Raw genomic sequence first — 72089 nt, 5'->3', positions numbered from 1 at the left:
ATAAATACCCACATGTGACCCCATTTTGGAAACTACACCCCTCACGGAATGTAATAAGGGGTACAGCGAGCATTTACGCCCCACAGGGGTCTGACAGATTTTTGGAACAGTGGTACGTGAAAATGAAAAATGTAATTTTTTTGTTTGCACAGCTCACTGTTCCAAAGATCTGTCAAACGCCAGTGGGGTGTAAATGCTCACTGTACCCCTTATTACATCCCGTTTCCAAAATGGGGTCACATGTGGGGGGGTCCACTGTTCTGGCACCACGGGGGGCTTTGTAAATGCACATGGCCCCCGACTTCCATTCCAAACAAATTATCTCTCTAAAAGCTCAATGGCGCTCCTTCTCTTCTGAGCATTGTAGTTCGCTCGCAGTGCACTTGACGTCCAAACATGGGGTATTTCCATACTCAGAAGAAATGGGGTTACAAATTTTGGGGGGCATTTTCTCCTATTACCCTTTGTAAAAAGTTAAATTTGGGGAAAAACCATCATTTTAGTGGAAAAATATTTTTTTTCATTTACACATCCGACTTTAACAAAAAGTTGTCAAACACCTGTGGGGTGTTAAGGCTCACTGGACCCCTTGTTACGTTCCTTGAGGGGTGTAGTTTCCATAATAGTGTGCGATGTGGGTGTTTTTGCTGTCCTGGCACCATAGGGGCTTCCTAAATGGGACATGCCCCCCAAAAACCATTTCAGAAAAACTCACTCTCCTAAATCCCATTGTTGCTCCTTCGCTTCTGAGCCCTCTAGTGCACCCGCCGAACACTTATGAGATATACACATATGAGTTTTTTTCTTACTCAAGAGAAATTGGGTTACCAATTTTGAGAGGATTTTTTTGCTTTTACCCCTTGTAAAAATTCAAAAACTGGTTCTACAAGAACATGCCAGTGTAAAAAATTGAAGATTTTGAATTTTCTCCTTCACTTTGCTGCTATTCCTGTGAAACACCTAAAGGGTTAACACACTTACTGAATGTCATTTTTAATACTTTGAGGGGTGCAGTTTTTATAATGGGGTCATTTATCGGGTATTTCTAACCAGAAGACCCTTCAAATCCACTTCAAACCTGAACTGGTCCCTGAAAAATTCCGATTTTGAAAATTTTGCGAAAAATTGGAAAATTGTTGCTGAACTTTGAAGCCCTCTGATGTTTTCCAAAAGTAAAAACTCATCAATTTTATGATGCAAACATAAAGTAGACATTCTGTATATGTGAATCAATATATAATTTATTTGGAATATCCATATTCCTTATAAGCAGAGAGCTTCAAAGTTCGAAAAATGCAACATTTTCAAATTTTTTATGAAATTTTTGAATTTTTCACCAAGAAAGGATGCAAGTATCGCCGAAAATTTACCACTAACATAAAGTAGAATATGTCACGAAAAAACAAGTAAAAGCATCCCAGAGTTATTAATGCTTAAAGTGACAGTGGTCAGATTTGCAAAAAATGCTCCAGTCCTTAGGGTCATAATGGGCTCCGTCCCCAAGGGGTTAAAGGGGTATTCCAGGCCAAAACTTTTTTTTATATATCAACTGGCTCCGGAAAGTTAAACAGATTTGTAAATTACTTCTATTAAAAAATCTTAACCCTTCCAATAGTTATTAGCTTCTGAAGTTGAGTTGTTGTTTTCTGTCTAACTACTCTCTGATGACTCACGTCCCGGGAGCTGTGCAGTTCTTATGGGGATATTCTCCCATCATGCACAGCTACCGGGACGTGACATCATCATTGAGCAGTTAGACAGAAAACTTCAGAAGCTAATAACTATTGGAAGGATTAAGATTTTTTAATAGAAGTAATTTACAAATCTGTTTAACTTTCCGGAGCCAGTTGATGTATAAAAAAAGTTTTTGCCTGGAATTCACCTTTAATTCACCATTTCACCATACCCAGACACCTGTTGTAGGTGCAAAAGGGGTTCTGGATACCTCCACATGTGGTGGATCTGTCCTGTCACTCAATCAACAGGTTGCAGCAATGTGTTTAAGGCACTTTCAGCCATTAGTAACACATAAGTAGAGATAAGAGACTCAACCTTAGCAAACCCGGGTCGGCTCGCCCTAGCCTGGCATTGGTGTTATTAGCAGAAGATATGTGGAACACATGGCATTTTGGAATCTGAATGTATGAAGGAAGTACTAGTAACACTAAAATGATGTCAGGGTAGCCCAGCATAACTTACAGCTAGCAACAAGATAACATGACCCCAGTTTATCCAATCATTGCTAATATTATGTGACATACAGCTCCCATGCCAATCAGGAGACAGCATAGGGGGAGGGGGGGGGGGTTAAGAGTTCTGATAGGCTGATACAACTCTATGCACTGCATTGCTGCAGCCATTTTGGAGAGAAAGCTGAGAAAGAGAGAGCAGTGCACAGAGGAACAATTAATCCACGAAAGCCTTTACCAATCTAATAGCAAATACAAAAAGCATCATTAGTAAAAAATTATTTCTTCTTAACTATTCCGGGACACCAATCCTGTTACAACTCCCATAAAGGGAGTTCTGGAACCCTTGGAAAAAGCCATTCACTTGCCAGCCACTATCCCTGTTGCAACTCCAAAAAAGGGACAATTAAAAAAAAAAAAAAAAAATTTGTACTGTTTCTTCACTATTTGTTAACACTGTTACCAATCCTGTTGCAGCACCCAAAAAGTGAGAATTGTTAAAATGCTTGGAAAAAGCCTTGCATCTTCCCATACCTGAGTGTATTTTATCACAGGCAAGCATCTGCCAAAAAAAGGGATACTTTATGCAGCTTCCTAGATAACCCTAGCAGAACAGAACTTTACATAGAACTTTAACCCCTTAAGGACCCAGGACGTACGGGGACGTCCCCGCACCCTGGACTTTAAGGAGCCAGGACGTCCCCATACGTCCTGGCATTTTCCGGTCCCTGCCGTGCGCCGGGCAGAGATCGGAAGCGGATGCCTGCTGAAATGCTTCAGCAGGCATCCAGGGCAAATGCCGAGGGGGGCCATGTAGGCCCCCCATGTCGGTGATCGTCGCAAATCGCAAGGGAAATCGCCCCTGCGATCTGCGGCGATACCGGGCTGATCGGGTCTCTGGGACCCGACCGCCTGGTAATTTTGCATGATCCCGGTTGTCACAGACAGCCAGGACCATGCTGAAGTATAGGAGCGAGGTGGCAAGCCTGCCACCTCCTCCTATCCCCTGGAAGTCTGGAGAGGATGGGATGAAGACCAGAGGACGCGGCGGGGGACGGGGAGTGCTGGGGCCTGGCCCCGGTACTTACCTCGTCCCTGAAGACCCGGATCCTGGCGATGAAGACGGCGGCAGCGACAGGTGAGTTCCTCTTCAGCCGCGGTCGGGCCCTTTACAGCAATGCACGTCGCCGTAAAGCGACATGCATTGCTGTAATGGGACCCTGTATACTACAACTCCCAGCATGCCCAGACAGCGTCTGGGCATGCTGGGAGTTGCAGTTTTGCAACATCTGGAGGTCCACAGTTTGGAGACCACTGTGCCCTTCCAGATGTTGCAAAGCTACACATCCTCATCATGCCCTTACTGTCCAGGCATGCTGGGAGTTGTAGTTTTGCAACATCTGGAAGGGCACAGATTGGGAACCACTGTTTTAGTCGTCTGCAAACTGTAGTCCTCCGGATGTTGCAAAACTACAACTCCAAGCATGCTGGGAGTTATAGTTCGGCAACATCTGGCTCTAAAGATGTTGCCGAACTACTACTTCCAGCATGCCTGAGAATGTTTAGGAGTAGTGGTTTTGCAACAACTGGAGGCACACTAGTTGGGAAACATTGTCTGTTTCCTAACTCAGTGTTTCCCAACCCGTGTGCCTCCAGGTGTTGCAAAACTATAACTACCAGCATGCACTGATAGATTGTGAATGCTGGGAGTTGTAGTTTTGCAACAGCTGGAGGTCCCCCCCCCTGTGAATGTACAGGGTAAATTCACATGGGCAGATGGCTTACAGTGAGTATCAGGCTGCAAGTTTGCGATGCAGCAAACTTTGTGCGGCAGCTCAAACTCGCAGCGGGAAACTCGCTGTAATCCTCCACCCATGTGACTGTATCCTAAAAATACTACACTACACTAACACAAAATAAAATAAAAAGTAAAAAACATTACATATAGACATACCCCTACACAGCCCCCCTCCCCTCCCCAATAAAAATGAAAGACGTCTGGTACACCACTGTTTCCAAAATGGAGCCTCCAGCTGTTGCAAAACAACAACTCCCAGTATTGCCGGACAGCCGTTGACTGTCCAAGCATGCTGGGAGTTTTGCAACAGCTGGAGGCACCCTGTTTGGGAATCACTGGCGTAGAATACCCTTATGTCCACCCCTATGCAAATCCCTAATTCAGGCCTCAAATGCGCATGTCGCTCTCACTTTGGAGCCCTGTCGTATTTCAAGGCAACTGTTTAGGGACACATATGGGGTATCGCCGTACTCGGGAGAAATTGCCTAACAAATTTTGGGGGGCTTTTTCTCCTTTAACCCCTTATGAAAAGGTGAAGTTGGGGTCTACACCAGCATGTTAGTGTAAAAAAAAATTTTTTTACACTAACATGCTGGTGTTGCCCTACACTTTTCATTTTGACAGGAGGTAAAAGGGAAAAAAGCCCCCCAAAATTTGTAATGCAATTTCTCCCGACTACGGAGATACCCCATATGTGGGCGCAAAGTGCTCTGGGGGTGCACAACAAGGTCCAGAAGGGAGAGTGCGCCATGTACATTTGAGGTGATTTGCACAGGGGTGGCTGATTGTTACAGTTGTTTTGACAAATGCAAAAAAAAAAAAAAAAAAAACACATGTGACCCCATTTCGGAAACTACACCCCTTACGGAATGTAATGAGGGGTGCAGTGAGAATTTACCCCCCACTGGTGTCTGACAGATCTTTGGAACAGTGGGCTGTGCAAATTAAAAGTTTCGTACAACCCATTGTTCCAAAGATCTGACAGACACCAGTGGGGGGGGGGGGTAAATGCTCACTGTACCACTTGTTACGTTCCTCAAGGGGTCTAGTTTCCAAAATGGCATGCCATGTTGGGGTTATTTTGCTGTCCTGGCACCATAGGGGCTTCCTAAATGCGACATGCCCCCCGAGCAAAATTTGGTCTCAAAAAGCCAAATATGACTCCTTTTCTGAGCATTGTAGTTCGCCCGTAGTGCACTTCAGGTCAACTTATGGGGTGCCTCCATACTCAGAAGAGATGGGGTTACAAATTTGGGGGGTATTTTCTGCTATTAACCCCTGCAAAAATGTGAAATTTGGGGGGTAAACACACATTTTAGTGACATTTTTTTTTTTTACGTATGCAAAAGTCGTGAAACCCCTGTGGGTATTAAGGCTCACTTTATTCCTTGTTACATTTCTCAAGGGGTCTAGGTTCCAAAATGGTATTCCATGTGGGTATTTTTTGCTGTCCTGGCACCATAGGCACTTCCTAAATGCGACATGCCCCCGAGCAAAATTTGCTCTCAAAAAGCCAAATATGACTCCTTCTCTTCTGAGCATTGTAGTTCGCCCGTAGTGCTCTTCAGGTCAACTTATGGGGTACCTCCATACTCATAAGAGATGTGGTTACAAATTTTGGGGGATATTTTCTGCTATTAACCCTTGCAAAAATGTGAAATTTTGGGGGAAACACATTTTAGTGACATTTTTTTTTACATATTGTCACGATGCCGGCTGGCAGGAGGTGGATCCTCTGTGCCAGAGAGGGATTGGCGTGGACCGTGCTAGTGGACCGGTTCTAAGTCACTACTGGTTTTCACCAGAGCCCGCCGCAAAGCGGGATGGTCTTGCTGCGGCGGTAGTGACCAGGTCGTATCCACTAGCAACGGCTCAACCTCTCTGGCTGCTGAAGATAGGCGCGGTACAAGGGAGTAGACAGAAGCAAGGTCGGACGTAGCAGAAGGTCGGGGGCAGGCGGCAAGGTTCATAGTCAGGGTGGATAGCAGAAGTTCTGGTACACAGGCTTTGGACACACAAAACGCTTTCACTGGCACAAGGCAACAAGATCCGGCAAGGGAGTGCATGGGAGGAGGTCAGATATAGTCAGGGACCAGGTGGAAGCCAATTAAGCTAATTGGGCCAGGCACCAATCATTGGTGCACTGGCCCTTTAAGTCTCAGGGAGCTGGCGCGCGCGCGCCCTAGAGAGCGGAGCCGCGCGCGCCAGCACATGACAGCAGGGGACGGGAACGGGTAAGTGACCTGGGATGCGATTCGCGAGCGGGCGCGTCCCGCTGTGCGAATCGCATCCCCGACGGCCATGACAGTGCAGCGCTCCCGGTCAGCGGGACCGACCGGGGCGCTGCGGAGAGAGAGACGCCGTACGCGCTCCGGGGAGGAGCGGGGACCCGGAGCGCTAGGCGTAACAGTACCCCCCCCTTAGGTCTCCCCTTCTCTTTGTCCGGTAACTGCCCCCCCTGGGATGAGGACACCGGGAAAGGATGGAGGGATTCCTCAACGGCAGGCAGTACAGCAGGAGTGGGAATGGGGAGGGAGGGCAGAGGGCGAGGCCTGGCACGGGGCAGTGTGACACCAGGACGAGGGCCACGAGGGGGCACCGAGGCTTGACTGACTGGACTGGGAGGGGGGGAGAGGCACTTCTTAAGGCGGGCAGAGTCCATAACGACCTTAGGGAGACCGGATACAGGAGGAACCACAGGGTCACGGCAGGGAGTACTGGGAACCGGTTTAAGGCAGTCCTTGAAGCAAGAGGTACCCCAGCTCTTGATCTCCCCTGAGGACCAATTCAGGGTTGGGGAATGGTGTTGAAGCCAGGGTAGTCAAAGGAGAATTTCAGAAGTGCAATTGGAGAGGACCAAAAACTCAATTTTCTCATGATGAGGTCCGATGCACATTAGGAGGGGCTCCGTGCGGAAACGCACGGTGCAATCCAACCTGGCTCCGTTGACCGCGGAAATGTGGAGTGGCTTGACAAGACGGGTCACCGGGATGCGGAATTTATTCACCAAGGACTCCCGAATAAAATTCCCAGAGGCACCAGAGTCCAGGCAGGCCACGGCTGAGAGGGAAGAGCTGGCTGAAGAAGAAATCCGTACAGGCACCGTGAGACGTGGAGAAGCCGACTTAGCATCAAGAGACGCCACACCCACGAGAGCTGGGTGCGAGCGTGCGTTTCCCAGACGTGGAGGACGGATAGGGCAATCCACCAAAAAATGTTCGGTACTGGCACAGTACAGACAAAGATTCTCTTCCTTACGGCGATTCCTCTCTTCCAGGGTCAGGCGAGACCGATCCACTTGCATGGCCTCCTCGGCGGGAGGCCTAGGCGCAGATTGCAATGGAGACTGTGGGAGAGGTGTCCAGAGATCTAAGTCTTTTTCCTGGCGGAGCTCTTGATGCCTCTCAGAAAAACGCATGTCAATGCGAGTGGCTAGATGAATGAGTTCATGCAGATTAGCAGGAGTATCTCGTGCGGCCAGAACATCTTTAATGTTGCTGGATAGGCCTTTTTTAAAGGTCGCGCAGAGGGCCTCGTTATTCCAGGAAAGTTCAGAAGCAAGAGTACGGAATTGTATGGCGTACTCGCCAACGGAAGAATTACCCTGGACCAGGTTCAGCAGGGCAGTCTCAGCAGAAGAGGCTCGGGCAGGTTCCTCAAAGACACTTCGAATTTCCGAGAAGAAGGAGTGTACAGAGGCAGTGACGGGGTCATTGCGGTCCCAGAGCGGTGTGGCCCATGACAGGGCTTTTCCAGACAGAAGGCTGACTACGAAAGCCACCTTAGACCTTTCAGTAGGAAACTGGTCCGACATCATCTCCAAGTGCAGGGAACATTGCGAAAGAAAGCCACGGCAAAACTTAGAGTCCCCATTAAATTTGTCCGGCAAGGACAGGCGGAGGCTAGGAGTGGCCACTCGCTGCGGAAGGGGTGCAGGAGCTGGCGGAGGAGATGATTGCTGCTGAAGTTGCGACTGAAGTTGCTGCACAATGGTGAATACTTCCGACAGCTGGTGGGTTAGATGGGCGATCTGTCGGGATTGCTGGGCGACCACCGTGGTGATATCAGAGATATAAGGCAGAGGGACGTCAGCGGGATCCATGGCCGGATCTACTGTCACGATGCCGGCTGGCAGGAGGTGGATCCTCTGTGCCAGAGAGGGATTGGCTTGGACCGTGCTAGTGGACCGGTTCTAAGTCACTACTGGTTTTCACCAGAGCCCGCCACAAAGCGGGATGGTCTTGCTGCGGCGGTAGTGACCAGGTCGTATCCACTAGCAACGGCTCAACCTCTCTGGCTGCTGAAGATAGGCGCGGTACAAGGGAGTAGACAGAAGCAAGGTCGGACGTAGCAGAAGGTCGGGGGCAGGCGGCAAGGTTCATAGTCAGGGTGGATAGCAGAAGTTCTGGTACACAGGCTTTGGACACACAAAACGCTTTCACTGGCACAAGGCAACAAGATCCGGCAAGGGAGTGCATGGGAGGAGGTCAGATATAGTCAGGGACCAGGTGGAAGCCAATTAAGCTAATTGGGCCAGGCACCAATCATTGGTGCACTGGCCCTTTAAGTCTCAGGGAGCTGGCGCGCGTGCGCCCTAGAGAGCGGAGCCGCGCGCGCCAGCACATGACAGCAGGGGACGGGAACGGGTAAGTGACCTGGGATGCGATTCGCGAGCGGGCGCGTCCCGCTGTGCGAATCGCATCCCCGACGGCCATGACAGTGCAGCGCTCCCGGTCAGCGGGACCGACCGGGGCGCTGCGGAGAGAGAGACGCCGTACGCGCTCCGGGGAGGAGCGGGGACCCGGAGCGCTAGGCGTAACACATATGCAAAAGTCGTGAAACACCTGTGGGGTATTAAGGCTCACTTTTTTCCTTGTTACGTTCCTCAAGGGGTCTAGTTTCCAAAATGGTATGCCTCGTGTTTTTTTTTGCTGTTTTGGCTCCATAGGGGCTTCCTAAATGCAACATGTCCCCCAAAAACCATATCAGAAAAACATACTCTCCAAAATCCCCTTGTCGCTCCTTCGCTTCTGAGCCCTCTACTGAGCCCGCTGAACACTTTACATAGACATATGGGGTATGTGCTTACTCGAGAGAAATTGGGCTACAAACATAAGTATACATTTTTTCCTTTTACCCCTTGTAAAAATTCAAAAATTGGGTCTACAAGAACATGCGAGTGTAAAAAATGAAGATTGTGAATTTTCTCCTTCACTTTGCTGCTATTCCTGTGAAACACCTAAAGGGTTAAAACACTTACTGAATGTCATTTTGAATACTTTGGGGGGCGCAGTTTTTATAATGGGGTATTTGTGGGGTATTTCTAAGATGAAGACCCTTCAAATCCACTTCAAACCTGAACTGGTCCCTGAAAAATTGTGAGTTTGGAAATTTTGTGAAAAATTGGAAAATTACTGCGGAACTTTGAAGCCCTCTGGTGTCTTCCAAAAGTAAAAACACATCAATTTTATGATGCAAACATAAAGTGGACATATTGTATATGTGAATAAAAAAAATTATTTGGAATATCCATTTTCCTTACAAGCAGAGAGCTTCAAAGTTACAAAAATGCAAAATGTTCACATTTTTCATCAAATTTTGGGATTTTTCACGAAGAAAGGATGCAAGTATGGACAAAATGTTACCACTATGTTAAAGTAGAATATGTCACGAAAAAACTATCTTGGAATCAGAATGATAAGTAAAAGCATTCCAGAGTTATTAATGTTTAAAGTGACAGTGGTCAGATGTGCAAAAAATGTCCGGGTCCTAAGGTGTAAAATGGCTGGGTCCTTAAGGGGTTAAAGATTTTAGGCAGTGTTATACACATGTTTTGAGGCTTATTTTTTTGCAGTTTGCTGAGAATATTTCTGTCATGAACCAAACTTTTTCATAAAGTTTGCCCAGCTGAACTTTTTTCTTAACTCCACACATAAGCATTATCGTTCTGTGTTTTGTATGCTGTATGAAGGTATGACAATGCTTGTGTTATTCTTACTTTTTATTTAACTAATGCATCCTATGACAGGGACTGTTCCCCAGGACTGGCGCATGGCAAATGTGGTGCCAATATTTAAAAAGGGGACAAAAGTGACCCCAGAAATTATAGGCCTGTTAGTTTAACCTCTGTTGTATGCAAATTGTTTGAGGGTTTTCTAAGAGATGCTATTCTGGGATATCTTGATACAAATAAATGTATGACTCCATATCAGCATGGCTTTATGAGGGATCGGTCCTGTCAAACTAACATGCTCAGCTTTTATGAGGAGGTGAGCTCCAGACTGGACCATGGACAATTGCTGGATGTTGTATATCTGGATTTTTCCAAAGCATTTGATTCGGTTCAACATAAAAGGTTGGTGCATAAAATGAGAAGGATTGGGCTGGGGGAATGTGTGCACAGTAAGTGGGTAAGTAACTGGCTCAGTGATAGGAAACAGAGGGTGGTTATTAATGGTACTTATTCTGATTGGGTGACTGTAACTAGTTGGGTACCACAGGGGTCAGTATTGGTCCCTGTCCTATTTAATATATTCATTAATGACCTTGTAGAGGGGTTGAATAGTAAAGTAGCAATCTTTGCAGATGATACTAAACTCTGTAAAGCGGTAAACAATAGAGGACAGGGCACTGTTACAAATGGATCTGTATAGGTTGGAGGCTTGGGCTGGGAAATGGCAGATGAGGTTCAACACTGATAAATGTAAGGTAATGCACATGGGGAGGAAAAATCTGGCCTGGGATTATGTATTAAATGGTAGCACATTAGGGACAACTGACGTGGAAAAGGACTTGGGAGTTTTAGTTAACAGTAAATTTAGCTGTAGTGACCAGTGTCGGGCAGCTGCTTCCAAGGCAAATAAAATCATGGGATGCATCAAAAGGGGCATAGATGCCCACGACAAGGAAATAAGTTTTCCGCTGTACAAATCAATAGTCAGACCACACATGGAATACTGTGTACAGTACTGGAAACCAGTGTACAAGAAAGATATAGTGGAGCAGGAGAGGGTTCAAAGACGGGCAACCAAAGTAATACCGGGAATGGGAGGACAACAGTACCCAGAAAGATGATCAGAATTAGGGTTATTTAGTTTAGAAAAAAGAAGGCTTAGGGGAGACCTTATAACTATGTATAAATATATCAGGGGACAGTACAGAGCTCTTTCCCATGAGCTATCTATACCCAGGATTGTATCTATAACAAGGGGGCAACATCTCCGTTTAGAGGAAAGAAGGTTTCTACACCAGCAGAGACAGGGGTTCTTTACTGCAAGAGCAGTGAGACTGTGGAATTCTCTCCCGGAGGAGGTGGTCATGGGGAACTCTGTAAAAGAATTTAAAAGGGGACTGGATGCATTTTTGGAGAGTAAATTGGAATTAGAGGGACAGAACGTTGATCCAGGGATTTATTCTGACTGCCATATTTGTAGTTGGGAAGGAATTTTTTGCCTCTAGTATGAGTTTTTTTTTTGCCTTCCTCTGGATTAACTCAGCAGGGACTCATTAGGGATATAGGTTGAACGTGATGGACTCTGGTCTTTTTTCAACCTTATGAACTATGTTACTATGTTACATTATGAATTACCCCCAATTACAAATTTTATGTCATTTTTTTGCACTCCCCCTCCCTTAATTTTTCTATTAGATTTTTAAACAGCAGTCTAAAGAAACAGTTCATAGTGGCCTGACAGTTAAAAGATAGTAAGTGCAACTTACTACAGATAATTTATTTATGTCCTAAATAGAAAAAAAAAATTATTCTGGAGTATAATTGAAAACATTAAAACTAACAGGGAGAAAACTGTCTTCAAAATTTCTAAGCTTATTAAGGGTGGACAGACATAGATTGCTGTCCTACATAATAATCTGTCATTGCAAGATCATAAACAGGGCAAGATTTCAAAAAAAAATATTACCTGCTGCAGAGATGAACATCAATTAGGCTGGGTTCACATATGTCCAGCATCCGGCATAGGGAAACTCAGCCTAGATCTTGACGAAATGAATGCCATAACTGATGACAACGTGCATCAGTTGTGTGGCATCTGGCATTCATTGTTTCTTGTTTGTCCAACCATCCGGTGTCAAAATTCTATCATCATTTCCCTCTGGTGCACGCCAGAGGGAAACTATGCCGGACGCCTGATATATGTGAACCCAGCCTTAGAAATGTTTCTCATAAAGCATACCTACAGTGACAAATAAAGACTTCACAGTGCTCTCGGATCCTTCCTTCTATTATGAACTTTTGTAAAGCCATTCCCTGCAACAAGTATCAAATCTTATCTAAGCAGAGGTATCAAGGAAATAAGTCATATCAATTTAAAAAATATCACTTTTAAAAGGTAGATACTGTACAAAAAGGTGTTTAAAGTGAAGTGAGGTTAAAAACAGATTATGGGACTCAGGACCAGAAGATGTCTCAGAAAGTAACACCATGAAACTCTTTATATGGTGTGTTAATATATTTAGGTTCTTAAGTGAAATGATTAATTACAAGGCCAAGAACAGATAATAAATGGAGGACACGTTTAAAGGAAAGACTTTGGCTATGTTCACATATATCAGGCGACTGGCATAGTTTCCATCCGGTGTGCACTGAAGGGAAACTGATGCTATAACTGATCTCATTCATTTGAATGGGACAGTTCACAATCATCCAGCGTCTCAATTCTGACGCCCGATGGTTGGACACACCGGAGATCACCGGACAGGGGAACACAGCTTGAAATATGCCGGATGCCATAAAACTGATGACAACTCTTGTCATCAGTTGTGGCATAAGTTGTGTCGAGATCTAGGCTGAGTTCACCTATGCCGGATGCCGGACACATGGGAACCCAGCCTAAGAGGTCTCCTTTTTAAATCCATTTCTGGCTTTGTGTTTGATCATTGTGTTAACTCCTCTGTGATGGATATATATTATATACATCCAAGATCCCACCACAACTCTCAGAAGTGGAGCTGTGCCCCTTTTCTGGAGACCAACCCTGCATCTACACAATTGACAGGGGAGGAGGCACCCTATATAGCCCACTGACGATTGCACCTTTGAAACCTTAAGGGGGCAAAAAAAAGTAAATAAAAATGTCAACATTTTTTATAAAAAGGATATAAAAAAAACATACATAACACGTATAACCATGCTTGTAACAAACTACAATATAAAAAGGGTATACTTTTTAACACTATCAATGTTGTAGGTGAAAAACCAATGTCAGAACTGAGGATTTTGGTTATTTAACCTCCATTATTAGTGGAAAAAAAGAAAAATGAGTTTTTTTTTTAAATTAAAAGTATTAAAATTGAAAAAAATACATAAATTGTTTATCGCTGTAACTGTACTAGGGATGAGCGAATCGAGTCTGACGAATCCAAATTCATTACAAATTTCGGAAAAACTTTGATTTGCAACGAATGCAAATATCGCCATGATTAGATCGCTCAAATCACTTAATTAAACTCCATTTAGTGCGGTCCAGGCTCCAAGGGCCGGGCATCTAAAATGGTGGAATCCTGGGAAGGCGGGAACAAGCGTTGGCAGGATGACCCTGAATCACATGCAGCATGCAGCCTATCAGTAGCCAGCCACCCCTGTGATGTCATAGCCCTATATAATCGGCAGCCATATTGCGGCCAGTCACATCAGCGTTCTATTACAGAGAGGGACAGACAGCAGTGTGTGTTGCACAGAAAAGCATTTTTACAGTAGTGATTCACTTCCCAGTCACATCAGCGTTCTATTGCAGAGAGAGAGAGGGACAGAGAGCAGTGTGTGTTGCACAGAAAAGTATTGTTACAGCAGTGATTCACCTCCCAGTCACATCAGCATTCTATTGCAGAGAGAGAGAGAGAGAGAGAGAGAGAGAGAGAGAGAGAGAGAGAAGAGAGAGAGAGGGACAGAGAGCAGAATGTTGCACAGAAAAGCTTTTTTACAGCAGCGATTCACCTCAAGCCCAAATCCAGCCTAGAAGCACTGATAGGGAAGGGAGTGAGAGAGTGCAATTTTTAGTGTAGTACACAGCGACTGTGTGCTGCAGTACTGGTGTGTACAACAACTGAAAAGCTAATAGCCAGCCAGTTAGGGGGAGCAGAGCACTAAAAGCTTATTGTCCTCTATTTAGTGTAACCTGTGTGTACACCTAAGTGGTGTACCATTTTGTTCCTGTTAAACTCTTAAGGATACTATGAAAGGCCAGGCAAAAGTACACACCTGAAAAAATAGAATATTAGTCCTCAGCTCAATATCAGAAAAAAGATTAATGGGGGATGTCTGGTATCAATAATAGAGAAAAAACACAATTAATGTATAAATGGTATTTAATAAATATTAAATAGTGCGTTCCCGCAGGGCCCTACGGTAGCGCACCAGATCTGGTGACTGAGATTGAGCCTCCTTTATCGGTCTAGTTCACACTACAGCTGCGGTTATACAAGCACCTATCGGATAGTTCCTCTCTGGAGAGTTTTCATCCACTATCCATTCATCACATGGTCCGGTACTTAAACTCATTTGCTGAACCGGTGTAGAACCCTCCACCATTGGATTAACATCTCTATCTGCATGCAGTATTACTATACAACATCATTTAGCACTAACTAACCTCCCGCACAAGGTCAGCTGACCTGCCATCAGCTGACCTGCTACGTCAGACGCCAAGAGTTAACTCGCCGGTGAGAGCGGCTGGATATTCTGCGACCAACACTCCGCCCCGGCTAGAGTACACCTGACGCCAAGGGACAGCTCGCCGGTGAGAACGGCTGTATATCCCGCAACCATCACGCCGCCCCGGCTAGAGCTTATTCGTTCATCATCCATCTGTCCACCAGCGGTGCGGTGAGTGGCACAATCGTGCCAGTGACTTTTATTTCTATTTGTAGGCTGTGGAGTGGAGAAACCGGCAACAGCGATTTAATTGCAATATCCACTATCCAAACAATCCATATGGTATCATCATATACAGTATACGTTTTTTTGCAGGACATTATTTTATTGCAGGACATTATTTTAGGCCAATTATAGGATCCATCCTACAGGTCATAACTCCATTAGTTACAGGACTGTCATTTTTCATTTTCAGGACTTATTTTTCTTGTATCATCCATTTTTTCTATCAAACCATTTTTCTTTCCAGGAGGAACGTTTTATTTTTATTTTTGTGCACACTGAATTTACTATCATTCTGATCAGAGTAACACTTTAACATATCATCACCCAGTGTATTACCCAGTGTATCATTATACGGCTGTCAGCCATAATAGATACACTCGCTCTGTAGTGTAACCACTTGTTGTATTTTATATTTCCTTTTTTAACTAATTGTGCGCTACCGTAGGGCCCTGCGGGAACGCACTATTTAATATTTATTAAATACCATTTATACATTAATTGTGTTTTTTCTCTATTATTGATACCAGACATCCCCCATTAATCTTTTTTCTGATATTGAGCTGAGGACTAATATTCTATTTTTTCACTTTTCTGCATCTCTCTGTGGGGGAGAGTTTTTAGTTAACCTCGCTCATTTTTCTGTGGTTGAGCTACACATATCTACATTTCCCTAAAAGTACACACCTACTGGTGTTGTAGACAAATACTGTTTTTAAGCGTACTGGTGCGCATTGTCCTTCCCTTACAAGTGCATACCACATACGGACATCTAAGTGGTTTACCATTTTGTTCCTGTTAAAGTCTTAAGGGCCTAGATACTGTGGAAGGCAAGGCAAAAAGTACACACCTGCTGGTGTTGTAGACAAATACTGTTTTTAAGCGTACTGGTGCGCATTGTCCTTCCCTCATAAGTGCATACCACATACGGACATCTAAGTGGTGTACCATTTTGTTCCTGTTAAAGTCTTAAGGACCTAGATACTGTGAAAGGCCAGCCAAAAGTACACACCTGCTGGTGCTGTAGACAAATACTGTTTTAAGCATAGTGGAGAGTATTGTACTCCCCTCATATACGTCAGGCAGAGAAGTGCCAGGATGTGCACAGAGGAGTGGCAGAGGCCAAAATTCATCAGGCAGAGGTTGCAGCAGACTAGGGGCAAGTGGCAGCAGGAGTCGCAGCGAGAGGTCTGAGCTCCCGGTATCAGCTAGCGGTCGTGTCTCGACCAGCAACCCATCTGCCGTCATCGATTGGTTAACACGGTCATCCACTTAATCAAAAGTGACATCTGATACCCCCAGTCAACCCCCAGTGATGAATCCAATTGCACTTGGGAGCCAGGTGCAGAAGGGGCTTCATAATCATCAGGAGAAGAGGGTTGCAGGTTGCCCGTGAGGCAGCAGCTGAGCCAGCAAGGTGGTAGCATGTTTGGCAGTCAGCATGGTGGCAGAAGTGGAAAGTCTGGAGTCAAACGTGCCCGGGGTAGACCTCCTGCTTCGCGGCAGCCTACCTTTCCGGGAGGTAGTGGAACAGGGATTCCTGGAGTTGGCGGCAGTAGCAGTCAATCAGTGCAAAAATCAGCTACTCAGCGGTGTGGTAGTTTGTCATCAAGCATCTGGAGGATGTTAACCCGGCCACATGCAAGATGTGTTGGCAGAAGGTGAAGCATTGCCAAGGTCCCAATGTTGACACCACAGCCCCTTTTCAACATATGCAGCGTCACCATAAAGCGGCCTGAGAACCGTGGCTCTAAAGTGGTGGTCCAGCCTGCTGCATCATCCTGTGGCACGCCGCTCCCTGTTTCAGCCAGCCAAGGCTCCACCACCTCAGCCGAAGGGAGCTGTGTGTCATACCATCTTCTGTCACTCCAGATGCTCCTGCTCCTCCTACTTCTAATCAGTCATTCTGCCAGCAATCCATCTGCGAAGCCATGTCCAAGAGACAACAGTATGCACCTACTCATCCAAAGGCGCAGAAGCTAAATGTGCTCCTGTCCAAGTTGCTGGTGCTGCATTCCCTCACTTTTTAAGTGGTGGACTCTGCACTTTTTCAGAGAACTGATGGCTTGTGCCGAGCCGAGGTGGAGAGTCCCAAGCCATAATTTCTTTGCGAAGAAGGCAGTACCAGCCCTGCACAATTTTGTGGAACAGAAGGTGGGCCAGTCTGTGGGCCAGTTAATTTGTACCAAAGTGCAAGGCAGCACCGTCGTGTGGAGCTGCAACTACGGTCAGGGAAAATACATGTCCTTTATGGCCCACTGGGTGAATGTGGTTCCTGCACAGCCACAACAGCAATTTGGACAGGTCACGCTCTCCACGCTCTCAGGCCGTTGGTCCTGTGACAGTGTACGAATCCGCCTCCTCATCCTCCACCATGTCCTCAGCCTCCACTGCACGGACAAGGCTCAGTGCCCCTCCAGTATGCCATGTGTGCAGGGCACGGCAGTGTCACGCTGTTCTTCAAATGGTTTGCCTTGGCAAACGGAGTCACACAGGGGAGGAACTTCCAAAAGTCATTCATCAAGAAATCGAATCATGGCTTACTACACAAAAACTAGAAATGGGAACCATGCTGACCTACAACAGGAAGAACATCTTGTCTGCGCTGCGACAAGGAAGCCTGAGACATGCGCCCTGCATGGCACACGTGTTTAATCAGGTTCTCAAGCAGTTCCTGAAGTGTTCCCCCCATAAGCAAGACATCCTAACAATGGGAAGGAAACTTTGCATGCACTTCAGCCACTTGTTCACCGCTAAGCACACCCTCCTTCAGCTGCAGTGTCAGAACGGTATCTCCAACATAGTCTGATTTGCAACGTTGCCACACGTTGGAATTCCACCCTCCATATGTTGGACCGACTATACAAACAGAGAAAAGCCATCACCGATTTCTTGATGATCCAAGCGGATAGGGGGACTCCCCTGTGTAACTTCAATGTCAACCAGTGGCAGCTCATACGTGAAACCTGTCGTTTGCTCAGGCCCTTTGAGGAAGCTACCTTATTAGTCACTCGCAGGGATTACGGGATGAAAAATGTCATTCCACTGCTTCATTTACTACAACACGTGTTGGAAACGATGGCTGGTCAGAGCACTGGAGATGTGGCGTCTACATCTCACAGCCACATGAGCCCTGTGGGGACTGAACTGGAAGAGGAGGAGGGGGAGGGGCACAGTGGAGCACAGTTTAGGTTTCACTAGATTGGTGGTTTTTCTAGTCATCTGACAGGAGAAGAGGAGCAGCCAGAGGAGCTAGAGGGTGATGGGGTAGGTGAGACAGAGGAGCCAGACACTCCATGGCAGTATGCAGTGGAGGCAGGGAGTCCCTCTGAGTCACTTGCACAAATGGCACGATGCATGCTCACTTGCTTGCGTAGTGACAGCCGAATTGTCACCATTTGACAGCGAGATGACTTCTGGCTGTCTACCTTATTGGACGCTCGCTACAAGCACAAAATAGAGGTCTTTTTTACACTGAGAGGGAGGACAAACTGAACTACTACAGAGACATCCTACGTAGCCAGTTGGCCGATGCATATATGCGCCATCGTCTATCCTCTCGCAAGTCTGACTCGGAGGACCCTCTGCACTCACCTTCCACTGCCATGGCTTCTGGGGAGGGGTGGGGTGGCAGGAGCAGTACCAGCTCCATGAGCAGCAGCCTGAGTCTACAGTCGCTGATGAGTAGCTTTCTTCACCCTCATAGTGAAGCAACTCATCAGCAGCAGGTAGACCTGGAGCAGGACCTGAACCAGCAGGTGGTGGCATACCTTGACATGACCCTGCCAACACACTTTGAAGATCCGCTGGATTTCTGGGAAGTCAAACTTGATTTGTGGCTGCAACAAGTAGAGTTTGCCCTGGAAAAGTTGTCTTGCCTGGCCAGTAGTGTGCCATCAGAGCTGGTGTTTAGTGCAGCGGGGGCCATAGTAACCCCAAGGAAAACTCGTCTGTCCACGAAAAATGTAGAGAGACTGACCTTTGTGGAGATGAATCAGGCATGGCTCAGCCAGGATTTTCACCCACCAATGCTTGATGCATCAGAGTAGATTGACCATGGTGCCACACCAACACTTCACAAATATGGATAGTGCAAAACATATTTAAGGTGCTGCTCCCCAGTTACAGACATTCCTCCACATCAGACCACAAGTAAGTATTGAGGATATGCATTAGAAAAAAATTATCTTTTCTTAGGATAAAATATATGTGGCCCAATTTTTTTTTAAATCAAACAAAAGGAAAGGTGTGCAAAAAACACCAGGTGGAAAGAAACAACATATGGTCCATTGTAACCAGTGGGGGTAAAAACTTCCTCTGCAAGGCCATACTCTCGCATTCTTGGCAAGTGTTACTCGCCCTGAAAAGGGCAGCCCCGCACAGGAACCTCTCCCTATTTCCACTTATAAAGACTGCCATTTCACAGGGTTTTTAGGTGGAAATATGGAGAGTTTCCTGTGTGGGGCGAGTAACACTTGCCAAGAAGGGAATTAATAATGCGAGAGTAGGGCCTTAGAAGGGAAGATTTTACCCCCTTCCCCGGTTAAAATGAATCATATGTTGTTCCCTTCCACCTTTTAGAGGTCTGTGCATCACATCGATACTTGGCGGTCTAAGTTAAGTTTTACGTAATGCATATCCTCAATACATACACACACTAACACGTTTACAAAAGAGACCGTTTTCTTCTGCCTACCTTCCTCAGCTACTGTTCTGATCCTGCCACCCGCCTGATTTCACACATCTGATGCCAAGCTCTCCTATTTTTTACCCACCTTCCTCACCAGGTACTGGTATTGCCACCCACTACGCCACTATGTCATGTCACTTTCAGGACTCCTGATGCTGCTGATGCCACCTCCAGGCTGTCTCATACTGCCACCATATGTTCTCCTCATGCTGATGCCAGCTCCAGGTTGTCTCATTCTGCCACCATATGTTCTCATGCTGCTGTCACTTCCAGGCTGTTTCATTCTTCCACTATATGATCTCCTCATGCTTCTCCCACCTCCAGGCTGTGTCACTGTACCGCCATGTGGTCTCCTTATGCTGCTGGCACATTAAATTAAACTTTTTAGGTTTATCTATTTGAAATCTTCAATTTAAAAATATCTTTAATCTTTTCAATTGTGAGGTTGTATATGGTCTTGTTGTTACGCCGAGCGCTCCGGGTCCCCGCTCCTCCCCGGAGCGCTCGCTACACTCTCGCTCCCGCAGCGCCCCGGTCAGATCCACTGACCGGGTGCGCTGCGATACCGCCTCCAGCCGGGATGCGATTCGCGATACGGGTGGCGCCCGCTCGCGATGCGCACCCCGGCTCCCGTACCTGACTCGCTCTCCGTCGGTCCTGTCCCGGCGCGCGTGGCCCCGCTCCCTAGGGCGCGCGCGCGCCGGGTCTCTGCGATTTAAAGGGCCACTGCGCCGCTGATTGGCGCAGTGGTTCTAATCAGTGTGTTCACCTGTGCACTCCCTATGTATACCTCACTTCCCCTGCACTCCCTCGCCGGATCTTGTTGCCATTGTGCCAGTGGAAGCGTTCCCTTGTATGTTCCTAGCCTGTGTTCCAGACCTCCTGCCGTTGCCCCTGACTACGATCCTTGCTGCCTGCCCCGACCTTCTGCTACGTCCGACCTTGCTTCTGTCTACTCCCTTGTACCGCGCCTATCTTCAGCAGTCAGAGAGGTTGAGCCGTTGCTAGTGGATACGACCTGGTCACTACCGCCGCAGCAAGTCCATCCCGCTTTGCGGCGGGCTCTGGTGAACACCAGTAGTGACTTAGAACCGGTCCACTAGCACGGTCCACGCCAATCCCTCTCTGGCACAGAGGATCCACCTCCTGCCAGCCGGCATCGTGACAGTAGATCCGGCCATGGATCCCGCTGAAGTTCCTCTGCCAGTTGTCGCCGACCTCACCACGGTGGTCGCCAAGCAGTCACAACAGATAGCGCAACAAGGCCACCAGCTGTCTCAACTGACCGTGATGCTACAGCAGCTACTACCTCAGCTTCAGCAATCATCTCCTCCGCCAGCTCCTGCACCTCCTCCGCAGCGAGTGGCCGCCTCAGGCCTACGACTATCCTTGCCGGATAAATTTGATGGGGACTCTAAGTTTTGCTGTGGCTTTCTTTCACAATGTTCCCTGCACTTGGAGATGATGTCGGACCAGTTTCCTACTGAAAGGTCTAAGGTGGCTTTCGTAGTCAGCCTTCTGTCTGGAAAAGCTCTGTCATGGGCCACACCGCTCTGGGACCGCAATGACCCCGTCACTGCCTCTGTACACTCCTTCTTCTCGGAAATTCGAAGTGTATTTGAGGAACCTGTCCGAGCCTCTTCTGCTGAGACTGCCCTGCTGAACCTGGTCCAGGGTAATTCTTCCGTTGGCGAGTACGCCGTGCAATTCCGTACTCTTGCTTCAGAACTTTCCTGGAATAATGAGGCCCTCTGCGCGACCTTTAAAAAAGGCCTATCCAGCAACATTAAAGATGTTCTGGCCGCACGAGAAATTCCTGCTAACCTACATGAACTCATTCATCTAGCCACTCGCATTGACATGCGTTTTTCCGAAAGGCGTCAGGAGCTCCGCCAGGATATGGACTTTGTTCGCACGAGGCGTTTTTTCTCCCCGGCTCCTCTCTCCTCTGGTCCTCTGCAATCCGTTCCTGTGCCTCCCGCCGTGGAGGCTATGCAAGTTGACCGGTCTCGCCTGACACCTCAAGAGAGGACACGACGCCGCATGGAGAATCTCTGCCTGTACTGTGCCGGTACCGAACACTTCCTGAAGGATTGTCCTATCCGTCCTCCCCGCCTGGAAAGACGTACGCAGACTCCGCACAAAAGTGAGACAGTCCTTGATGTCTACTCTGCTTCTCCACGTCTTACTGTGCCTGTGCGGATATCTGCATCTACCTTCTCCTTCTCTACTATGGCCTTCTTGGATTCCGGATCTGCAGGAAACTTTATTTTGGCCTCTCTCATCAACAGGTTCAACATCCCAGTGACCAGTCTCGCCAGACCTCTTTACATCAATTGCGTTAACAATGAAAGATTGGACTGTGCCGTGCGTTACCGCACGGAACCCCTCCTAATGTGCATCGGACCTCATCACGAAAGAATTGAGTTTTTGGTCCTCTCCAATTGCACTTCCGAAATTCTCCTTGGACTACCCTGGCTTCAACACCATTCCCCAACCCTGGATTGGTCCACAGGGGAGATCAAGAGTTGGGGTACCTCTTGTTTCAAGGACTGCCTTAAACCGGTTACCAGTACTCCCTGCCGTGATCCTGTGGTTCCCCCTGTAACCGGTCTCCCTAAGGCCTATATGGACTTTGCTGATGTGTTTTGCAAAAAACAAGCTGAGACTCTTCCTCCTCACAGGCCTTATGACTGTCCTATTGACCTCCTCCCGGGAACTACTCCACCCCGGGGCAGAATTTATCCTCTGTCCGCCCCAGAGACTCTTGCTATGTCTGAGTACATCCAGGAAAATTTAAAAAAGGGCTTTATCCGCAAATCCTCCTCTCCTGCCGGAGCCGGATTTTTCTTTGTGTCCAAAAAAGATGGCTCCCTACGCCCTTGCATTGACTACCGCGGTCTTAACAAAATCACGGTAAAGAACCGCTACCCTCTACCTCTTATCTCTGAACTCTTTGATCGCCTCCAAGGTGCCCACATCTTTACCAAACTGGACTTAAGAGGTGCTTATAATCTCATCCGCATCAGAGAGGGGGATGAATGGTAAACGGCATTTAACACTAGAGATGGACACTTTGAGTATCTGGTCATGCCCTTTGGCCTGTGCAACGCCCCTGCCGTCTTCCAAGACTTTGTTAATGAAATTTTTCGTGATCTCTTATATTCCTGTGTTGTTGTGTATCTGGACGATATCCTGATTTTTTCTGCCAACCTAGAAGAACACCGCCAGCATGTCCGCATGGTTCTTCAGAGACTTCGTGACAATCAACTTTATGCCAAGATGGAGAAATGTCTGTTTGAATGTCAATCTCTTCCTTTCCTAGGATACTTGGTCTCTGGCCAGGGACTACAAATGGATCCAGACAAACTCTCTGCCGTCTTAGATTGGCCACGCCCCTCCGGACTCCGTGCTATCCAACGTTTTTTGGGGTTCGCCAATTATTACAGACAATTTATTCCACATTTTTCCACCATTGTGGCTCCTATCGTGGCTTTAACCAAAAAGAATGCCAATCCTAAGTCATGGCCTCCTCAAGCAGAAGACGCCTTTAAACAGCTCAAGTCTGCCTTTTCTTCTGCTCCCGTGCTCTCCAGACCTGACCCATCTAAACCCTTCCTATTGGAGGTAGATGCCTCCTCAGTAGGAGCGGGAGCGGTCCTTCTACAAAAAAATTCTTCCGGGCATGCTGTTACTTGTGGTTTTTTTTCTAGGACCTTCTCTCCGCAACACATCATTCCTCCTGACTGCCTGATCTCCACTTCTCCAGCCTCCATCAGGCAAACTCCTCCAGGGAAGACCTTCGTCACTCCACGCCAACGCCTCGGAATCCTCAAATGGGGTCACTCCTCCCATCTCGCAGGCCATGCGGGCATCAAGAAATCCGTGCAACTCATCTCTCGTTTCTATTGGTGGCCGACTCTGGAGACGGATGTTGTTGATTTTGTGCGGGCCTGCACTGTCTGTGCCCGGGATAAGACTCCTCGCCAGAAGCCCGCTGGTCTTCTTCATCCTCTGCCTGTTCCCGAACAACCTTGGTCTCTGATTGGTATGGACTTTATTACAGACTTACCCTCATCCCGTGGCAACACTGTTGTTTGGGTGGTCGTTGATCGATTCTCCAAGATGGCACATTTCATCCCTCTTCCTGGTCTTCCTTCTGCGCCTCAGTTAACAAAACAATTTTTTGTACACATTTTTCGTCTTCACGGGTTGCCCACGCAGATCGTCTCGGATAGAGGCGTCCAATTCGTGTCAAAATTCTGGAGGGCTCTCTGTAAACAACTCAAGATTAAATTAAACTTTTCTTCTGCTTATCATCCTCAATCCAATGGGCAAGTAGAAAGAATTAACCAGGTCCTGGGTGATTATTTACGGCATTTTGTTTCCTCCCGCCAGGATGACTGGGCAGATCTTCTACCATGGGCCGAATTCTCGTATAACTTCAGAGTTTCGGAATCTTCTTCCAAATCCCCATTTTTCGTGGTGTACGGCCGTCACCCTCTTCCCCCCCTCCCTACTCCCTTGCCCTCTGGTTTGCCCGCTGTGGATGAAATAACTCGTGATCTTTCCACCATATGGAAAGAGACCCAAAATTCTCTCTTACAGGCTTCATCACGCATGAAGAAGTTTGCTGATAAGAAAAGAAGAGCTCCCCCCATTTTTTCTCCCGGAGACAAGGTATGGCTCTCCGCTAAATATGTCCGCTTCCGTGTTCCCAGCTACAAATTGGGACCACGCTATCTTGGTCCTTTCAAAATTTTGTGCCAGATTAATCCTGTCTCTTATAAACTTCTTCTCCCTCCTTCTCTTCGTATTCCTAATGCCTTTCACGTTTCTCTTCTTAAACCACTCATCATCAACCGTTTCTCTCCTAAACTTATCTCTCCCACTCCTGTCTCCGGTTCTTCAGACATCTTTCCTGTAAAGGAGATACTGGCCTCCAAAAAGGTCAGAGGAAAAACCTTCTTTTTGGTTGACTGGGAGGGCTGTGGTCCTGAAGAGAGATCCTGGGAACCTGAGGACAATATCCTAGATAAAAGTCTGGTCCTCAGGTTCTCAGGCTCCAAGAAGAGGGGGAGACCAAAGGGGGGGGGGTACTGTTACGCCGAGCGCTCCGGGTCCCCGCTCCTCCCCGGAGCGCTCGCTACACTCTCGCTCCCGCAGCGCCCCGGTCAGATCCACTGACCGGGTGCGCTGCGATACCGCCTCCAGCCGGGATGCGATTCGCGATACGGGTGGCGCCCGCTCGCGATGCGCACCCCGGCTCCCGTACCTGACTCGCTCTCCGTCGGTCCTGTCCCGGCGCGCGCGGCCCCGCTCCCTAGGGCGCGCGCGCGCCGGGTCTCTGCGATTTAAAGGGCCACTGCGCCGCTGATTGGCGCAGTGGTTCTAATCAGTGTGTTCACCTGTGCACTCCCTATGTATACCTCACTTCCCCTGCACTCCCTCGCCGGATCTTGTTGCCATTGTGCCAGTGGAAGCGTTCCCTTGTATGTTCCTAGCCTGTGTTCCAGACCTCCTGCCGTTGCCCCTGACTACGATCCTTGCTGCCTGCCCCGACCTTCTGCTACGTCCGACCTTGCTTCTGTCTATTCCCTTGTACCGCGCCTATCTTCAGCAGTCAGAGAGGTTGAGCCGTTGCTAGTGGATACGACCTGGTCACTACCGCCGCAGCAAGTCCATCCCGCTTTGCGGCGGGCTCTGGTGAACACCAGTAGTGACTTAGAACCGGTCCACTAGCACGGTCCACGCCAATCCCTCTCTGGCACAGAGGATCCACCTCCTGCCAGCCGGCATCGTGACACTTGTCAGGCTGTTGCCACCTCCAGGCTGGGTCATTCAGCCACTATATTGTCTCCTCATGCTGCCGCCACCTCCACGTTGTGTTGTCCAGTCACTTTATGGTCTCCTCATGCTGCTGCCACCTCACGCTGTGTCATTCAGCCACTAAATGATCTCCTCATACTGATGCTACCTCCAGGCTCCGTCATTATGCTGCTCTGTGACAGTGATTCTAATAGTGACACCTCTAATCTGCATGTCATACTGAATAACAGTATTATTTCACTAACCCAGTATACACCCTATGTGTGTTACAGCAAGGCAAAGTGTTCTACACCCCTTTTGTTCTACACGATTTCACTGCGGCGGTCCCGAACAGCCCGACTGAATAGCTGGGTTAATGCTTACAGGACACCGGGAGGGACCTTACCTCCCTCCTCGGTGTCTTCTCCGTTCAGGGATCCCCTGTATGGCCGGCGCTCTCCTTCCTCGTCATCACGTCGTTGCGTACGTGCGTCGGCGTGCGTAACGACGTGATGGCGGCGACGGAGAGCAAGGATACCCGGCCGGCAGCAGAGACGTTCCGGAGCGACAGGGACACGGCGACAGCGATGGAGCGACATCCAGGGCAGCGGTGACGGGTCCGGAGCGGCGGGGACACATGAGTATTACCTCCTATGCAGTGGTCTTCAATCTGCGGACCTCCAGATGTTGCAAAACTACAAATCCCAGCATGCCCGGACAGCCGTTGGCTGTCCGGGCATGCTGGGAGTTGTAGTTTTGCAACATCTGGAGGTCCGCTTGTTGAAGACCACTATTGGGTTCAAAATCTTTATTTTTTTAGATTTTGCACCTATAAATTGGGTGCGTCTTATATGCCGGTGCGTCCTATAGGACGAAAAATACGGTATATAATTGTTGATGTGTTTTTGTTGTGTGAAAAACCTAAACAAAGTCAAGTTTGACTTCTCAAACTAGACTTTTCATTGCCTTCAAAATAAGATAACACCCTGGGTGTCACGATTCGGCTAGCTGGAGGTGGATCCTCTGTGCCAGAGAGGGATTGGCGTGGACCGTGCTGGTGGACCGGTTCTAAGTTGCTACTGGTATTCACCAGAGCCCTCCGCAAAGCGGGATGGTCTTGCAGCGGCGGTAGCAACCAGGTCGTATCCACCAGCAACGGCTCAACCTCTCTGACTGCTGAAGATAGGCGCGGTACAAGGGAGTAGACAAGAGCAAGGTCGGACGTAGCAGAAGGTCAGGGCAGGCAGCAAGGATCGTAGTCAGGGGCAACGGCAGGAGGTCTGGAACACAGGCTAGGAACACACAAGGAAACGCTTTCACTGGCACAATGGCAACAAGATCCGGCGAGGGAGTGCAGGGGAAGTGAGGTATAAATAGGGAGTGCACAGGTGAACACACTAATTAAGCCAGCTGCGCCAATCAGTGGCGCAGTGGCCCTTTAAATTGCAGAGACCCGGCGCGCGCGCGCCCTAAGGAGCGGGGCCGCGCGCGCCGGGACAAGACCGACGGAGAGCGAGTCAGGTACGGGAGCCGGGATGCGCATCGCGAGCGGGCGCCTCCCGCATCGCGAATCGCATCCCGGCTGAGAGAGGTATTGCAGCGCACCCGGTCAGCAGGTCTGACCGGGGCGCTGCAAATGCGAGGATGTTGCGAGCGCTCCGGGGAGGAGCGGGGACCCGGAGCGCTCGGCGTAACACTGGGTAGAGAAAAAAAGGTGGATACATACCTTAACATCCACTATGAGTAAAGAGGAGGGAATTAACTATTTAGGCACCTAACCTCTACCACAAATACAAGCATAACCAGCAACAACAACCAGCAACAACACTAATGATGTATACCTTGTAATTTTGTGGGCATCATATTGTGGTTCCTTTGTTTGCTGCAACTACATTGTTAATAATTGTTTTATAATTTTGCTACTGTATTTACCCATATATATTGTATATTTCATAAACACCAAAGAGAATAAAGCATTCAATTTGTCAGTGTAATAAAAGCCAGTATTGTTTATTTCTTCTCATAGTAAAACAGCATACTATACCACATCCGCACATTAGCGTGGATGCGGTTATGTCATAGACATAATGTTCATAGGAGATGTGCCTCAGGGGGTCTAATTTCTTTGAGGTCATGTTCTTCTCCCCCACCCTACTGTGCAAGAGACTGTCAGAGTGACTTTATTAATAGTATACAGAAGACATGACCGGTACCCCAAAAGATTAAGACAGTCGGGGAATGTGTGATTGGTTTTAGGCCCCTCTTTCACACTACCGTTAGTGTGACGGCCGTCAGGACAGTCGGGGAGAATAGTGGGAGAAAAAATACTGCTTGCACCACCTTTTTCTCCCACTATTCTCTCTGAAAATAGCAGCGCCTGACAGACCCCATTGACAATAATGTGGTGCATTGGGACCCGTTATTGCACTTTGCGCCCCGTCAAAATGGTGGCCATCAAACTCCCCCCAAAAAAAGAGTTTGACTGCTGTAATTGACAGAGCGCAACGGTAGTGTGAATGTAGCCTTACCGTGTTTTTTGTGGTAAATGGGTAAGAAAGAAACAAACATTTTTGTCTGATCTTTTGTCTGATGTGAGCTACTTCTATTAATTTATGAAAAAAGTATGCCTCTAATTAAAATAGGGGAAGTTCTGTACGCATTATGTACACCCAGGCAATTGTGGGTAAAAAAAAAGGGATTAACATGGAAAATATGAAGAACCTGTTTTACATAATATTTAGGTATGTGGCTCATAGCCTGACAGCATCTCTGCAACTCTGAAATGTATGGCCAGCCATTCCAAGCTAAGTAAAAAGCAAGTTAACCAGAACTACAGTGTCTTCTGCATTGGTCCAAAAATGTACAAAGTCCTGCCTCCACCTGGTACCTCCAGGTAATTCCCCCACTTGATGATGGAATATCTGGTATCTATAAAAATATGCTATTATCCATTTTTTATAGCTTGAGTAAAGGCACAAATCTATGTTGTTTAAGCATACTTGTCAAATTTGTGATGATATAATGAAACTCCAAGATATAATGAATAGATCTCCCATTGTGCTTTGTAGTCTTTGCATGGCCATTCATAATGCTTTAGGTGCTTCCTGTTATTTTCAAAATGTTTGGCTTTACAGGCCTGGACAGAGTTATAATTTAGTAGATATTTTAATTCCCGGCATTTATATTGTCTCGACAAAACAAACTGAACACGCAGGAGGCGAGAGCTCTGGTGTTTTAGTTGAGGCAGAGCATTATAAACTTTGTCCAAATAAAAATACAGTAATTAGGAACCATTAATCTTTAGAATTTTTTTCAAAGCCACATTTACCGCTGCCTGTTTCTTTTTTATTTGCCTTCTTCACTTTACATATCCTTAATGAACAAAAAATTACATCTTATCTGGAAAGCTTTTATCTTGTCGAATAACTCACGTTCACAGTGGATCATAGCAGTGAGACTAGGTACAATGAACAATTTTTAAAAATGTCTGATCGCATGTCAAAAGTTTTTTCTAATGACAGTAATGCTTAAAGTGTCAATTCTTTTTGTGGGCGGACACCCCTAAATATTGAATTCAGCCACACCTATTGATAGTGGCTACATAAAATCAAGCACACAGCCGGGTAATCTTTATAGACAAACAATGGGTTGTACTTAGCTCAATGACTTTAACCTATAGAAAACACATGTCATACATATACACCAGGACCGCCTGTGTGACTCGGCAATCTGCTTCAGACAGACTCTACAAGTAGAGAACAATGTAAATGAGAAATGCTATGCAAAATGGATACGGAATAAAAGAGGGTAAAAAAATACAAAAAGGCCCCACCTTAAAGGGGCACTCCGGTGTAAAACTTTTTTTTTAATTAACTGATGCCTAAAAGTTAAGCAGATTTGTAAATTACTTCTATTAAAAAATCTTAATCCTTCCAGTACTTATTAGCTGCTGAATACTACAGAGGAAATTATTTTCTTTTTGCAACTCTCTGCTGACATCATGAGCAAAGTGCTCTCTGCTGACATCTCTGTCCATTTTAGGAACTGTCCAGAGCAGCATATATTTGCTATGGGGATTTTCTCCTACTCTGGACAGTTCTTAAAATGGACAGAGATGTCAGCAGATAGCACCGTGCTCGTGATTCAGCATAGAGCTCTGTGTTCCAAAAAAAAAGATTAAGAATTTTTAATAGAAGTAATTTACAAATCTGTACAAATCTGTAACTTTCTGGCACCAGTTGATTTAAAAAAAAAAAAAAAAAAAAACTTTTCCACTGGAGAACCCCTTTGATAAAAGATCAAATTACCCCCCCCCCCCCTTTCCCAATCTTCAAATAAAATAAACATATTTGTTATTGCCTCATGGGGAATTATTTAAACTGCTAAAATATATTTATTGACACCTGTATGGTTAACAGTATAAACACAAAGCAATATCAAATACCAACATTTTTGCTACAATTTTTTGCTGATATACCTCAAAAGCTAAAGTATTTCATGGTCCAAGATTGGAGACAGCTTCCCCTGGGCCAGACACGGGGAGTAAATGAACACACCGACATCATTTTACGGATAACTGTCTTTACTGAGCTTGGTGCAGATGATATTACACAGACAGTTGGTTTTGGGTCAGTTGATGCAGCATAACCCTTTGGGAGCCCTGTTACCTTGCTGGGACTTGTGGTGCTGTCACCACACAGAATTTAGGCTAGATTTCCACTTGTTTTTTTTTCTTGCAGTTTTTGAAAAACTGCCACTGCAGTTTTTGAGCCAAAGTCAGAAGTGGATTCATAAGGGAGGAGAAGTGTAAGTCCTTCCTTTATATGTCCTATTCCTTTTGCACTTCTGGCTTTGGCTCAAAAACTGCAGCGGCAGTTTTCCAAAAACTGCCAGAAAAAAAAACAAGTGGAAACTAGCCTTATACTGACTTGTAAGACGGGTAGATGAATCCTGGTAGGTAGGGTTCTGTCACTGTATTGAAGCCTTCTCCGCCGGGGCATGAACTTCCACCATATGGGAGATCCTTGAAGAATGACCAGAGAGAGTAGATTTGAGCTAGGCCTTCCCTCAGAGCACACAGCACAACACACCCGAACCTCACTGTGGCTCAGTTACACACTACTTAGACTGGGGCAAATCCTCCCCCCCACTAGACTATCTAGGAGAGACTATCTAGGGGTTCCCATTGGCAGGCAGGGTCACATGGGGTTTACACTGCTTTCTTTTAAGGGTACAGTAACATAAGAACAATATATATAAAGAAAACAAAAATAGAAATAATTAGCAAAATATATAACTTTTCGATAAAGTGCAAACATAATTGATATAACAGTAAGTCTCTGGTGGACCCAACACCTTGTGCTGCAAAGCTGCCCGAAGCAGTCCAAAGCCACAAGACAGTTATTGGTGGTGGGACACCACATTCTTACAGTTCTTGTTGAGTTGTTGTACTTGCATAATTGAAAAAAAACATTGCCCTTACAAGGGGGCCATCAGTTTGAACAATGGAAAGGATTCTAAACTTCCTTTAGGGTGCGTTCACACGCTATTTGTTTTTGCTGGTTTTCCGCTGCATATTTGAAAGGGGGCAGGCTCTTCTTGGCTGTCCATAGCAGATTTTCTGCCGCAGTCCCTACTGACTTCAATGGGGCTTGCGGCAGATTTTCCGCAGCGTAAATTCCTCCGTGGAAAATCTGCTGCGGACAGCCGAGAAGAGCCCGCCTCCTTTCAAATATGCAGTGGAAAACCCGCAAAAACAAATAGCGTGTGAACCCGCCCTTAGGTTGTGTTTCCACTTGGCAGTTTTTTGGAAAGCTATCACTACAGTTTGAGCCAAAATCAGAACTGGATCCATGGAAATAGAAGTGTACTTCCTTGCTTTATATTTCTCATTCCTTTTAAATACTCTACTGTCTTTGGCTCAAACACTGCAGTGGCAGCTTTCAAAAAACTGACATGTTTAAACAAAGCCTCAGTTAGCACTTTTACTTGTAGCACATTTACTTGTATTTTTTATATATATATATATATATATATATATATATATATATATATATATATATAATGATCCCTGATGTTCACCATTGAGCAGGTGAGTTTAAAACGATCTAGGATTTTGTAACGGCTAGGTCCAGATTGACTTACTAAACTAATGTTTGAGGATCTGTCATTCCTTGTCTAAAATGCAATGTAATTATTCATGAATTCTGTTTAAATAATACAGTATCCTGTTCCAAGGGTACATCTACCTTTTATAATGCTTCAGGCTGCAACTATGAAATTAAGGACTGGATTACACCTGCAAATTGGAATGTATGCAAAATGTATTTCCAAGCGTACATGTGGTTTGCAACCCAGGGGTTTAGTACACAGTGACAAGAGACCCAGATCGCTAAGGTGGTTTTTCTAAGGGGTCACTGATTCAGTAGTCACATTGGCTAAAGTTTCTCCATTGGTCCTTTCACACTTTACTAGTTTGGCACCATAGAGGGTGTCTTATGATGGCCCTTCTAAACATAAATGTACTCACAGGTACAATGCTTCTGCGGGGTGGAGATCTTGAGGGAAATCATAATTTCTTTGGACCTGCCCTAATGCCTTGAAAAGTCCAATATGCACTATAGGGTCCTAGGGCAAACAGCATCCTAAAGTATCTGTACATCCTCTGAAAAGTCCACAGATACATTATTGTTACGCCAAGCGCTCCGGGTCCCTGCTCCTCCCCGGAGCGCTCACGGCGTCTCTCTCCCTGCAGCGCCCCGGTCAGTCCCGCTGACCGGGAGCGCTGCACTGACATGGCCGTCGGGGATGCGATTCGCACAGCGGGACGCGCCCGCTCGCGAATCGCATCCCAAGTCACTTACCCGTCCCGGTCCCCTGCTGTCATGTGCTGGCGCGCGCGGCTCCGCTCTCTAGGGCGCGCGTGCGCCATCTCTCTGAAACTTAAAGGGCCAGTGCACCAATGATTGGTGCCTGGCCCAATTAGCTTAATTGGCTTCCACCTGCTCCCTGGCTATATCTGCTCACTGCTCCTGCACTCCCTGGCCGGATCTTGTTGCCATTGTGCCAGTGAAAGCGTTTCCTTGTGTGTTCCTAGCCTGTGTTCCAGACCTCCTGCCGTTGCCCCTGACTACGATCCTTGCTGCCTGCCCTGACCTTCTGCTACGTCCGACCTTGCTCTTGTCTACTCCCTTGTACCGCGCCTATCTTCAGCAGTCAGAGAGGTTGAGCCGTTGCTGGTGGATACGACCTGGTTGCTACCGCCGCTGCAAGACCATCCCGCTTTGCGGCGGGCTCTGGTGAATACCAGTAGCAACTTAGAACCGGTCCACCAGCACGGTCCACGCCAATCCCTCTCTGGCACAGAGGATCCACCTCCAGCCAGCCGAATCGTGACAATTATCTTTGCAGTAGTAGATATGTTACCTCAAGCTGCCTCTAGTGGAAAGGCATATCTAATGAAAGGTGGGCAAAATAGGATTTCCTCTCTCCAACACACCAGATTGTTCTGGGTGCAATGTAATATGGTAATGTATTGTCACGTTTGAATAGCATAAAGCATCAATAATATACAGTTACAACAGTGCAAATATTCTGCAACCAATGTTCCAGTGTAGCAGGACCCTGTAATGGGACACTGCATAAACATCACTGGGAACTATCATGTGAGGAAAGAAAGAAAGAAAAAAAAACCACAGAAAACACAGTGATTCCTGGGGTAGTAACATTTGTCAGTAGGTGATAGTAGTGTAGTAAAGAGGTGCACACTTGAATGGGTTGTGAGAAACTCCCACGATAGCCAAATTAATCCTACTGCAGGCAAAACAAACGTCCAAAGTACCAGCAACACAGCAGCAGTGAGTAGCAACATAAACACCAGAGGGGCTAGTGTCTAACAAATATAGCAGACAAAATAGAAACATAAAAATTCCTTTTTTGGAACTGCGCTTAGATAAATAGGACTGAATCCAACTCAAATTGGTTTCTTAAACATGTGAGTGGGCTGTACTCCAGTGGCCTCCACAGTCACCAGACCTCAATAGATCACCTTCGGGATGTGGCAGAACGGCAGATTTATATCATGGATGTGCAGTTGACAAGTTTGCAGCAACTGCGTGATGCCATCATGTCCAGAGACCTCTATACCTCTGAGAAATGTTTTCAGAACTTTGTAAAAGATGTGCCATAAATAACAAAGGCAGTTTTGAAGGCAAAAGAGGGTCTAACCTGATGCTAGCAAGGTGTACCTAATAAAGTTGCCAGTCAGTGTACATTAAACATCCATTTTTTGAGAAAAATAAACTTGTGTAATAACATTTTTCAGAAATGTTGGGACATTACTGTAATTGAATGGTTGTTCTAAAAAGAAGTGTTATTAAGGAAAACATGATGCATAAGATCTACTGGAGGCCAAATCTAGTCAATTATCTCTTTGAAGAGAAGCACTGAAATGAACAATATTAAATAGGTTTTTATTATAAAGTGATGTCAATTATGAAAAATACACGTTCTAATATGCCTTTATTAAAAGTATCTCTTTTTGTCTCTTTGACATAGGTGATCTATCATTGTATCAACAATACATTTTAATTAAAACGTTCTCATGGGTACTTCATTATCACTGGTCTGTCTGTGTACTCACATCCCTATGACATCAATGTAATGAGTAATTAGACAAATATTCCCTTTTATAGAACTTTTCACTCTAGGGCTATATGATCTATTTGTTATTTTAAGAATAATATACTTAAGGATTATGTTAGAAACATTGCAGCTTAATTGAAAAATAAAATAGATTTAAAACAGTTAACTTACTGGATTACAGTTTGTTCAGAAAAGATTATAAAAATCGTATCTAAAGTTCACATTGTGGGAAGATGTATTTGAGGATAAAGAACAAGTGGAGTCACTTTGTGTAGAAATACATGAAGCGAAAGACAATAATAAAACATTTTAGGGGTTTGCTGTAAACGACCAAAAATAACAGAATCCACACAAAATCTATTATTAATGCAAATAGATGACTCAACAAACCAAAATGTGGAGGATTTCAACGACCCAATATAAAACCTATGGATCCCATAAGGGAAACCGGTTTTTCTCTGGGAATAAAGATAACTGTCTTTTCCAACTGGTGCAGTATTGGACTATAGGGATGACATTTTTAGACTCAGTATTAACCAACAGACGGGACAAAAAAAAAATGTTTCAAGTTTAGGGGTACCCAATGTTTGTCTGGCAGGTTCTGTGCATGGCCATGGCAAGTCTTCATTGCGGTCTGGGCTGGATAGAGAAGAAACTGAAAAATGAGAAGACATCTCCTGTAAGTCACTGGATGTCAGGAGTGGGATTAAAATTTTTACCATTAGATATCCTATTTGTAATGGATGCTAGCATTGCAGAAAGTCATTTTGACTATAATAATCAAATATACCGAATGCAGAAAGTAAGGGGAAAGTGCTAAAGAAGTTTTTACCATATGAAACTACAGCTCTCAGTATGAATTATGCAGTTTTAAGGGTATGCTGGAAATGTTGTTGTTTCACCCACCATAACAGTAGAACTTACATGTGCCTACAGCAGTGATAGAACATAATCAGGCAGAATACACAATAAGTAACTCACTGGTAAAGTTTTCTCTAGAGTCTTTTTCTTATTCATCTGTTCCAGACTGTAGTTACTTCTTTGATCTTCTCTCAGCAGAGTGTGACGCCTGGACATCATTGGCTCCTAACTTTATCAGTAGACCCTCATCCACTATACAAAGACATTTATTAATATAACCCTGCCAGATACTTTGCCCTTGAATATAATAGTGACACTTACTGTGACCCCTGAATATAAGCCTGGCACACACTGTACCCCCTAATACTGTTTAACCCAGCCTGTATTTGCACATTGCACTTAATGGTAAAACTGACATGTTTTCTTTACTCTGTGGGTCAATATTAAAATGATACCCATGTTTACATGCTTTACTCTCCGTGTACTACTTTAAAAAAAAAATATATAATAATTTAAAACAAAATTTGCATGTGTCAAATTGCCTTATTCTGACCCCTATAACTTTCTAACTTTTCTGTGTATGGGGCTGTATGAGGACTAATTTTCCTTAATACCACTTTGTATGTGTGGGTTATATGAAGGCACAGTAAGCGGCAACCTTTATTTGATTTTATTATTTTTCTGGGAAGTGATGTGACAAAAAAGCATCAATTTTAAACTTTTATGTTAATGCTGTTCACCATACAGGATCATTAACATTTTATTTTAATAGTTTGGTCATTTACAGCATGATCGCTTACCGGTGGGTCCCCAGCTGTTGTTAGCTCCTGCAGTCGCTTCATGTACATAGGACGTAAATGTAATCCTTGTGTGTTAAGTACTGAGACACTAAATCATACATTTACAGTACATCCAATGTAAGGGGTAAATATAGCAATAGTTCTGATACAGGTACAGCACAACTTTAAAGGGGTACTCCGATGGAAAACTTTTTTTTTTAATCAACTGGTGCCAGAAAGTTAAACAGATTTGTAAATTTATTCTATTAAAAAATCTTAATCCTTCCAGTACTTATTAGCTGCTGAATACTACAGAGGAAATTCTTTACTTTTTGGAACACAGAGCTCTCTGCTGACATCATGACCACAGTGCTCTCTGCTGACATCTCTGTCCATTTTAACAACTGTCCAGAATAGGAAAAAATCCCCATAGAAAACATATGCTGCTCTGGACAGTTCCTAAAATGGACAGTGATGACAGCAGAGAGCACTGTGGTCATGATGTCAGCAGAGACTTCTGTGTTCCAAAAAGTAAAGAATTTCCTCTGTAGTATTCAGCAGCTAATAAGTACTGGAAGGGTTAAGATTTTTTTAATAGAAGTAATTTACAAATCTGTTAAACTTTCTGGCACCAGTTGATTAAAAAAACTAAAAGTTTTCCACCAGAGTACCCCTTTAACTTGTAAGCAGAATATTCCCTAAAGGGCTGAAAGAGTAGTGCAGAAGGTCATGCATTTTATTGTAATAGGATTTGTACTAAAAGCATTTTATCAAATACGTTTTATTGTGTTGAGAAAGTCTTAAAGCATGCCTAAAGTAGATGCTTACTATAGTGAAAAAATACCAATGTATGTTCAGATTGACTACATTTCCTGGAGAGCTAGAGCTATTTTCAGATGTTCAAAGCAGTCTGGAATATTAAAGGGTTTACACTGAGCCTGCTGTTCTGTCTTTAGAGCTCATTATTTTTCTGGCCACACATTTTCAATCTGTCCTTGAACGTGTGATATACAACAATTGCATTTTGTATGCACTTAGATGAGCTAAAAACTTGCCATTAGAAATTCATTTGCACTTTTAGCTTGTCGTTTTATGTAGTACACTCATACATTTATTGGAATCCTCCAGTCAATGGAATAAACAGAATTATATTTCCTGCTCATCTTTACATCTGCTTTGAATGGTTGTTTAAGCAGAAAATGTCTAATATTCTGCTGTGGAACTTCTAGGCCATATTTTCAACATGAGTGAAATATTAACTTTCCAACCAGTGCATTTTTGTATTAAATGTGAAGGCAGAGTCAAAAAGATTATCCAACCAGATCTTTATGCATTACATTAAATTGCTGCATATGTTTAGCACGGCGTATAGCATTTTCAGTTAATTTCCTTTTGTTAAAGGGGTACTGCGCCCCTGGCATCTTATCCCCTATCCAAAGGATAGGGGATAAGATGTCAGATCGCCGAGGTCCCGCTGCTGGGGACCCCGGGGATCACCTCTGCGGCACCCCACCATCATTACTGCACAGAGCGAGTTCGCTCTGTGCGTAATGACGGGCGATACAGGGGCCGGAGCAGCGTGACGTCATGGCTCCGCCCCTCATGACTTCACGGCCCGTCCCCTTAATGCAAGTCTATGGCAGGGGGCGTGACAACCGCCACGCCCCCTCCCATAGACTTGTATTGACGGGGCAGGCCGTGACGTCATGAGGGGCGGAGCCGTGACATAACGATGCTCCGGCCCCTGTATTGCCCGTCATTACGTGCAGAGCGATCTCGCTCTGTGCAGTAATGATAGCGGGGTGCTGCAGCAGCGATCCCCGGGGTCCCCAGCAGCGGGACCCCGGCGATCTGACATCTTATCCCCTATCCTTTGGATAGGGGATAAGATGTCTAGGGGCGGAGTACCCCTTTAAGCTTAAAGTGACATTATGATACATTTTAATACAGAGATTGTACAATTTAATCCGACTAGGGCACAATCTGCCTCAATTTCTCACAATCCGTATATACTCGAGTATTAGCGGTTCCGAATATAAGCCGAGGCCCCTATTTTACCCCAAAAACCTAGGAAAAGTTATTGACTCGACTATAAGCCTAGGGTGGAAAATACATCATCCCCCCCTGTCATCATCCAGACCCCCGTCATTATTACCCCCGTCATTATCACCCCCGTCATTATCACCCTCGTCATCATCACCCTGTCATCATCACCCTGTCATCATCACCCTGTCATCATCACCCTCGTCATCATCACCACCTGTCATCATCCAGACCCCCGTCATTAACACCCCCGTCATCATCATCCCTGTCATTATCACCCTCGTCATCATCACCGCCTGTCAATCCCTTCTCAGTGGTCTTCAACCTGGGGACTTCCAGATGTTGGAAAACTACAACTCCCAGCATGCCCGGACAGCCATCGGCTCCAACATCTGGAGGTCCGCAGATTGAAGTATGGGGGATAAGTGTCTAACCGCAGTGGTGGGGGCAACAGCTGGAACCCCTGTGATCTCCAGAACTGGTCCAGAATTACCCAGTGCACAGAGAACAGGGTCAACACACTCCTTTCATGCACTGTCTACAGGAGCACTGGAGATACAAGAGTACAGCGCTCGAGTATTTTCAGCACTCCCATAAAGAATACATGGAGGGATGTGTCAACTCCGAACTCGATGTACATGGTTATTCGGGCTCCATTATGGAGATAGGTTTGAAACGCTAGTACTTTTTAAAAGAGGACCTCACACTCTGCTGAAACATTCTTGGTCATCTTTTCTTAGACTTTTATAAGATAAAATTGACAACAGGTTGGTACCACTTCACTGGCCAATTGGGCCTGTCTCAGCACACTATTACTTCTCTCATGTGTCATTACAGCAACATCTTAAGGACAGAATGCAGGAATAGTGAGCAAGGGAGTCTGGTTATAGAAAGCCTTGAACTAGTACATGTGTAGTTTTAATTATTCAAAATGACCAAGACACATATTCATGAATTATAAACATGAAGCCTGTTCATTTCACCTAATAAAACTGCACGCTAGATGTATAGCACCAAGCTAGAGAGCAGATCTTTTATGTGTGTGTTTGTCCTGGGCCACTGACAGCAATGTCATCTGAACTGCACTGATAGTGGTCCTAATTGTTATTATTTTCATACATTGGCAACAAAGTGTTTAATAAATTTACTCCATCTTCTTAATTTCCTAAATTTGCATATAAAAGGTACCATATTCGTTTTCTGTGATGTGTTAGCTACTCAAAACTTCCATGACAGTGTGCATATTTTTTTTTTGTATATTATTTGGTGTATAGAATGTACAGTAACCCCCGACATGCGATGGCCCCGACATATGATCACATCGACATACGATGGCCTCTCAGAGGCCATCGCATGTCGATGTCAGCATCGACATACGATGCTTTTATATGTCGGGGCCATCGCATTAACTGCTATCCGACAGCGCAAAATGCTTAACCTGATGTCGGATAGCAGTTTAAGCATCCTGGACAGGTTCACTTACCTATCCCCGCTGCTCCCTTGTCCACTTCGCGATCCTCCGGCGTTTTCTGCATTTTCTCTGGGGTCCGGGCCTCGCTTTCCGGCGTCGTTATTATGTCGCTGCACACGCCGTCCCGGCGCCGCAACGTAATAACGTCACCAGAAAGCGAGGCCCGGACACCGGAGAAGATGCAGAAAAAGAAGAAGACGCCGGAGCAGCGGGACAGCATCGGGAGCCCCTGGGACAGCATCGGGAGCGGTGAGGACACGGTCCGGAGCAGCGGGGACAGGTGAGTATAACTTCCTATACTTTACATTGCACGAATCCCTCAACATACGATGGATTCGACAAATGATGGGTTGTTTGGAAGGAATTACCATCGTATGTTGAGGGACCACTGTATTTGCTATTTAGTTTTGAAAATGTATTGCCAAATACCTGATTAGGGAATTTCAACTAGACTATACTGGCAATACTAACCAAAATGATAGTATGTATAAAGAGCATCTCTGCCTCTGGAGGAACTGGCTTATTTCTGAAAAACCTATATATTATTTCTGAAAAACCTATATATTCGATTGATTTCAATGGGCACTATGCAATGTTTTTTTACATTGTGGTGGCACTGCAGGGGAGCTAAAATAGTTGCTGCTGGACAGGTTACATCTGAAAACCTTGTGGTCTTCTTATCGCAATGCCCCATTAACAAAAGAATATTGTGTAGAATATGTCAGCTGTATTTGCTTTGAAGAGCTGCAGACACCAATGGATAGCTGTTAGTGTATAAAAGAAAACTGTATCTGTCCTGGTGCCCTTTATAATTCTCAGCCAAGTGTGCTTAGGTGCCCCAGCGTTGCACCTTCCCATTTATTCTCTTCTCCCACATCCTCTTTGATTGATTGTATGTCAGTCAAGAAGGGGATAGCATACAGTGGGGCAATTAATCAGCCACCAATTGTGCAGGTTCTCCCACTTAAAAAGATGAGAGGCCTGTAATTTTCATCATAGGTATACCTCAACTATTAGAGACATCATGAGAAAAAAAATCCATAAAATCACATTGTCTGATTTTTATAGAGTTTATTTGAAAATTATGGTGGAAAATAAGTATTTGGTCAATAACAAAAGTTCATCTCAATACTGTTTTATATACCCTTTGTTGTCAATGACAGAGGTCAAATGTTTTTTGTAAGTCTTCACAAGGCTTTCACATACTGTTGCTGGTATTTTGGCCCATACCTCCATGCAGATCTCCTCTAGAGCAGTGATGTTTTGGGGTTGTCTTTGGGCAACTTGGGGTTGTCTTTGGGACTTTCAACTCCCTCGAAAGGTTTTCTATGGGGTTGAGCTCTGGAGACTGGTTAGGCCACTCCAGGACCTTGAAGTGCTTCTTACAAAGTAGTGATGTCCCGATACAATTTTTTTAAGACCGAGTACGAGTACCGATACTTTAATTCTAGTACTTGCTGATACCAAGTAAGAGTACTTATATTTTAAAGGGAATCTGACACCAGGGTGACCCGGTTTCTGGTGCTGCTTATCGTGCTGATATGTAGGTTCCTTGTTGTGTACAATGGAGGCGGCTGCTGTAATATGAGCCAAGATTTCTCTCTTCTCCATTTAACAGAACAGGGAATTTGCATTGGTGGTGAGACCGATGTACACATGGTGAGCAGTGGTAGAAACCGGGTCACCTGCACTATCTACCTATAAATTCAAGTTAGTGCAGGTGACTCTGCTGCAAGATTGCCTTTAATAGTAGGTAGTATCCCCTTGCAGACATTAGCAGCAGCCCCCCGGCAGTCATTAATAGCAGCCCCCCTGTAGACAGCAGCCCCCTTTTAGATAGCAGCCCCTCTGTAGACAGCAGCCCCCCTATAGACTGCAGGCCCCCCTTGTAGACATTAGTAGCAGCCCCCCTTTAGACAGTGGGCCCCCATTTAAACAGCAGCAGGCCCACCTTTAGACAGCAGCAGCCTCCCACCTTTAGACAGCAGCAGCGCCTCCCTTTAGACAGCAGCAGGGCCACCCCTTAAGACAGCAGCAGGGCCCCCTTTAGACAGCAGCAGGGCCCCCCTTTAGACAGCAGCAAGGCCCCCCTTTAGACATCAGCAGGGCCCCCCTTTTAGACAGCAGCAGGGCCCCCCATAGACATTAGTAGCAACCCCCTCCTTGCGGACAGCTCACCTTCGGCTGTCCTCTGTTGGGTGCTGCCACTCCACTGCCCCATTCTCCCCTCCTCCCGTCCGCATCATGGCGTCCTATGGAGGAGCATGTGACATATACGCTGGGCGTAGGGGAGGAGGTGGAGTGACGTGTGTGTCACATGTTACTCCATGAAACACTATGATGCGGACCGAAGGACGGGAGAACGGGGCAGCGGAGCGGCAGCAGGTATCGGACATGGTATCATGGACATTAAACGAGTCCCCGATACCATGCAAATGGATAGTATTGGCCCCGATACCGACACCAGTATCGGTATCGGGACATCCCTATTACAAAGCCGCTCCTTCGTTTCCCGGGCGGTGTGTTTGGGATCATTGTCATGCTGAAAGACCCAGCCACATTTCATCTTCAATGCCCTTGCTGATGGAAGGAAGTTTTTAATCAAAATCTCACGATATATGGCCCCATTCATTCTTTCCTTTACACAGATCATTCGTCTTGGTCCATTAGCAGAAAAACAGCCCCAAAGCATGATGTTTCTACCCTCATGCTTCACAGTAGGTATGGTGTTCTTTGGATGCAACTCAACATGGTGTTCTTTGGACATGTACTCGCTTAAGCAGGGGGACACGTCTGGCACTGCATGATTTGAGTCTCTGGCGGCGTAAAGTGTTAGTGATGGTAGCCTTTGTTACTTTGGTCCCAACTGTCTGCAGGTCATTCACTAGGTCCCCCTGTGTGGTTCTGGGATTTTTGCTCACCGTTCTTGTGATCATTTTGACACCACAGGGTGAGATCTTGCGTGGAGCCCCAGATCGAAGGAGATTATCAGCGGTCTTGTATGTCTTCCATTTTCTAATAATTGCTCCCACAGTTGATTTCTTCACACCAAGTTGCTTGCCTATTGCAGATTCAGTCTTCCCAAACTGGTGCAGATCTACAATTTTGTTTATTGTGTCCTTCGACAGTTCTTTGTTCTTGGCCATAGTGGAGTTTGGAGTGTGACTGTTTGAGGTTGTGGACACATGTCTTTTATACTGATAACAAGTTCAAACAGGTGCCATTGATACAGGTAATGAGTGGAGGACAGAGGAGACTCTTAAAGAAGTAGTTACAGGTCTGTGAGAGCCAAAAAAACCTTGCTTGTTTGTAGGTGACAAAATACTTATTTTCCACCATAAATTGCAAATAAATTCTTTAAAAGACAACGTGATTTTATGGATTTTTTTTTCTCATTATGTCTCTCATAGTTGAGGTATACCTATGATGAAAATGACAGGCCTCTCATCTTTTTAAGTGGAAGAACTTGCACAATTGGTGTCTGACTAAATTCTTTTTTGCCCCACTGTAGGTACTGTTTGCTTTTCCACCGTAACAGCTATCCCATAGTGTATGCAACACTCAGCAACAGATATAGCGGACAGATTTCCTTTATTAATGAAGGTGAAACAGAACATAAAGGTACTCACTCTAAAGGTCTTACTTACTTGCCTTTCTAACTTTAAACTAAGGTTTAACTAAAGATAAGTAAACTTCTTGAGGTTCATTTTGGGAGGTTTTGCTCCAGTCAGGCCACTTCCAAACTGGCCCTACAGTCCCTGGGCCAAGTACCTTACTCATGGAGTGTAAAGGGTTAACTGGCAATGCATAGCATCATCACTCGGTAAAAAAAACATCTTATCTGCCAAGTAGGCAGGTAATCCCCCCAATGGCCAAGTATGTCCACCCAAGTTGGTAGGTAGCCCCCTTTAGCCAGGTACGCCCCTCAATAGAAAGATAGTCCCCTCTTAATGCTAAAATAATAAAAACAAGACAATTATACTTGCCTCCTTTCTTACACAGAATAGCAGCTGGACCTCCTGCTTCTACCTGCGCTCTGGTGCAGGCCTAAAGCTGTCTGTAGCATACACCAACAGATTGTACTCACTCTTCTTGGGATCCCGGGCAAGTGACCTGAATGCACATAGTCCAAAAATATATGTCTATTCATTTTTTTTTTGTATGACAAATGGGACAAAGAGAATATTTTGAATTGTAATACTTTTTATGTTTAGAATTTTTTTTTTAACTTATTACTTTTAGTCTCCCTAGGGAACTTGAACAAGCTATTGCAGAGTGTACTGAGAATACTGAGATGATCACTCTAGGGGTTTTCAGTGGGTCTCCACTTCCATCTGAATCATTTGGTACCCCACAATAGCATTTTGTTTTTAGGAAAAAATGGTTGGCCACTATCTGATGTCTTAACTACGTGGATGCCTGTGGTCATTATTAAGTCACATGTCTCAACTGTAATAAACACATGGCTCCTGAGCTGAACACCCTTTTTTAGCATTATGATGTAGCTATTTGTCTAATAACAGGAAGGTTTTCAAAGGACTAAAGCTATATTCACACAGTGTAAAATTTTGTGGCACATTTTATTTCATGTGCACATTTTTGTTCGTAATTCATAATCTGATTGTGGACGAAAATGCCCAGGTAAAATAATATATGCCATCAAATTTTATACTGTGTGAACATATTCCAAGGAGACCTACATAGCTAACTAGAGATGGGCAAATTTTTCAAAAACTCGATTCGGCCGATTCGCCGAATTTTCGGAAAAAATTTGGTTCGGTTCGAATATATTTGCAGTGAATCGCTATTAAAAACATCTATTTCCGGACTACAGAGAGCCTTAACAGGGGTGTAGAACATTTTGCCTTGCCGTAACATGCATAGGGAGTGTGCTAGAATAGTGACATAATACTGTTATTGAGTATGACATGCAGATTACAGGCGTCGCTATTAGAATCACTGTCGCAGATCGGCACAATGACAGAGTCTGGATGTGTCAGCAGGGTTGGTAGACCATATGAAGTCACAATGGTTGCTTGCAGTCTTTCAATGGGGAGTGCTTCCTGTGATGATCTCAATTGGCAGACTATGAAATGACTTCTAAACTCTCCCTGCCTGCCTGCCTGCAGGGATGCAGGCTTGAGGTCAACTGATTTTCCCTGTGCTAATCTGTATTGTCAGTAATGCTCATTAGTGACCACACAGTGTCTGCTCTCTCAGCCAGAACCAATGCGGGTTTGAGGTAAATGGATTCGCCGCTATAAAGATCTGTATTGTCAGTAACGGTGATTAGTACACACACACAGTCTATGCTCTCTCAGCAAAACGGGAAATGCTGTTCTTCGGCAATGGCTGCCAAATGTATGGGGCTGTTACATCACAGGGCTGGCTGCTGATAGGCTGCATGCCGCCATGTGATCTAGGGTGATCCTGCATTCCCAGACTTCATTGTCCCATGTCCTCACACATGTAGCCACCATTAGAGCCCCCCCGGCCTGCACAAAATGTAGTGAATGAAGAAATTCGTTACCATGAAGCGCGAGGAAATTCAACTTCGTCAGCTTAGATTTGCCCATCTCTATAGCTAACCCACAAATGAACTGATTTTTTACTGGCACCTGAAACCCTTGCCACCAAATGAGTAACTTCCCATTAATACAATAGGGTTGATTTTATGAAACTATTTCTTAGACAGTGCACACTTAGACCAGACAGTCTAAGAATGTGCCAGATATCAAAATGGCTAAGACTGTTTATAAATAGAAAGTGTAACTGTCATTAGAAACAACTTTAGAAATGCTGAGACCCACTGTGCTGCTGAATTATTAGCCAAGGAAGCTCTATGCAGAGAAATGTACCTATCAAGATTCGGCTAGCTGGTTGTGGATCCACTGTGTCAGCGAGGGATTGGCGTGGACCGTGCCGGTGGACCGGTTCTAAGAGGCTATTGGTGTTCACCAGAGCCTGCCGCAAAGTGGGATGGTCTTGCTGCGGCAGTAGCAACCAGGTCGTATCCACTAGCAACGGCTCAACCTCGCTGACTGCTGAGAAGGCTTGGGACAGAAGGACTAGGCAGAGGCAAGGTCAGACGTAGCAGAAGGTCGGGGCAGGCGGCAAGGTTCGTAGTCAATATGGAAAGCAGGAGATCTGGTAACACAGGCTTTGGACAACACTAAACGCTTTCACTGGCACAAGGCAACAAGATCCGGCAAGGAAGTGCAGGGGAAGTGAGGTGATATAGCCAGGGAGCAGGTGGAAGCTAATCAGGCTAATTGGGCCAGGCACCAATCATTGGTGCACTGGCCCTTTAAGTCTCAGAGAGCTGGCGCGCGCGCCCTAGAGAGCGGAGCCGCGCGCGCCAGCACATGACAGCCGGGGACCGGGACGGGTAAGTGAATTGGGATGCGATTCGCGAGCGGGCGCGTCCGGCTATGCGAATCGCATCCCCGCCGGCAATGTCAGTGCAGCGCTCCCGGTCAGCGGGTCTGACCGGGGCGCTGCAGGGAGAGAGACGCCATGAGCGCTCCGGGCAGGAGCCTGGACCCGGAGCGCTCGGCGTAACAGTACCCAACTCTCTGCCGGCCAGGGAGTGGAGAACAATGCCGCTGATGTTGGTCATTGTCTGTGAGTGCTGGTGGCTAAAAGCAGCCATCGCTCACCATCTATAAAGTTAGTGTAGCTCCTGCAATGTTCAATGCAAAACTGTGCACTAAGGCCCAAGTGGCAATGCCTTGCATGTATGTTACATGTTGCCAAAGGGTTAAACATATACAATGAATATGTGATGTTTTATTACTTTTGCAAATGAAAATAGTTTTTTTTATTATCAAATGCTAATTTATATTTTGACTACAGTGATTTTGATCTTGATAATTATATTATCCCGAAAATTCCACTGTTTTACAGTATTTTTCACAAGTCTACTTAACTTACTAAGATTCTTTTTATAGATATGATTCCATTTTTTATATTTGTACTCATTAATTGTACTGTATTAATTGTACAGACTGCTCGATTTATGTGAAGCAAATAGCCTGAAGCAACATCCTTGAAATTCTAAATTTGAATTCAAAATGAATTTCCATATCTTTGATCATGTGTTTGGTTTTGTAGATATTTTCATTAATTATTTTTCTACTTGAGAGCAATTTACAGTATATTTATACAGTATGTTTTGAAATATCACTCATATGGCAGAAATATGGCAATTATAGCAAATATACTATTAAAGAATCACAGCTCTTAAATCCACTCCACATTACCCCACCGCACTTCCAGCATACCTGTATGCGTGAAGGAGTTGAAGACATTCATAGCTGATCCTGCTATAACATTACCTGACAAAGTTTAATGGGATGGACTGGTTGGAGTTGTAGTAGCCAACAGACAGGACATTAGGCAGTGGTGGAATAATGGGAGTTGTAGTAGCCAGCAGTCAACAGGGGTGGTGGGCCACACTCCAGAGCAAAGTCTAAGCATCTCCTGCGTTTTTACCCTTTAACATGCTCCTAGTTTTTACCATTTAACACACTCCTGAACTTTCAAAGAGGGGCCCCGATGTAGCTGCTAGTCCAGGAGAGCCAGATGGAAACAGTGCATGATATCAAGTAGTCAAACAAATAAATGCAGTCAGCAAACTGTACACCGAAGAATACAAATGAGACAGAGGCATAGCCTAAATAAAGTAGGTAATCAGGGCAGGAAGTACAGGTTTAAGTCAACAATTAGGATTAGCAACAAGTGAGACAGTACAGACTGGCCAGATGGGAGTGAGAAAAGGCAGGCACAAGTCATTCATGGCTTAGAATGATTGGAATACACAGCACCTTTTGCAATAGAAAACCACTATGACACACAGGCACCAGTTAGCGGGAGGTGCTGAGCTAGTGCAGGTGGTGGACAGGTTTTGGGTGTGTACCCAGAAACAGAGAGAGTAGGCAACCACTATAGGACACAGTAGGAGCATCCTTGGAGGAGGAAGCAGCGTCCATGGATAAAGTAAAGCACGGACTGAGACCCAGCAGTGGTGAGCACTGGAAGTGACAATGCGCCGAAGGTTGTAAATTGCAGGAGATACATTTATAAGAATGCAGTTTTGGCTTTTAATGTAGTAGGTATTGTATTAGAAGTAGTAGAAAATCAGACTGTTTCATATTTGAGATGCTGAATCTGTAAAGCCACAATGAGGAGAGTATCAGTTATAAAAGTGCTTACTTAGCATAATAATATGGTAATATAACAGTTGCTGCTGATTTAGCATGCATAACAAGTTGTTGTAAGATATACATTGTGTCAGAATGGCTTAAATACACTCATCTACATTAAAATTACAACACCAAGAAGAGCAAATTGTAAAGTTATACAAATCAATGAACTGGCAGGTGTCTGTAAGATTACATTTTTAGGCACCTAGCTCCAATCTGTGCCATGTGGGAGGAGCTTCGATGGTATAAAAACTAGACTTAAAGCATTTTTTTTTGCAACATGAAACCTTAGAAACTCGATCAAGTCTCATACTTGATTCTGAATAAATCAAGATAATTTTAACATTTTGTTTGAACATATCATTAACATGTCTATCCATCATGTGATTTCCATAATTTTATTACTTTTTCTTTTCTTCTGGGTGTCTAGGTGTTATCTTTCCAATGTTGAGGAGTGCATATATATCTATATATATAAAACTCAATGGCCCTTATTTATTAAGAGTGGAGTGTAGGTTTCTTTGTGAGTTTTAATTCCCTACAATTTATTTTCCACAGTATTTACTAAAGTTTCCATACATTTTCCACTTTCCCTACACTTTGCTTTTTTTACACATGCTCTGATCTGTCTGGTTTTCCTCAGCTCAAATCCACCACCTTAGTAAATATGCTGGGTTTTTGCGAAAATGTCAGGAACACACCCCTTTTCAGAGACCATGCACCGTTATCCAGGAGGCCATGCCCCTTTTTCGGATTTTCTTAGCAAAAGGGTTTTTTCAATTCAGGTGCACATTCTGGCGCAAAATCTGGTGCAGACAGAATTTCTGGCGCAATGCGACAGAATCTGGTGCACAACCCGACAAAACATTCAATGTTTGCAATGAGGGCCAATGTGTGTGTGTGTGTGTGTATGTTCCAGCATCACGTCCAAACGGCTAAAGATTTTAACATGAAACTTGGCACACATGTTACTTATATGTCAACAACAAATATATGATAGGTAATTTAACCCTTACTCACCCCCATTTGCCAGGGTCAGGGTTTTTGTTTAAAGTCTCATACAAGTCTATGGGAAATATATGTTACTGCACAACTTCCAAACGGCTGGAGATATTTCGATAATACTTGGTCACATGTTACTTATATGTCCACTTAAAATATAGGATAGTTAATTTAACCCTTAACTACCCCCATTTGTGAGGGTCGGGGTTTTCTTTAAAGTTCCATGCAAATCAATGGGAAATGTATGTTTCCACATAACTTCCGTATGGCTGGAGATATTTCAATACCTGGTACACATATTACGGGTCGGGATATGAGGATGGGATATGAGGTCGGCATATGAGGTCGGGACAGGAGGTTGAGATAGGAGGTCGGGAGGACAGAATAGGAGAACGGGATAGGAGGGTGGGATAGGAGGACGGCATAGGAGGTCGGGATAGGAGGACGGGATAGGAGGATGGGACAGGAGGATGGGATAGGAGGACGGGATAGGAGGTCGGGATAGGAGGACGGGATAGGAGGTCGGGATAGGAGGTCGAGATAGGAGGTCGGGATATGAGGACGGGATAGGAGGATTGGATAGGAGGACGGGATAGGAGGTCGAGATAGAAGGACGGGATAGGAAATCGGAATATGAGGTCGAGATAGGAGGACGGGATAGAAGGACGGGATAGGAGGTCAGGATAGGAGGCTGGGATATGAGGACGAGTTATGGGGTTGGGATATGACAACAATATATGAAGACGGGATATGAAGTCAAAAGCTTCCTCTGTGGATTTTCCTCAACAACAAGGATAAGAAAGGAAAAACCGGGTAATGCTGGGTACTCAGCTAGTATATATATATATATATATATATATATATATATATATAAATGGAGGGAGGAGGTCCGCCTACTTGATCCCCAACACGGCTGAACTCCAACTTCACATAGAACAAATGCAGGTAAGCCAGTAGTGTAGATGAATTATTTATTTGGATCCCATAAAAAAACGCAAGGCATGCGGAACAGCCATAAGACAGCAACAAGAAAGCGTGGACACTTTTCGGGTACAACCCTTCATCTATGCACACCAATACAAAGATTATGAACTGAACATATATTTTAAAGTGTGCTGAAAAAAATCAGTCAGTCATCATTTTGCACTATGATAAAATTAGTTTATGAGGCTGGGTTCACACTACGTTTTTCAACTACGGTTCCCCTGATGCATACGGTTGCGTACGATTTGTTTGCAATACGTTTTTAAACAGTACTCCAAACCGTGTTTGACTACGGTTTTGACTCCAGTTTTAAAACCGTATTGCAACCGCATACCTTTTTTTTTTTAACATGGACGTCAATGGGAAACGCACATGTATACGGTTCCATACGGCAAAGTTTTTTCTTTGCATATGCACATTTGTATCCTAAAGTCCCCACCCAAGACCCCTCCCATTAAAAATGGACAGAATTTTCAAAAACTTATGTTTTTTTTTTTATATATAAAAACGGACGGAACAGTATGCACTTTTAAAAACAGTATACTGTTTAAAAACGCATACGGTTTACTTTTTCCCATACTGTTCCATCCGTTTTTTTCCCATACGTTTTTTGATAGAAAACGTATGTGGGAACCGTAGTTGAAAAACGTAGTGTGAACCCAGCCTTGGCCATGGCTTTTGTGAGAAAGCATTAAACGCTACCTTTTAGATGGAAAACACTGAAAATTATTGCAGTCAGTGTTTAGAAAGAACAAAAGTAAATGGTGCTTTTAAAATAATAGATTTATATTCAGACATGAAACATACAGGCAATACACAGAAAATAAAAATGAATTGACAATCTGTTTTTCCAGATGTGCTCCCTGTCTGTCTTGCAGATATATACAAAATCACTGGGACTTCAAGGTATGACTTCCCCACACTGCACACCAGGGAGCAAGTTCTGCTGCTGTCTTCATGACCTTTTTTCGCAGACCTGCAGTACAGTCATAACATCATTAGGATTCAGCTCCATCCTTCAGCTTTTAACATGCTCTGAGAGAGACTTAAAATTATACGCTCCAAACTAGAAAGCTGCAGTCATCAAGAAACGAAGAAATTACATTTATGATAATTCATTCCTTTATAATTTATGAAGATAGGTAAGCACTGTACTTAGGATGTATAAAAAGCACCAGGATATAGGATTTTGTTTTCTTTATGTCTTGTTAACCTGCTTGAGGATTTGATATTTTATTCCAAAGCCTAGTTTCCTTTCCCCTGGTGACTTTTTAACGTTTCTTCTCATGGTTCTTACTGAACGCTCACCTTCTCAGCCTTTTTAAAAGGGGGAAAAAAGAACATTATTTTAAGAAATTCTAGCAAGTGCCTAACATTAATCACTTCATTCCAGCAAACCTTTACAACACATTCTAATGAGATTTCATAGATATATTGCTACTTAAATGATAAAAAGCTACAATTTCTTATTGTCTGTGGATCATAGTCACTCGACATATTCAAAAAAAGACCCATATTCATTGAGACAAAGCGATAGCACGTTGAATGAAGACAAACAAAAAATGTCAAATATCTTAACAGGGTATAGTCCAATTTATCCTAAAAGAAAAAAAAAAAACTTTCTAATTAAAAGTGACCATCAGATTGGATCAGCTTCATTACTTATAAGTAGAGATGAGCGAACTTTTGAAAAATTCGATTCGGACGATTCGCTGAATTTTTAGAAAAAATTTGATTTGATCCGAATTTATTTGAGGCAAATCTATGTTAAAAAAATGGCTATTTATGGACTACAGAGAGCCTCAATAGGGGTGTAGAACACTTTGCTGTGTTCTAATACACATATGGAGTGTGCTGGGGTAGTGAAATAATACTGTTATTCAGTATAGCATGCAGATTACAGGCATCACTTTTAGAATCACTGCCACAGAGCAGCACAATGATAGGTGGCATCAGTATGAGGAGACCATATAGTGGCTGAATGACACAGCGTGGAGGTGTTGGCAGCATGAGGAGACCATATAGTTGCTGAATGACACAGCGTGGAGGTGTTTGGAGCATGAGGAGACCATATAGTTGCTGAATGACACAGCCTGGAGCTGGCAGCAGCATGAGTAGACACCAGGGCTTCACAATCCCTAAGATTAAAAGATGAATTTTGAAATTTAAATTGAAGATTTATGGTAGCTACTGCTACCATAATATTTTTTAGGCCCATTCCGAGCAGCATCAGTAAACCATATATTGGCTGAATGACACAGCCTGGAGGTGGCTGAAGCATGAAGAGACCACATAGTGGCTGAATGACTGAATCATGAGGAGACCATATAGTGTATGAATGGCACCGCCTGGAGTTGGCAGCAGATGAGGAGACAATAGGGCCTCACAATCGCTAAGAATAAAAGATGAATTTAGAAATTTCCATTGAAGATGTGTGGTACCTAGTGCTACCATAAACATATATAGGTAATGTCATAGGCCCAGCGGCATCATTAAACCATATAGTTGCTGAATGACACAGCCTGGAGGTGACTGAAGCATCAGTAAACCATATATTGGATAAATGGTACAGCCTGGAGGTGGCCGAAGCATCATTAAACCATATATTTGATAAATGACACAGCCTGGACATGTTGGCAGCATGAGGAGAACATATAGTTGCTGAATGACACAGCCTGGAGTTGGCAGCAGCATGAGCAGACACTAGGCCTTCACAAACCCTAAGATTAAAAGATTAATTTTGAAATTTAAATTGAAGATTTATGGTAGCTAGTGCTACCACAAACATTTTTAGGCCCAGGCCCATCAGCATCAGTAAACCATATATTGGCTGAATGACACAGCCTGGAGGTGGCTGAAGCATGAGGAGAGACCATATACAGTAGTGGCTGAATGAGACAGCCTGGAGGTGACAGAAGCAGCATCAGGAGTCCTGAAAGTGACCCGGTGACAGAGTGGTGCTGTGGGTGGCAATACCAGTACCCGGTGATGAAGGTGGGTGAAAAAAGGTCTGATGCAGAGGAATGTTTGTAACTGGGGAGCAGCGCCTTAAATCTGTTTGGTACTATTCATATTTTTGAAGTGTTGGTGTGGCACCATCGTCAATCTACTCTGATGCATCAGGCATTGGTGGGTGGAAATCCTGGCTGATCCATGCCTGATTCATCTTTAGAAAGCTCAGTCTCTCCACATTTTTCGTAGGAAGATGAGTTCTCCTTGGAGTGACTATGGCCCCCGCAGCACTAAACACCCGCTCAAATGGCACACTACTGGCCGGGCAGGACAGCTTTTTCAGGGAAAACTCTGCTAGTTGCGGCCATAAATCAAGTTTGGCTGCCCAGAAGTCCAGCTGATCTTCAAATTGTGTTGGCATAGGCATGTCAAGGTATGCCACCACCTGCTGGTTCAGGTCCTGCTACAGATGTACCTGCTGCTTATGAGTTATTTCACTATGCGGGTGAAGAAAGCTACTCATCAGCGACTGTAGACTCAGGCTGCTGCTGATGGAACTGGTACTGCTCCTGCCACCCCACCGCTCCCCAGCAGCCGTGGAAGGGGAAGATGAGCACAGAGGGCCCCCCCGAGTCAGACCTGCGAGAGGATGGACAATGGTTCAGATAGGCATCGGCCAACTGACTACATAGGATGTCTCTGTAGTAGGTCAGTTTGTCCTCCCTTTTCAGTGGGTGAAAAAAAAGCCCCCCCATTTTGTTCTAGTAGCGAGGGTCCAATAAGGTAGAGAGCCAGAAGTCATCCCACTGCCGAATGGTGACAATTGTGCCATTTGTGCAAGTGAGTCTGAGGGACTCCCTGCCTCCATCTCCACAGCATACTGCCAAGGTATGTTTGGGTACTCTGTCTCGCCTTCCTCATAACCCTCTAGCTCCTATGGCTGCCCCTACTCCTCCTCTCCTGTCAGATTACTAGAAAAACCTCCCATTTGTGAAACCTAAACTGTGCTCCACTGTGCCCCCCTCCTCCTCCAAGAAATCGGTGATGGTTTTTCTCTGTTCATACAGTCGGTCTAACATATGGAGGGTGGAATTCCAACGTGTGGCAACATCACAAATCAGACTATATTGGGGGATACCGTTCTGATGCTGCAGCTCAAGGAGGGTGTGCTTTGGGGTGTACGAGTGGCTGAAATGCATGCAAAGTTTCCTTCCCATTGTTAGGATGTCTTGCAGATGGGGGGAACACTTCAGAACTGCTTCACAACCAGATTGAACACGTGTGCCATGCAGGGTGCATGGCTCAGCCTTCCCAATCGCAACGCGTGCAATATGTTCTTCCCATTGTCAGTCACCATGATTTCCATTTCCAGTTTTCATGGAGCAAGCTGTGCTCCAATTTCCTTATGAAGGAATTTAGCAGTTCCTCCACTGTATGACTCTTTTTGCCAAGGCAAGCCATGTGAAGAACAGCGTGACACCGACGTGCCCTGCACACACGGTATGCCGAAGGGCCACTGAGACTTGTCTGGGCAGTGGAGGCTCAGGACATGGTGGAAGATGAGGAGGCAGAGGCGCACACTGTCACAGGACCAACGGCCTGAGAGCGTGGAGGAGGAAGCGGCGTTACCTGTCAAAGTTGGTGTTGTGGCTATGCAGAAACCACATTCACCTAGTGAGCCATAAAGGACATGTATTGTCCCTGACCATAGTTACAGCTCCAGACGTCGGTGCTGCTGTGCACTTTGGTACACACCGACAGGCTCCAGGACTGGCCCTCCTTCTCTTCCACAAAATTGTGCAGGGCTGGTACTGCTTTCTTCGCAAATAAATGATGGCTTGGCACTCTCCACCTTGGCTCGGCACAAGCCATCAGTTCTCTGAATGGTGCAGAGTCCCCCACTTGAAAAGGAAGGGACTGCAGCAGCAGCAACTTGAGTGGGCGCATATTGTTGTCTTTTGGACATGGCTTTGCCGATGGATTGCTGGCGGAATGGCTGACTAAAAGTAGGAGGAGAAGGAGCATCTGGAGCGACAGAAGGAGGGTACGACACACAGCTCCCTCTGGCTGAGGTGGTGGAGCCTTGGCTGGCTGAAAGAGGGAGCGGCGTAACACTGGGTGATGCAATAGGCTGGACCACTTCATCAGAGCCACGGTTCTCCGAGGCCGCTTTATGGTGGCGAAGCAGTTGTTGATGCAGGGCCGTGGTGCCAACATTGGGACCCTGGCTACGCTTCACCTTCTCCCTACATATCTTGCATGTGGCAATGTGAATCTCCTCCGGATGCTTGATGAAAAACTGCCACACTGCCAAGTTTGGCTCCAGAATTTCCACTTCTGCCACCATGCTGACTGCAAACCATGCTACCACCTCGCTGTCTCAGCTGCTGCCTCATGGGCAATCTGCAACTCTTCTTCTGATGATAATGAAGCCCCTTCAGCACCAGGCTTCTAATTGTGATCGGCTTCATCATCATCAGCAAGTCTCTGCATGTCATTGATGTCCTCCCCAAGATCCTCAAGAGTGTCTGCTTCTGGACCCTGAACCCTGGCAACACCGCCTCCCACGTCACTCTCCTCATCATTACTTGCCCAGCGGTGGATGTCTCCTCCACTTGTTGGCTGGGCAGTAGCTGCTGACTGTCCTCTATTAGATCGTCTACAGACAATAGTGGAGCTGAACCCACAGCATAAGATACTTCTGTAGGGGAGGGAACAGCACAGGACAGAGGCAAATGGGAGGACAGGGACTGCTCCTGGACCATGTCAACTGAGGGCTGTGTCTGAGGAACCCACTGACTGTTGACTGGGGTATCAGATGTCACTTGTGATGAATTGGATGACTGTGTTAACCAATCGATGACAGGCAGATGGGTTGCTGGTCGAGACATGACCGCTAGCTGATACCGGGAGCTCAGGCCTCTCGCTGAAACTCATGCTGGCACTACCCCTAGTCTGCTGCGATCTCTGCCTGATGAAATTAGGCCTCAGCCACTCCTCTGTGCAAGTCCTGGCACTTCTCTGCCTGACATACTTAGTGCATATATGAGGGGAGTACAATACGCTTCACTACGCTTAAAACAGTATTTGTCTAGAATAGCAGCAGGTGTGTACTTTTGCCTGGTGTTTCACAGTATGTAGGCCCTTAACAGCTTGCCCTTGGAGCTTGCTCTTCTGAGTGTTGCTGTGTAAGAGGGGGCGTGAAAGAGGAGTTACAAAAACTGTGATTATCTGTTGTGCGGGGTGAATCTGTGGAGTGGGTGCGACTGCCTATAGCCCACATTCATATTTTGGGTAAGTTTTTCTCTTTTGCACATAGTGGGATAACTGTTAGAGTTTAAACACCCTTTATCATTTTTTTTTTCTCTGTTCCACCTCTAGGGGGAGGAGGAGTAGATTGGGCACAGGTGTATAAATCTTATCTTGGGACTCTTATTGAGAGCTTGCTCTTCTGAGTGTTGCTGTGTAAGAGGGGGCGTGAAAGAGGAGTTACAAAAACAGGAGTTTGAAAGCAGGAGGTTAAGATCGCTGTGAGTGTTAATTTCTGAACCCACAAGGTCTACAAAAAATTTGAAGTGTAATTTTGACTGTCTGTTTTTTCCTATACATTTGTGAAATCCCCATAACTAGATGGCCTCCATGTTGGAAAATGCAGTCCAATGTACATCCTGTTCAATGTATGCAATCCTTGAACAACAGTTTGAGGGTGCATATTTTTGTGCGAGATGTGTGCTAGTTGTCCGTTTGGAAGCCCAGATCCTGCATCTAGAGGGGCGACTGGCAACAATGGGAAGCATTAACAACATGGAGAGGAGTCTCGTGCTCACTGAGCAGGCACTCTCGGGAATAGAGGTGGGGGAGGACAGTGGGACAGAGTTGCAGGACAGTCAGGCAGTTAGCTGGGTTACAGTTAGAAAGAGGGGTAGGGAAAAAAGTGTCAAGGAGGCTAGTCCTGAACTGGCACACCCCAACAAGTTTGCCCGCTTGGCAGATGAGGGGGATGCCATTACAGAGCTAGCAGAACTGCAGCAGGATACCGCCTCTGACCGCCAGGGGAGTGTCTACTCCAGTAAGGAGGGAGGGAGGAGTACAGGGCAGGCCAGACAGGTACTAGTGGTGGGGGACTCAATTATTAGGGGGACAGACAGGGCAATCTGTCACAAAGACTGGGATCGCCGAACAATGTGTTGTCTGCCTGGCGCACGAGTTCGGCACATCGCGGATCGGGTTGACAGGTTGCTGGGCAGGGCTGGAGAGGACCCAGCAGTGATGGTACATATTGGCAAGAAAGACAAAGTAAGAGGTAGGTGGAGTGTCCTTAAAAATGATTTCAGGGACTTAGGCCGCAAGCTTAAGGCAAGGACCTCCAAGGTAGTATTTTCTGAAATACTACCAGTACCACGAGCCACACCAGAGAGGCAGCGGGAGATCAGGGAGGTAAACAAGTGGCTCAGAAGCTGGTGTAGGAAGGAAGGGTTTGGGTTCATGGAGAACTGGGCTGACTTCGCTGTCGGTTACCGGCTCTACCGTAGGGACGGGCTGCACCTCAATGGGGAGGGTGCAGCTTTGCTTGGGGAGAAGATGGCTAGAAGGGTGGAGGAGTGTTTAAACTAGGGACTTGGGGGGAGGGAACCTACAGCAAAGAGGGGGAAGATAGTGTAGATAGAGAGGTGGGAATTATAAATGTACCTGGGGGTGGAGCGGAGGGAGGGGTTAGAATAGTTAATAGGAATAGGCTTCATAGGAAAATAAAACTTACACCCTTGAATCCCATTAACCCCAATAACATAAAGGATGGAAATGTAAAGTGTATGTTCACAAATGCCAGAAGCCTAGCAAATAAAATGGGGGAGCTTAAGGCCTTGACAGGAGGAACATATTGATATAGTTGGGGTCACTGAGACATGGCTGGACTCCTCGCATGACTGGGCTGTCAATCTGCAGGGGTTTACATTGTTTCGCAAGGATAGAATGAACAGAAAAGGTGGTGGAGTCTGTCTGTATGTATGAAGTGGTATGAAAGTCAGTGTGAACGATGCCATAGTGTGTGATGATTTTGAGGAGGTGGAATCACTGTGGGTAGAATTACAAAAGGAGGGAAATACTGAAAAAATAATATTTGGGGTAATCTACAGACCCCCTAATATCACTGAAGAGATAGAAGTTCGGCTTCATAAACAAATAGAGAGGGCCGCCCGGGCAGGTACAGTGGTAATAATGGGAGATTTTAACTATCCAGATATAGATTGGGGTCCGGGGTTGGCTAAAACTACAAAGGGGCGTCAATTCCTAAATTTATTGCAGGATAATTTTATGGGCCAGTTTGTGGAGGACCCAACAAGAAGTGATGCCTTGTTGGATCTGATCATTTCCAACAACGCAGAGCTGGTTGGTAATGTAACTGTGAGGGAAAACCTTGGTAATAGCGACCACAATATAGTTACTTTTGACTTAAAATGTAGAAAACAAAGACAGGCGGGGAAGGCAAAAACATATAACTTTAAAAAGGCAAATTTCCCTGGGCTGAGGGCTGCACTACAGGACATAGACTGGGGGGAGGTGTTGTCAAATACTGATACAGAAGGTAAATGGGACATCTTTAAATCAACTCTAAATAACTATACATCTAAATATATACCAAAGGGGAACAAATATAAACGATTAAAACTAAATCCTACATGGCTGACACATGATGTTAAAAGAGCAATAAACAACAAAAAAATAGCCTTCAAAAAATACAAATCTGATGGGTCAGCGATAACATTTAAACAGTACAAAGAGCTTAATAAAATCTGTAAAAATGTAATAAAAACAGCAAAAATTCTAAACGAGAGACAGGTGGCCAAAGAAAGCAAAACTAATCCTAAATATTTTTTTAGATATATAAATGCAAAAAAACCAAGGACAGAGCATGTAGGACCCCTTAATAATGATAATGGGGTGGTTGTCACAGGCGATCAAGAGAAAGCGGAGCTACTGAATGGGTTCTTTAGTTCTGTATACACTATGGAAAAAGGAGCTGACATTGGCCAGGTCAGTGCTGGTAACACATCATGTAATGTACTGAACTGGCTTAATGTAGAGATGGTACAAGGTAAGTTGAGTGATATAAATGTAAGTAAATCCCCAGGGCCGGATGGACTACACCCAAGAGTTCTTAGAGAGGTAAGTTCAGTAATATCTGTACCCCTGTTCATGATATTTAGAGATTCTCTGGTGTCTGGTATTGTGCCAAGGGAATGGCGCAAGGCGAATGTGGTGCCAATCTTCAAAAAGGGCTCTAGGTCTTCCCCAGGAAACTATAGACCGGTAAGTCTAACGTGCATTGTGGGTAAATTGTTTGAAGGACTTATAAGGGATTATATACAGGAATACATAGGGGATACTAGTATTATAAGTGATAGCCAGCATGGGTTTACTAAGGATAGAAGTTGTCAAACCAATCTAATTTGCTTTTATGAAGAGGTGAGTAGAAGCCTTGACAGAGGAATGGCTGTGGATATAGTGTTTCTGGATTTTGCTAAAGCGTTTGATACTGTCCCTCATAGACGTCTGACAGGTAAGTTAAGGTCTTTGGGTTTGGAAATTTTAGTTTGTAACTGGATTGAACACTGGCTCATGGATCGTACCCAGAGAGTGGTGGTCAATGATTCGTACTCTGATTGGTCCCCGGTTATTAGTGGTGTACCCCAAGGTTCAGTACTGGGACTGCTGTTGTTTAATTTATTTATCAATGATATAGAGGATGGTATTAACAGCTCTGTTTCTATCTTTGCAGATGACACCAAGCTTTGTAGCACGGTACAGTCTATAGAGGATGTGCATAAGTTACAGGATGACTTGGATAGACTAAGTGTCTGGGCATCCACTTGGCAAATGAGGTTCAATGTGGATAAATGTAAAGTTATGCATCTGGGTACTAATAACCTGCATGCGTCGTATGTCTTAGGGGGAATTAAACTGGCAGAGTCACTGGTAGAGAAGGATCTGGGTGTACTTGTAGATCACAGACTACAGAATAGCATGCAATGTCAGGCTGCTGCTTCCAAAGCCGGCAGGATATTGTCATGTATCAAAAGAGGCATGGACTCAAGGGACAGGGACATAATACTCCCCCTTTATAAAGCATTGGTACGGCCTCACCTGGAATATGCTGTTCAGTTTTGGGCACCTGTCCATAAAAGGGACACTGCGGAGTTGGAAAGGGTGCAGAGACGCGTGACTAAACTAATATGGGGCATGGAACATCTTAGCTATGAGGAGCGATTAAAGGAGTTACAATTGTTTAGTCTTGAGAAGAGACGTTTAAGGGGGGATATGATAAACGTATATAAGTATATTAATGGCCCATACAAAAAATATGGAGAAAAACTGTTCCAGGTTAAACCCCCCCCAAAGGACGAGGGGGCACTCCCTCCGTCTGGAGAAGAAAAAGTTTAGTCTCAAGGGGCGACACGCCTTCTTTACCGTGAGGACTGTGAATTTATGGAACGGTCTACCTCAGGAACTGGTCACAGCAGGAACAATTACAGCTTTAAAACAGGATTAGATACATTCATGGAACAAAATAACATTAATGCTTATGAAGAAAAATAAAATCCCATCCCTTCCCCAATATCGCGCCACACCCCTACCCCTTAATTCCCTGGTTGAACTTGATGGACATATGTCTTTTTTCGACCGTACTAACTATGTAACTATGTAACTGATTAGCAGGTACAAAATAGTACACCACTTAGATATACGTAAGTGATATGCACTTATGAGGGCAGAAAAATGCACTACAGTACACTTAAAAAAGTGTAAGTAGCCTGTAAGTAGTAGGTAAGTATCTAAGTAAAAACACCAGCCGGTGATTACTTTTGCCTGGACTTTCACCGTATCTAGGCCCTTGACAAATGAAAAGGTTTAAAATAGTACACAACTTAAATGTAGGTATGTGGTATTCACTTATGAGGGAAGAAAAATGCGCTACAGTACGCTTAATAAACATATTGGAGTAAAAAAAACAGCCGGTAATTACTTTTGGTTGTCCTTTCACAGTATGTAGGCCCTTGACAGATTAACAGCTACAAAATAGTACACTACTTAGATGTAGCTATCTGGTATGCACATATGAGGGCAGAAAAATGCGCTACTGTATGCTTCCAAAATTATTTGTGTAAAACACCACCTGGTGATTAATTCTGGCTGTCATTTCACAGTATGTAGGCCCTTGACAGATTAACAGGCACAAAATAGTACACCACTTAGATGTAGGTATGTGGTATGTATTTATGAGGGCAGAAAAATGCAGTACAGTACGCTTAAAAAAGTATCTGAGTTCAAAACCAGCCGGTAAGTACTTTTGCCTAGACTTGACAGATTAACAGGTAGAAAATAGTACACTACTTAGATGTACGTATGTGGTATGCACTTATGATGACAGAAAAATGTGGCACAGTATGCTTAAAAAAACATATTTTATTAAAACACCAGCCGCTGACCTGGACTTTCTCAGTATATAGACCCTTGACCAGTTAACAGGTACAAAATAGTACACTACTTAGACGTAAGTATGTGATATATACTTATGAGGGCAGAAAAAGGCGATACAGTACACGTAAAAAAGTATCTGAGTAAAAAGACCAGCCGGTGAGTACTATTGCCTGGACTTTCACAGTATGTAGGCCCTTGACAGATTAACAGGTTTAAAATAGTACACTACTTAGATGTAAGTATGTGGTATGCACTTATGAGGGCAGAAAAATGTGCTACAGTACGCTTAATAAATGTATTGGAGTAATACACCAGCCGGTGATTATGTTTTGCTGTCCTTCCACAGTATGTAGGCCCTTGACAGATTAACAGGTACAAAAATAGTACACTACTTCAATGTAGGTATGTGGTATGCACTTATGAGGGCAGAAAAATGCGGTATAGTACGCTTAACAAAATGTATTTTAGTAAAACACCAGCCGGTGGTTACTTTTGAATGGACTTTCACAGTATCTAGGCCCTTGACATATTAACAGGTACAAAATTGTACACTACTTAGATGTACGTATGTGGTATGCACTCATGAGGGCAGAAAAATACGGTGCAGTATGCTTAAGAAAAAACTTATTTTTGCACAACACCAGCCATACACAACAGTGGTGCACCACAAAAGAGCTGTGTACTAAACACAAAATTGCACTCTGTCAAAAACTATTAGGAATGGACTGCTGGGTAATATACCATCTACAGACTAGTATAACCAGCAGATAAGACACAGAAATGCACTGAAAAATTATTCCTGCCTCTTCTGCCAAGTTTTATGAAGTTGGCACAACTCTCTGCACCTCTCTGTAATACATTGATGTAGAAAGTGACTGGGAGGTTAATGGCTGCAGTAGAATTCCATTTCAGTAAAAAAACAAAAAAAAAACACTGGTCTCTGTCCACCAGAACGCTGATGTGACAAGGATGTGAAACCCTGCTGGAAGGAGCTTTTCTGTGTAACACACATACAGCGATGTCCGTCCTATCTCTCTGCAGTGTAATGAATGATATTACGAGCTGCAAAATGGCTACCGAATATATAGGGCTGTGACATCACAGGGGTTATTGGCTGCTGATAGGCTGCATCTTGCATTTGATTCAGGGTCATCCCGCTTACTTCCCTTCCCGCCTTGCCTTCCGGCCTTCCCAGCTTTCCGCGCCCCATGCACTGACATGTGGAACCGCCATTTTAGATGCCCTTGAGCCTGGACCGCAGTAAATGGAGTTTAATGAAGCGATTTCACTAAAAGCTTTTTTGAGGGGGTTATTTATTAGAAATATCACCAGGTTTAAAAAGAAATGCAGGGAGAAGGACACAATGGAAAAAGTAGTTGTGGCTGAAAGAGAATATGAGAATAACCCTAGTGAAGAGAATTGGCTCCAAGTAAAACAGGTGCAATACATGTATCGTAAAATTATGTTGGAGTAGGCCCAACATGCCATCTTCTTTAGGAAACAGAGACAGTATGTCGAAACAGGTAAACCAAATAAGACTCTTATGGGGATTATTAACCAGAAAAAGGGAAAAAGGATTATGGGGATAAGAGACAAAGAAGGAAAGGAATGTACGAAACAGGAGGAAATAAAAAAAATGCTGCAATTCAATATTATCAGAATTTCTATTCTAGGGAAAGTTATGCGACAGATGGGGAAATTGACACCTTTTTTGGAGGGAATCTGGCTTCATAGTATTAATGAGGATGAAAAGAATAAGATGGGGGAAAGAATCAGTGTACTAGAAATAGAAACTGCTTTAAAATCTTTCCCTCAGAACTCTGAACCAGGGTTGGACGGTCTGGTCTTTGAAATTTATAAACGCTTTCGTGACCCGCTACTATAATGCCTTTTAGAGGTTTATAATGAATCCTTGAATAGAGGGGAGTTATCCCAAACTATAGCTGAAGCCATTATTGTATTAATTCCCAAGAAAGGTAGAGAGAGCGGTGTAATGTATGATTTTAGGCCAATATTGCTCCTAAACACATATCAGAAAATATTAGCTAAAATTTGGGCCAGCCACTTGCAACAAGTGATTAACAAGCTAATAGGGAGGGAACAGAAAGGCTTTATGAAAGGAAGAAATATTTATAATAATATCAGAAGAGGTTTTTTTTAATATGCAGATTCAGGGTGAGAGGGGCCCCCGCTCCATCCTGTCTCTAGATGCCCAAAAAGAGGTTTGACAGGGTGGAGTGGGGTTTCCTCTTCAAGATAGTGGAGCGTTTGAATCTTGGAGAATATTTTTTACAAGGGCTAAGGGCCTTCTATAAAGCCCCTAGAGCAAAAATCAACATAAATAATCAAGTCTCTCAGGAGGTGGTTTGGTTGCAGAGAGGAACTAAGCAGGGCTGCCCCCCCTTGTCGCCGCTCCTCTTCTCCCTCTTCATCGAACCACTGGCGCAGCTGATCAGGGGCTCCGAGTTGTTCGAGGGGTTTGGTGTTGAGGGAGAGGAGGAGAAAATATTGCTATATGCGGATGATGTCGTATTATTTGTAACAGACCCTAAAAGAAAACTATCAAGTATTATTGAGCTGATTAACCCCTTAACGACGAAGGACGTATATTTACGTCCTTCCCAGGCTCCCACGATATGCCGCAGGGTCACGCGGTGACCCCGCGTCATATCGGGTCGGTCCTGGCGGTCATCAACAGCCGGGACCTGCGGCTAATACAGGACACACATCACCGATCGCGGTGATGCCCTGTATTAACCCTTCAGACGCAGCCATCAATGCTGACCGTAGCGTCTGAAGCGAAAGTGAAACTATCCCGGCTGCTCAGTTGGGCTGTTCGGGACTGTCGCAGTGAAATTGCGGCATCCTGAACAGCTTACAGGACACCGGGAGGGACTCTATATAATAAAAAATAGTACCGTATACCTGCAGGTGGGACTCTACCTGCCTCCTCGGTGTCCAATCGGTGAATGACTGCTCTGTGCCTGAGATCCAGGAAGGAGCAGTCAAGCGCCGATAACACTGATCACAGGCAAGTTAATTCACGCCAGTGATCTGTGTAAAAGATCAGTGTATGTAATGTTATAGGCCCCTATGGGGGCTATAACATTGCAAAAGAAAAGTAAAAAAAAAAGTGTTAATAAAGATCATTTAACCCCTTCCCTAAAAAAAAGTTTTAATCACCCCCCTTTTCCCATAAAAAAATAAAACAGTGTAAATAAAAATAAACATATGTGGTATATGGTAAATGTCCGAACTATAAAAATATATTGTTAATTAAACCGCACGGTCAATGGCGTACATGTAAAAAAATTCCAAAGTCCAAAATAGCGTATTTTTGGTCACTTTTTATACCATTAAAAAATGAATAAAAAGTGATCAAAAAATCTGATCAAAACAAAAATGGTACATATAAAAACTTCAGATGACTGTGCAAAAATTGAGCCCTCATACCGCCCTGTCCGTGGAAAAATAAAAAAGTTATAGGGGTCAGAAGAGGACATTTTTAAACGTATAAATTTTCCTACATGTAGTTATGATTTTTTCCAGAAGTACGACAAAATTAAACCTATCATTTTAACTGTATGAACTGTATGAACCTACAGAATAATGATAAGGTGTAATTTTCTCCGAAATATGCACTGCGTAGAAATGGAAGCCCCCAAAAGTTACAAAATGGCGTTTTTTCTTCGATTTTGTCGCACAATGATTTTTTTTCTGTTTTGCTGTGGATTTTTGGGTAAAAAGACTAATGTCACTGCAAAGTAGAATTAGTGACACAAAAAATAAGCCATAATATGGATTTTTAGGTGGAAAATTGAAAGGGTTATGATTTTTAAAAGGTAAGGAGGAAAAAACGAAAATGCAAAAACTGAAAAACCCTGCGTCCTTAAGGAGTTAAGGATTTTGGTAAATACTCTGGTTTCCAGATTAACCTCTTAAGGACCAACACAAGTAAGCCTGAACGCCCCTGAAAGACCAGGCCTGTTTTTTTTAAATCGGGGATGTCTGACTTTATTATGGAATAACTCTGGTAACATTTTGCTAATCACGATAATTCTGACATTGTTTTTTTGCCACAAGTTGTCCTTCATGTACATAGTAATAGTAAGCTGATATCATTTGTAGTTTTTTTTTTTTTACAATGCAAAAAAATCATGAAATTTCATGACCAAATAGTTCATGAAACATATACTTTCAGATGGCTACTTTATTTTGAAAGCATTGCTTTTGTTTTTAATTATTAACATTTTAAATGAATTAGACCCCTCAAGGTATTCGCTAGGGGGTACAGTGAGTATTTTAACACCATAGTTTTTTGGCAGGAATTATTACAAAGCCAGTATTAAAAATTACAAATTAGCTTTTTTTCACAGATGCATCATTTGGAGGGCATATTTTTTGTACATCACTTCTGATATTTAAAGAAATGCACCCTATATTTTATTTAGCTGCTTGGCCCGTGTTTGGAAATACCCCCACTTAGGCCATATTTGGCTCCTTGGCCATGTGGTAGGACCCAGAAGGAGAGGAGCGCCATTTAGCTTTCAGGGCATCATTTTAGGCTGGATGGATTATGGGCCACACTTCATGCCTGTAAAGGGTTTTAACTGCCAGAACCATATAGAAGTGACCTCATTATAAATACAGAACCCCCACAAGTGACCCCATTCACCCTGACCAAAAGTGAGTACTTTGAGTCCTTTTTGTGTGGCTGGAATGGTTACAAAGCCAGTGGAAATATTTAAATGTTCTTTTTTTTTTCCACAAATGCATCATTTGTGGGACATATTTTTTGTACACTGCATCTGAAAAGTAGAAAATGCGCCCCATATTTTATTACGCTGTTTGTCCCGTGTTCGGTAGTACCCCCACTTAGGCCATATCTGGTTGCCTGACAGACTGGTAGGACCAAGAAGGAGAGGAGCCCCCTTTGGCTTTCAGGGCATCATTATATGAATTATAGACCCCACCTCATGCCAGCAAAGGATCGGAGCTGTCAGAACAAAACTGCACCCCTACAATTGTATTGGCTGGACCAGGGACCGCTTGATTATATTTATTTAATAAATGTATTGTTTTCATTTTTTTACACTTTTTTTTTTTACACTTATTGTCTTTACACTTTCTTTTTTACACTTTTGTTTATTTTATAATTTTTACACTTTTTTTTAATGCTTTGGCATACTTAGTATTCCAAAGCATTGCAGTTATATGCTAGCATGTCCTGACAGGCAATAACCAGGGCAGACCTGGGGGGTCCTAGTAAAGACCCCCAGCTGCCCAGGTAACCAGCAGCACCCCGCGATAGTTGCGGGGTTCTACAGGAGAGAGACAGACCGCGGCTTTAAGGGTTAAACTGCCGGGACCAAAGTTGCGGCAGTGCAGCAGGTCCCTGCCTGCCGGGGATTATACACAGCACCCCGCGATCGTGCTGCGGGGTTCTGCAGGGAAGACAGAGGGAGCTCCCTCCCTCTGTCATAACACTTACAGCCTGCGGTCACATCCGACCGCGGCTGTAAGGGTTAAACTGCTGGAACCAAAGTTGACTTCGGTCCCGGAACTGCAGCAGGATCCCGGCTGTGTGTTACAGCCGAGTCCCTGCCGCAATCTCGTGGGTGCACTGGGCAGCACCCATGAGAACCATGGATGAGTATACACGTCCTAATGGCGAAACCTGCACCCAGCTTGGACGTGTATACACGTCCATGGTCCTTAAGGTGTTAACTGGAAGAAATCGGGCCTATTACTGCTGTCAGGAGAGAGTTAGGATCTTCAGGAAGAGATATATGTGCTACGAGATAATGAGGCCCTGGATTACTTGGGAATTAAAATATCTAGAAATAAAGAAGACTTCTCTCAGCTGAATCTTGGTCGCCTGAAACAGAAAGTAAGCAATAAAATTCAAATATGAAAAAAACTGCGTTTAAATATGGCTGAAAGAATTGTTCTAATGAAAACTGTTATTTTCCCTATGGTTTTGCATGTGGCAAGAGCAGCATAATATATGATTAAGGAAGATGATGTGTTAAAAAGTATTTTTGCTAAATTGGGATGTAGGGGAGGTAGCACAGTGGAGTTAATTGAAGGTGGTAGATGTATGCACACAGAATGGGGAAGAAGTCCCGCCTGTAATATGTTTAATAAACTATGGAGACTTACAAGATGATTATTGGGGATTAAGGGGAGTTTGCACTATATACTATTGTTGGGTAATGGATATTTTCCAGAAATGCTGAAATTGAAAGAATATTTAGATTGGGAGAAAAATGATAAGTTATAGAAAAATGATAAGTTATAGATTTAGTGGTAGAGAACACGCTAAAAGAGTGGAGTACACTTAATAGGGAATTTAATATAAAACAGAACAATTATTTTTTATATTTACAAATTAAAAGCGCATTTGAGAAAGAGAAAAATAACCCTAAATTGGTAATAAGCAGACATGAATTAATGGATTATATATTTGGGCTTTGACCTTCTTCTACAAAAGTATTGGGTATGGTTTACAAGGGAATGGTTAGATCCTCCCTGGAAAAATCTCCCCCAAAAAGCAGGGTTAAATGGATGCAAGCTGTGGGTCAGATAGAAGGGAAAGAATGCAGAGAAGTGTTTGCTGATATCACACATTCATCCCTAAATATGAATCATAAAATTTCAATGATTAAACTGGTACACAGGATTCCATATATACCTGGGTTCCTCCATAGAATAGGAAAAAGAGTGGACTCAAAGTGCCCAAAGTGTGATATGGAAGAAGCTGAGCTGTCTCATATGTTGTGGGTTTGCCCAAAATGACAAGCTTTTTTGATAACATTCGATATTAAAACTGCTATTCTAAGGATAGGATTAAGGGAACAGGAGAAGAACAGTGTCATTATTAAGGTCTAGAATAATTATTCTGAGGAGATGATTTGCTCCTGAGGGTCCAAGCTGTGATGAGTGGCTGAGAGAAATTGAACAAATGAGAAGATTTGAGGATATTTATTACAGAGGGAGAAAATTGGGCTCGAAATTAGAAACAGAATGGAAGAAGTGGGAGGAGGCATCCTAGCTGGTAGCGGGGTAGGGGGAGAGGGGTCTAAGTGAAGGGGAATTATTGGATAATCTGCATGAATGTGTTTTTTACTGCTGTAAATTTATAAAACGAAATAAAGATTTGGAATATAAAAATAAATAAATAAATTTAAAAAATGAACCGATTTGCATGATAGAATCGCGGCGATATTCGTATTCATTGCAAACTGAATATTTTTTATGAAATTCGTAACAAATTTGGGTTCGTCAGCTTTGATTCGCTCATCTCTACTTATAAGAGTTGTTTTTGGCTGTATCTTCCCATGGCCTAACACAAATAGGAATGGTCAGACCATTTTAGCCCTCTATGATGTAGAAATACTAGGTATACTTGACTTAGAAATTCAAAAAACAAAAAAGGCACGAAGGATGAGTGGTACATATCAATATGGTAAACCTTTCTGAGAATTGCAAACTATGGGGAGATTTATCAAAACCTGTGTAGAGGAAAAGTGGTGCAGTTGCCTATTCAAACCAATCAGATTGCTAATTACATTTTTATAAAGGCCTGTGAAAAACAAAAGAAGCAATCAAATTGGTTGCTTTGGGCAACTGCACCACTCTGACTCTATACTGATTTTGATAAATCTCCCACTATGGCCCTGATTAACTAAGAGTGGAGTGTTTATTCCAGAGAGATTTCAATATCACTCTTCTTTTTTTTCCAGGCTTATATACTATTCTGTCGCACATGTCGGTTATTTTTCTGTTGCACGTTTTTTTGTGTCGCAGTAGTCAATTGTGTCGCACAAACTCCGAGCTAAAGAAACTAGTTGTGTGAGTCAAAATGGTTTAGACTTGTTTGTTTAAAAATGTTTCCATGAATCAAAAGTATTCATGTGTTATCATTTTTCAAACATTACAACAATTATCCTTGTTTATCAGCTTGGGTGTTAAATTGATTTAAACCTAATATTGCAAATGTGTTAAAAAGAAAAAAAATATACAAACATTAACTATCACAAAAGCATTCAATATTTTATTCATAAAAATGTTGAACTGTACAAAAGGTTTTCAGGTTATAAAACAAGTTACTTTCACAAAAAACACAATGGTAAACAGTGCCTTCTTAGAAATCACTCCATTTATTGAATTTCACTCGGCCTCTTGGCTCTCGGTTATTGTGTGAGGCAAACGCACACTTTTTCTCGAGTGATTGTGGAAGTACTCAGAGTATTTTTTGTTTTTTGTCAGTAAAACGCCCATTTTTGCATAAAACACACCCATTTCAGAGTGAAAAAAACACTCCGAGTGTTTTCTAAAGTGTCGGTTGTGCGACTAAAATTTGGTCGCATAAATAGTCGCACAGATGTTGCGACTAAAATTTAGGCGCTATAACCGAGAGAAAGAGTCGATTGGACTTTAGTTAATGAGGGCCTATATATTTGGCGAAAGGCAAATGCATTTGTATTGCACATTACATAGTCAAAATAAACTACTACAGAACCAAAAACAAGGAAATTATTAATCCCATAAGATTACGACTTCCAAATTAACCCCTTAAGGACCACAGGCGTATGGGTACGCCCTTGCTCGCTGGTACTTAAGGATCAAGGACGTACCTGTATGCTTGTGGGAATTTCTGTCCCCGCCATGCACCGGGCGGGGACCAGGATGCCTGCTGAAGTCATTCAGCAGGCATCCTGTGCCAATGCCCAGGGGGGTCCTGGGAACCCCCATGTCGGCGATGCCACAAATCGCCGGTAGATTCACTCCGGCGATTTGTGGCAATTCCGGGTCATACAGGTATCTGGTGACCCAGAAAATAAGGAGGAGTGGGGATGTCCAAGACACCCACAATCCCCCTGACGAGATAGGAGTTAGGTGGCAGGGGTGCTACCGCTCCTATCCCTACTATTGGTCTGTAAGAAGCGACCGACCAATAGCAGATCGGTGGCGGGGGGTTACATTTCGGTTCCCCCGCTCTGCCCACCCACTGTAGTCCGCGCAGAGTAGGGGAACCGTCGGTGACTGGCGCCTGAGATCACATACCTTTGGCAGTGGCGGCGGCAGCGGCGATGACATGTGACTGGCTGCCTGGTGCAGACTACGGAAGCCGGGGAGTTGCCTAACAACATCTGGAGGCCTACAGTTTGAGACCACTATACAACTCAAGCACTGTTTGGGCATGCTGGGATTTGTAGTTTTGCCACAGATGGAGGGCTACAGTTTGGAGATCACTGTGCAGTGGTCTCTAAACTGTGGCCCTTCAGATCTTGCAAAACTACAACTTCCAGCATGCCCAAACAGCTGTCTCGGCATGCTGGAAGTTGTAGTTGCGTACCTCCATTTGTTGCATAACTACATCTCCGAGCATGCCCTTTGGCGATCAGTACATGCTGGGAGTTGTAGTTTTCCAATAGCTGGAGGCACACTGGTTGGAAAATGCTGAGTTAGATAACAGAACCTAACTGAAGGTTCTCCAACCAGTGTGCCTCAAGCTGTTGCAAAAGTACAACTCCCAGCATGCATGGTCTGTCAGTGCATGCTGGGAGTTTTAGTTTTGCAACAGCTGGAGGTTAAATGTGAATGTACTCATTACAGTGAGTTTCCTGCTTCAAGTTTGAGCTGCGGCAAATTTTCCTCCGCAACGCAAAATCCTAGCGGGAAACTCACCGTAATCCCCTGCCATTGCGAATGTACCCTAAAAACACTACACTACACTAACACATAATAAAGGGTAAAACACTACATATACACCTCTTACACTGTCCCCCCCCCCCCAATAAAAATGAAAAATGGATTGTACGGCAGTGTTTCCAAAACGGAGCCTCCAGCTGTTGCAAAACAACAACTCCCAGCATTTCCAGACAGCCACTGACTGTCCAGGCATGCTGGGAGTTTAGCAACAGCTGGAGGCACCCTGTTTGGGAATCACTGGCGTAGAATACCCCTATGTCCACCCCTATGCAATCCCTGATTAAGTCCTCAAATGCGCATGGCGCTCTCTCACTTCGGAGCACTGTCATATTTCAAGAAAACAGTTTAAGGCCACATATGGGGTATTTCCGTAGTCAGGAGCAAAACAAATTTTGGGGGGCTTTTTCTCCTTTTACCCCTTATAAAAAGGAAAAGTTGGAGTCTACACCAGTATGTTAGTGTAAAAAATAAAAAAATTACACTAACATGCTGGTGTTGCCCCATACTTTTTATTTTCACAAGAGGTAAAAGGAAAAAAAAGACCCCCAAAATTTGTAACGCAATTTCTCCTGAGTACTGAAATACCCCATATGTGGGTGTAAAATGCTCTGCGGATGCACAACATGGCTCAGGAGTGAGAGCGCACTATGTACAGTTGAGTTCTAAATTGGTGATTTGCACAGGGGTGGCTGATTTTACAGCGGTTCTGACATAAACACAAACAAATAAATACCCACGTGTGACCCCATTTTGGAACCTACACCCCTCACGGAACGTAACAAGGGCCTTTGACCAATTTTCTTTAAAGTTGGATGGGAAAATGAAGAAAACTTTTTTTTTCACTAAAATACTGGTGTTACCCTAAATTTTTCATTTACACAAGGGCAAATAGGAAAAAAGCCTACCAAAATTTGTACCCCCATTTCTTCTGAGTAAAAACATACCCCATATGTGGATGTAAAGTGCTCTGCGGCCAAACTACAATGCTCAGAAGAGAAGGAGCGTCTTTGGGCTTTTGGAGAGAAAATTTGTTCCAGAACAATAGACCCCCTCCCACATGTGACCCCATTTTGGAAACTACACCCCTCACAGAATGTAATAAGGGATGCAGTGAGCATTTACACCCCATAGGAGTCATTTTTCATTTACACATCCGACTTTAACAAAAAGTCGTCAAACACCTGTGGGGTATTAAGGCTCACTGTACCTCTTGTTACGTTCCTTGAGGGATGTAGTTTCCAAAATAGTATGCCATATAGTTTTTTTTTTTTTTTTTTTTGCTGCTCTGGCACCATAGAGGCTTCTTATGAGACATGCCCCCCAAAAACAATTTCAGCAAAATTTGCTTTTCAAAAACCAAATGTGACTCCTTCCCTTCTGAGCATTGTAGTTTGCCCGCAGAGCAATTTACATCCTAACATGGGGTATTTCCATACTCAAAAGAGATGGGGTTATGAATTTTGGGGGGCATTTTGTCCCATTATCCTTTGTAAAAATTGTAAATTTGGGGAAAAAACTGCACTTTAGTGAAAATGGGCTTGGTCCTTAAGGGCTTAAAACTTCTACCTAAATAAAATAA

The sequence above is a fragment of the Hyla sarda genome, chromosome 2 (assembly GCF_029499605.1).
Source record: "Hyla sarda isolate aHylSar1 chromosome 2, aHylSar1.hap1, whole genome shotgun sequence".
Lineage (NCBI taxonomy): Eukaryota > Metazoa > Chordata > Amphibia > Anura > Hylidae > Hyla > Hyla sarda.
The sequence above is the reverse complement of the archived record's forward strand: the minus strand, read 5'-3'. Positions refer to the sequence as shown.